This window comes from Lissotriton vulgaris, chromosome 4_1, assembly GCF_964263255.1.
Source record: "Lissotriton vulgaris chromosome 4_1, aLisVul1.2, whole genome shotgun sequence".
NCBI lineage: Eukaryota > Metazoa > Chordata > Amphibia > Caudata > Salamandridae > Lissotriton > Lissotriton vulgaris.
The window spans coordinates 2,973,727-3,045,815 of record NC_141691.1 but is presented as its reverse complement, the minus strand read 5'-3'; the positions used below and the strand labels follow the sequence as shown (position 1 = coordinate 3,045,815).

General features: G+C 44.3%; 1 protein-coding gene across 1 annotated transcript; it reads right to left on the bottom strand.

The window, feature by feature from the left end:
• Window positions 1-19,044: 19,044 nt before the first annotated feature.
• Window positions 19,045-66,620, bottom strand: LOC147718186 (vomeronasal type-2 receptor 26-like). The gene is made up of 3 exons (XM_086966630.1): window positions 66,332-66,620; window positions 31,532-31,723; window positions 19,045-19,811 (listed from the first exon to the last, which is right to left on the bottom strand). The coding sequence occupies exons 1-3, from the start codon at window positions 66,618-66,620 to the stop codon at window positions 19,045-19,047; spliced, it is 1,248 nt and encodes a 415-aa protein (XP_086822756.1).
• Window positions 66,621-72,089: the final 5,469 nt, after the last annotated feature.

The window sequence follows — 72,089 nt, the reverse complement described above, 5'->3', positions numbered from 1 at the left end:
GCCCTTACATAGGCAATTACTCAGTCTATATTAGCAGCTGTGTCCAAAATCCGTTATAAGCCTCTTGGAAGGCTTCTATTGTCCATCAAATCCGCTTCCATCATCTTCTTCCGCGTTGGGCCTCTCGATCCAGGCCTTTTCATGCTCAGTAGGAGTGCCCTCCTGGAACACCCACAGTTCATTCAAAGTCTCAATGTCTCAAAACAAATGCACCAGTGTCTCTTCTCTGTGACACCTCAGGAAATGTGCTCTTCATTGATCAAGGGCACAAAACATCTTGTGCAGAAACAAGCACCACTGAGAATCAACCTCTCAAGAACAGTAGCTCCTTTCAGACTCCAACACTCATCATTTAGTGTCAGAGGACGATCAAGCTGCTCTTCACATGGGCACCGGAATGTAGTGCCTTTTCCAAACTTGGATTCTCAGGTGCACTGCCTTTCTGCTGGAGCAAAGGGAAAAGAGGTGTGTGTGGGGAAAGGCCAAAAACTCAGGCCAAGGGGGTCAGGGGACCGCGCGCTGCCAGAGGTTCAAGCACATGACAGTTTGAACAAATTGCACAAAGTGGATGACAGTCCTGCCATCAAAAGCAGGGATCCTTCGCATCTTTGCACTGAACTTCTGAGGCAAAACAGAAAATCAGCTCCTTTTTTCTTTTCTTTTTACAACGCCTTCTGATGAAACAAATGGCTTGCTTAGGAGGTACCACTGGAGGCACGCTGATGATCGCTGTCCATGCTGATGACCGCTGCCCACGCTGCTGATTGCTGTTCACACTGCTGATTGCTGTTCACGCTGCTGATTGCTGTTCATGCTGCTGATTGCTGTCAGGAATTGCAGGGCCAAGAAGTCTGTAGTCGTCTGCCATGCTCACTGATGGGGACCAGGCTTTTTTTTGATCACCGGTCTGCAGGATAACATTCTTCCTTTTTGACTCTGGAAGATCCCGCAGCCTAGTGATATAGGAAATGTAACACAATTGTTAGTTTCCTTCAAGTCAGATACAAAAACAGTTAATGGGTTGGCTTTTTGACAAGAGGGCTGCAAGCAAGTGGCCTGCAATCTGCAAAGGAGCGGCAATTCGTCATGGGAACCTAAATGGATGCCCTCACACAGTGGCATTATCTAATGGGATACATTATTTAATGGGGTAGATACATATTCTCCTTAATGATGAAGCCTAGGTGTTCCTAAGCTCCTTATCTAGAACATCTCAAAAAGAGAAATGACATAATACACATTATCAAGGACATGAAGAAGTCCCTTCTTTAAACAATGTGCATCAAATGCGCTATGTAATACAAAGGCTAATGATCAACTGTGCAGACAAGAGGACAAGAACTAGAGAGTCCTGGTATCTGCATGATTAGAACACATCTTATAAAAAAAAAATTGAAACAGCAGAAACAGAAGAGAACTGAAAAATTAAAAATAGACATTAAAAATATGTCGTACTAAAAAGAATGTAAACTTGAGATATCTCCTATTGAGATGGAAAACTTGTATTGGGTCAATTAACCAGGCTATCACTATCCTGACAGTCAGTCTGAAAAGACATTTGAAGTGGGCCTAAAGAAAATTCTCGAAAACTAGTCTGATCAATCAAAAGGGAATGTATGTGGCATAAGGGGGGTCCCTACTACATCACTGCAGTTTAGAAGTGTGAACATGAACAATACACCTATAATAATAAATGGGTTGACTGGTGAAAGGAAGATGGAGAAGGGAAAATGGAAGTAGGACACAACTAAAATCTTCAATAACTAAACATGATGCAACATTGGTCAGGTAAGAAGCAAAAAGAAAAATCTATAGGAAGGACAAGAGTTCGCTTGGGTGGTCTAAGGCATGTGACACAGCACCAAGAGCACGGGGATACATGAAAGACCAATGTTACACCAATTTAACTCTACCGCTGACAATCTATACCCTACACAGTAATTCTAACTAATGTTCAGTTGTCTCTTCAGGGAAAAAAATGAATCCTTAGGTTTATTCAGGAATCAAAAATGCGATCAAAAAAAAAAAAATGCGATATCAAAATTAGGGCACCTTTAGTCACGGATCTATAATTCCATCCTTAGGCCCAATCAAGGATACATAAATGCAGAGCTGCCTGTCCTTAAGGAAAAAGGCAGTAAGTGACTAAGAACGCGTGGCACACTTTGATCCAGTATATCATTTTAGTTTTCTTAAAAATCATTACAGCCAAATTTAGGCATGGACTGGAAAAACTGCTGCCTTACTCGCTCACAGTATGAGGTCCATATCTGTGAAATTTATCTTAATACAATATTCATCCAATTTATTGTGAAACAACATATATCGTCATATGTGTTCCTTCACAACACAGGGGAACTTGTAATTCAAAGTAGCACCATAGAATAGAACATACACACAAAAAATTAAAAAAAATACATATATCAGACCATCTCAAGCCATAAGATATACTTGCTGTATATCAAGCACAAGAAAAAACAGCCCAGACAAACAAACAGCATATATGAATAAACGGTCATGCATAATACCATGGCATATGTACTTTACACTATAAACCTGCAGCCCAATCTTAATTGTCAAGTCTAAAATCCTATACCCTTCTTTTTGACAGAAGAGCATCAGGTAATTGATACTCTACTGTAAAATATAGTGTTGCTGTGTCAAATAACGCGTTTCAGTGGACCAAATGTATAAATGAAACATAAACACACACATTTTTTTCTTAAAGAAATTACGCAAAAAAAAATTCTCTTCAACCAGCCAACTCACGTGTCTTGTGAATTAATCCATGAATTATCTGTAGGAAGAAGCAGAAAAGATACACAACACACACATTTCTCATAATACAACATCAATTATAACCCTTTTTATCAGACTACAAAACATGACACAATGTGACATACAAAAAAAAAAAACTTCTCATTATTTACCTGTAACTTTCTGTCCATGACCTTGCAAAAACGCCCATTCTCACTCAGTCCTAAGGCCTTTAAGTTGCAGAATTTTAGGGAAGGGCTTCTACTTATTGCCTATCTAAAACTTAATGTAACACTTCGTTTTTCTTTTTGTCAAATAAAGTTAACTAAAAAAAATTAGTTCCTAGCATGGAGACACACATATACCAGTTCTACAGATCATTTAGCAGAATGTTTGATATTTTTTTAGAGAAATCACTTTTGCATTTGCCCTTTTAAAATCATGTTCCCTCATTTTACACAGTGCTTAATTTGTAAGACATGAAGTGCAGGTGCTACAATTTTGCATGAGGAATACCTTTCCTATTTGTTTATTATCTCAGATATGCGCTTTTAACGCAGATGTAATGTGAATGCGGCAAATGAGAACAAACCAGCCTGCAATGAATGAAGGTTACAGATTTAAATCATATACAATCAACTACATCTCATATAAAGCGCTTGTGTGCAGCATTTTTGAAAGCAACTTGGAGCTATGCAAACCACGTGTGGGCTCTACAATCCTTCAGGGCACTGACAAATGAGGCTGCAGTTTTACAAATTAAATAGTGTTCCTTTCATTATTATTAGCGGGATGCAATGCTGTGTCAGCCCTGCCGTATTTCTAATTTGAGATAAATGTGTTGATGACATAATTTACCGAACAACAAGCGTTTTGTGGGAACATGCTGGAGCTATTATTTATTCTTTGGCTAAAATGCAATCATCATTTGCTGTACATGTGCCCTGCATCCTCTGCTCATTTTAGTTCAAAAACAAAAACCCCATCCCAGCTAATGTCAGATTTTTAACGCTTTAAGAAGACACTTTTAACTTATGAACATGAGCAGGAATTAAATTTATCGGAGCAAGTAAGGCTATTCATGTGACCTCAGGTCAGGACCGTGGCAGGGGCAGGGATTTAAATACAAAGAGGCAGCTGAAGTTAGCATCAGATGCATGTTTAACCGTGTCATGCTGCATTCCACAGGCGAGGCCCTAATTAAAAGGTCAAAAATGTCAACAAGACAGCCTTACAAGATAACATCTCGGCCGCTACTGCTGGAACACGTTATACAGGTTCTGCCAGTCCCCTGCTCGTGGTAACTGAAGCTGACAAGGCCAGTAGGTTTAACCACTTCCACATAACTTGCAATATTTCACTATATTGAAAACAATAATTTCTCTCTCTTTTTTTTCCGCGCTAAAATTCATCTCCCTACTCTTATATTATTAACCTAGATTTGCTGAATAAATCACCAAACCTAATAACACACATACTAGTCTTTTCAGAATAAAAGCTTCTTGTAATTCTATGACACATTGACTCGCTGAATCATAAGAAGGCACAACCTGCAAACATATATATTAAGATCTAAATATATGTATTTACTAAAGAGACACTTTAAAAAGGGGCCCTGAAACCATTTAAAACAGTCTATTTATCTGAAAATCGACTTTGGTATTCTAGATACTAAGAGATAAATATCCTATAATTTTATTGCATAATGGGTATTACTAGAATGCCTACTACCTAATTTATGACTCATACATGTGAAAATACTAAGTTATACCTTATAGAAATGAGCTTGCTTGCGCCTAGGTTAAGGGAAATTGCGCACAGAAGTGTTTGGTCATTTTCGTGGTACAACATAACTTAAATCAAACATTTTAATGCTAGGGTGTCATAGTATGAGTGTTAAGCTTCACAAATATTAAAAAACGATTTTTGTAGCACTTGTTTTTAATTATTCTTTTTCATAATTAACAATTATTTTCTCCTAATGAAACCTAATTATTGCTATTTGTGACTGTTCTACACATAAAAATGCTCACTACATCCCTTGCCTCTTATTTAGATGCATTAACTCACAAACCTAACTTAAAAAGCGTCACATTCTGCGTCACTTTTTGGGCCTCTTTTATGTAAAAGGGCCTTCAGGCAAAATTCGACCTGTGTTTAACTGCAAAAAGTGCTGGCTGAAGAAACATTCCTATCAAATATACTGTAGCTAAAAACGTTTGCCTGTGAACATCTAACACAGTGCATTTAAGTGAAAATGCTGTACATTAATTTATTTTTGCAGAAACATGTAATTTCGTTTTTGTCTAGGGCTTCATTTATATCCATTAAATGTGAACCACCCACATTGAGCTCATTTCAGACATAAACAGAAAGGAGGGTCAAACACTCAGGACACACAAAACAGCGCGCTCTAACCATTTCTTGTACATAGCGCCGTCGCAATTTAAAACAAAACCCACAAACAACATAGACATTTAAACACACATTTTAACCCATAGGTCAACACTTAGGACAGGAACAAGGAACAGCCTACAGACTGTGCTCACCAAAACTAGTTGTAAACCATATTTACAACAAAAACGTTTTTGTTCCTATTTTTTTTTGTTTTTCTTTTTAATTCTACAACAGATTTCCAGAAGGCTGCAAAAAGGGACAGCCTCACAGACCTTTAGAGAGAGCTCATAAATTGGAGTTCCAACCGGAGGTATCAGACGCGAATCCTCCAACAGGGAATCCTTTGTTGCAACCTAGTCAGTACTAATACAAAACAAAATACCGTGACCAGGCATCTGCGCTCACTAGTCGGGTTTCAAACTTCATGGGGCTATCTCCAACGATATACACGCAAATGTACGTGACCCACGGTTTTTGAATACTGCAGTGTTCAAAACAAACTAAGGAACCAATACTGAGGAAGATTATCCAACTAAAGCAACCGGCGATAATCTGAACCACAGCAACCAAAGGCCTACCAAATGAACCAAATGTACCGGTACCCAAACCAAAGATTATCTTAACAAAAGCAACCAGTTATATCAATAAATACTAAGGACCGCGTCACATTTCTGCGACCAATAAATAACTAAGGACTCAGAACCACAAAGAACTGGGAGCGACCCACTTTTATTCTTCAACTAAAGCAGATGGAGAAAATATCTCTTCAACTGCCTATACAAATTGCAATTTGCATATACACAAATATTTGTCCAAATTATAACTGTCAATTCCCCACTGCACTAACAGTCTGTTAAAAAATACTTACAGCAAAAAAGAATGGGTTCCTTAGTCAGGAGTGGCAACTTCAGGAGAGTTTTAAGTCAGAAAAATCAAAAAACATACTGGGCCACAGAGACAGATAATCCCCCAGAAAACCCTGTGCCCAGAGTACCTCTTTTTGGTAGAATTCTGTCTTGTCTTCCCCAGCAGTTTTTCCATCCTTTGACAAAACACTCCTGTAGATAACCACTCCATGATAAGGCCCCACATTGGGCGCCAATTGAGGAAAAGTAGAAAATTACTCACTCTCCCCACCAGGGATCTATCCAGCAGTTTGCATAATAAAGCAGCAAAGGAATTGACAGCCAATCTGTAAAATTAAAAGACATCTTTATTATAATTAATTATGAGGCTTCGTCGTCCAACCGTAGTTTTACAATTGAAAGAGGGAGCCTGCCTGAGCTCTCTCAGGCAGGCTTTTTATACAAAAAGTTTGGCCCTAGGCTCACATTCTTGCTGTGAAACACATCATTGTAGGTCGCTCCCATGGTACTATAACAAAGCAGGCTATAATTATGAATTCCATTCTACTTGCCCAAACTGACCAACCCATCTTCCATCATGAACATATGTCAAACTTCACATATTTTCTTGTGCAGGCTGGAGAAACTCACAATAGAACTGGTTTCCTCCCCATCATATAAACGGTCACCTCCCCATTGTAAAAGCCCAGAAGCAGAGAAACAGAGCCAGGTGTGGAAGATAGAAATGTAGGATAAGGGATGCTTGTGGGTCATAAACAGGCATGGCTACTGTATTCGGCCTTCTAATCTTGCTCAGGCCAATGTACACAACAAGTTGCTCAGATCTTTAATATAGATTGACTAGAGGGCATGGACTGGTTTGGTGAGGACAACATCACGTAGGCAGATTCAGCCTGTTCAGGTCAAATGGGAGTCAGGAAGAACTCAAGCTAAGGGGTACGTGTCCTTTAATACTTGCTCTACCAGAATCATTGGCTCATGTATATGCCTATGTAAAGGGCAACACCTAAAATGGACGCTGTTCACAACATGGGTGCCTGTGGGCTCAGAATGAATTTGCCAATAACTCCTGCATGCATCACTGTATCTTGATGAAAATACACACACATATAAAACTTGCCATTTTCGTTTCTCTGATATCAAAATCATAGCAGAATAATGATATTTTAAACACAGGTTCAGATTTCAAAGAACCTCAGAATGATGTCCAGGTGGATTATTGATCATGAGTTTATTTTTGGCTGTGTGCCCCTGCACAGATGTGCAGTTGGGTTCTCTGTGTTAAGAGGTATGTGAGCTTGTGCATTTCCATTTTCTGTGTGTGAAGTAATGTGCAGTGGCGTTTTGTTTTCAGAATATTTCTAGTGTGGCTTCTCCAGTGTGCTTTGAGTGATTTATAAGTGTCTGCTTTACTTGGCTGTGTTCTTTATTTTTCTATGATTTGTATGAAGTCTCCAGCAATCAGCAGCATCTTCCATGTTACAACCAAACTTACCATGAATCCCTGATCATATACGAAGGTCGTGAAAGTCATAGATGTCTTATGGATGTTGTATGCAGCACAGCATGGTGGACAGCGAGCCACCCTCAACATAAATTATCACTAATCAACTATGCGCATACTATGTAGACACAGTTAGATACAGTAAAGTACCAGGAACTGTGTTGCACATGATGTACTAGATGCAAATCTGTGGTCAACATGGTCTGATGTGCCTCCAGGTGTCGGGGGATCCAGGCCCTCGGCTGAGGTGTCTATTGCAGCTCCTGCCAGGTATATGGTTCTTTGGGGTGAGTTGCGGGGGCTGCAATTTATCCTGTATTTTAACTTTAGTATTTTACCAAGCTAGGTCAGTTAACCAGTCTTGTGCACTTTCCCTGCACATGACAATCTTCTCCTGGCTTGTAGGAGAGCTAAACCAACCAACTGAATCATTCCCATCGGTATACCTTTAGCGTGGTTCAAAAGAGCCATAAGGGACCATAAGTCTATATGATAGTCTGGTTTGTCTGACGGTATGTCTGACACTGCCCTCCACATGTCTGTACCGCTTGGCATGACCAGGCCATATTAAAAAAGTCTGCACAGTCTTGGTCACATCTAGAACGTTTGTACGTTGTCTCTCCTAGCACGTTTAGCAGGTATGGAGTAAGTACAGTGTATGAACTTAAGTAAGATAGTGACATGTGGTCGGAGCATTGGTGGCCAGATAAATTAAAACATTCTCCTCTGCCAAAAGAGGTGGTTAAGAACTTAGGGCCAGATTTACAATAACTGGCGCATCCCTGCATATCAGCCGGGATGTGCCAGTAATTGTGCGCCCCAGCTCCGCCACCCTGGATGCGCCGGATTTACAATGCGGTGCACCATGGGGCAAAAACGGCACAGATGCGTGACGCTTCTGTGCCGTAAAAGTGACGCATTGCAAGCGCAACGCAGCTCCAGCAAGGCTTGGGAGACTGTATCTCCACCATGCTGCATCAATCCTTACGCCTGCTTCAAGCAGGCACAGGATTTTGATGCAGCATGGGCTCAAAAGTGACTGAGTGGAATCTTGAAGATTTCACTCAGCCACTTTTGGGAGGCGATCTTGCGCTGGACGCCCCCCCCCGCAATGGAACGCCTCCTTCTGGCACAGGGCTTTACAACGTGACGAATCTGGGAGATGCGTCACGTTGTAAATGCCCCGCAGCATGGCGCTGGCTTTGGGGCGCCGCTGTATCACAAAAGTGACGCAACGGCAGCGCAAAAGAGGCGCAAGGGGCTTGTAAATTTGCCCCTTAGGCTTTTGGATTGACAGAGACCTGTCCTTTGAAACGCAATCCAAACTTGTTGCAAGGACTTGTTTTTGACTCCTGAGGGGTGAAAACCTCTATTAGGTTACTTTGACCCTAAAATCCGCCAGACCATTTTACAGGCCACACTTTTGTCTAGGCAAGACTATGGTAATTCCATTCATTTAGGCGCCAAAATATTGTTTATTTATTTTTATTTATTTATTGAAGTTTTGTATAGCACTAGCTGGACTCGAGGGTATCAGAGCGCTTCACAGCATGTACAGCTATGAGCAAAAAAAATGTGCGCAAAGACGAGAAAAAACAAACAAAAAAATACAAAAATAAATTATCTGCAATTTACCAGCTCAAGAGCATTATGGACAAAGTTACAATACATATCTTCTGGCTGAGGGGTTTCAAGAAGAGGAGTTAGTTGCCCTTCCCAAAGTAGTTTGTGGATTTCTCGTTACGATGGAGAGCGCTCTAGGAGGACTTTGAGTAGTATCTTGAATTTCGGGAAAAGGAGGTGGTCGTTCTAATTTGGGGGAGATGGAGTTCCAAATTTTAGGTGTATTTCCCACAAAGGATTTATTTGTGGTTTTGTTTTTCAGTGATTTCAGTGGGATGAGTAGAAGCGTGTTGGAACTTCTGAGGTTCCTGACTGACCAGCCCTTTTGAGTTTGGCGGCCAGATATTCTGGTGTACCTGTGTGCAAGGCTTTGTGCGTGAGGCAGGCTGTACGGAAGCTGGCTCATTGATCAATATGGAGCCACTTCAGTTCCTTGATTACCGGTGAAATGTGCTTGTATTTCTTAGTTCCTGTGACCATTCTTGCTGCGGCGTTGAGGGTAGTGGTCAGGGGACCTAGGGGAGATTTTGCTGTCCCGGTCAGGGCTGCGACTCCATAGTCAATTCTGGAAAGCACCAGTGCCTGAGTGGTCTGTTTAGGATCTTTCGGGGGGGAGGAAGGGTTTTATTTTGTAAAGCAGTTTCAGATTTAAAAACACACTATTGATGGATTTTGAGATTTGTTTTTTCATGTCCAGTTGGGGGTTGAGGGTAATCCCTAGGGATTTCAAGGAGTCCGTTGCCGCAAGGGCACCATTGAGGGCGCATATGGCTTTGAGCCATGCTTCGATTTGAGGGTTTTCGTCTCTATTAGAGATGAGGAGAACTTCTGTTTTCTCTTGGTTGAGTTTAAGGTGGTTCACTGAGAGCCAATGTTGGACATCTTTGAGCGTGACATTTAATCTGTGTATGTCTTCGATCAAGGTCGTGTCCAGATAAAGTTATGTGTTGTCCGTATAGAGGTGGTAGGGGATGTTGGAGTTCCTTAGAAGTATGGTGAGGGGTTCCATGTAGATGTTGAAAAGTTGTGGAGAGAGTATTGACCCTTGTGGAACTCCTCTACTGACAGAAAGGGGGTCAAACTCAAAGTTATTGATTTTTATTATTTGCATACAGTTGTGAAGAAAAGAGGAGAACCATTTTAGTACCGCCATTTCAATGCCTGCTCTCTCATGGAGGACTTTGAGGAGCATGGTGTGATAAACTGTGTCAAACGTGGCCGATAAATCTAGGAGGATGAGAAGGCTACATTGGTCAGAGTAAAGTGACATGTGAAGATCGTCTAAGACATTTAAGATTGCGGTTTCGGTGCTGTATCCCTTTCTGAATCCTGATTGGTGTGGGTCTAGTAGCTTGATATTCTCTAGGTGTTGGGTTAGCTGTGGAAGAACACTTCTTTCTAGAGTTTTGGATAAAAGAGGAAGGATCGATACCGGTCTAAAGTTGTTTATGTCCTCGGTGTCAAGGCCAGATTTTTTTAGTAGCGGCATGACTTGCCCTACTTTGAGGCAGTCTGGAATGATTCCCGTGCTCAGTGAGCTATTGATGATCTTACACCAAATTGGGGCTAGGGTAAGCTTCAGGTCTTTAGCCAGGCTCGTGGGCAGCTGATCTAGGGAGTGGGATGAGGAATTAGCAGTGGCGACCAGATTGATTATCTCTTCTTCCTGGATGGGGCGGAAGGAGGACCAGAGAGTAAGTGTGTTTACTGGGGTGTTGCCATTTGTTGCTGGCGTCGAGGTCTCAGTGGGACTGGAGGGATTTGTGCTGAGAGATAGATCAATTTTGGCGATTGTTTCATTGAAAAAGCTGGCAAAGTTGTCGCAGTGATCTTTGGACGCCACAATGTTGGATGTCATCGGTTTGGATGTTTGGCTCCTAATGATGTTAAAGAGTTCTTTGGGGCTGTTTTTTGCATTGTCTAAGGCGTAGCAGAAGAAAGTTGTCTTTTGGATCTTGACGTGTTTAATGTAGTTTCTGCGTGCTGTCCTGAGTTTATCACAATAGAGATAGGAGGGATTATTCCTCCAGATTCAGTCTATGGTTCTGAGGTTTCTTCTTTCCTCATTGATGTCGGTGGTGAACCAGGACCTGGATTGGGTTCTTCTGGGTTTTTTTAGTTTCAGGGGCGCCAGAAGCTCCAAGGTGAGCGTTATATTGGAGTGGTAGAGCAAGGTGAGTTCAGTGGTTGAGAGGTGCTCTGTTGTGCTTGGGAGGAGCGTGCTTAGCCCTTCTTCTAGTTTATCCAGGGGAATTCGGGCTTTGTTGCTGACCCAATTAGGAGTAGCCTGAATAGGGCGTTGGGTTAGGCCGTTTGGTTGATATGGAAATGTATAATGTGGTGGTCAGACTAGTCCACGGGAATTATGTAGTCCATAGTGATTGAGTTTCTGTCCGAAATGATTGCATCCAGGATCAGTCGTCAGTGGTGTGTTTCTTCTGAGCAATGTTGGATCATACCGTTATCTAGCCGGAGGATGTTGAGAGATTGGATGAGCAGGTTTTTTGTTTCATTCCATCTTAGGTTGAGGTCGCCCAGAATTATGCTGTTGTCGTTGCTGAGTGCGCATTGAGTGATCAGGTCCTAGCGCTGTGCTCCAAATTCGTTGGAGTTGCCTGGAGGGTGTTACAGGGGATGGCAATGTAGTGACCTGTTCGTGCGTGATTTGATATTGACCGACAGGCATTCGAAGGAGTTATAGAGGCACGAGGGACTTTCTGAGATGGAGAGGTCACTTTTGTGAATTATAGCTATGCCACCAACTCTATGCTCAGGTCTATCTTTGTGGATAATTGAGAAACCGGGCGGCACCAGCAGGTCCATGTTGGGGTAGGACAGGGTGTTAAGCCAGGTTTCCGTGATGAAAGCTCCATTTAGGTCATGGGAGAGGATGGCTTCTGCTATTTCAGTTGCATTTTTGGAAGCAGATCTGCTGTTGATGAGCATGCAATTAATGGAAGGTTCTTCTTTGGGCTTCGATTTGCTGGGCTGGGCTCTAGGTAGGGAGGATAAGTACGCTGAGGGTCTGGTTCCTCTATGGGGGAGGGTCTTCCCATTCCAGTAATAACTTGGATCAAGGATTTGGGCACAGAGTTCAACGGTGGAGCCTGAGGTAGGGTGGGTGAAATCAATATCTGTGAGGGAAGTGCGGGCCTAGAGTGAGGGTTTGTGGGTTGATCATATAATAACTTGGTACTTCTATAGCGCACAACTCACCGCCAGGGCATCTAGGCGCTGTACTCATACCGCTATAGGAACCCTTCCTGGTTTTTCCCTGTGAAGTGTCCACTCCTGGTCACCCCCATGGTGAAACCAGGGAGCCCAGCGCTGTTGGGGCCGTTGTGGAGATTAAGCAAGCTATGGCCCAGAGTTGCAGAGTGGGACCCATGATTAGAATAGGCATTGAGGCGAGAATAGCAGGTTCGAGGAAATTTTGAGCCCGAGACCCGCCGAGGCGGGAATTGAACCCTGGTCCCGGGCCAGAGCTCTGCATCAAGGTCTGCCGCTCTAACCATTGATGTTTCAAAAGACAGTGGTCCCAACATTATCAAAAAATATAACAGTCAAAATGAATATAGACCAAAATTGAAATCTATATTTTTACCGTCCAGCCGGACAAGATTTAATAGTATAAATATTTATATGTGACAAGGGAGATGAAAAACAATTGCCAAGCGGGCACAGCCTGTGTCCTACTATCACATATGACATACATATAAGGCAATCAAAAAAGAAACAGGGCAGTCTGTAAGTGCTTTAGATTTTGACAGACGATGGTCCAACGCTCTAACCATTCAGCCACCCTTGAAATGAATGAATGAAATGAAATGAAATTGGGTTTTGTAAAGCGCGATACTACCCAAAGGCCTCGTAGCGCTGTGGGACGGTAGGTTTTTTGGAGATTGCTATCTGGCTTAATGCAAGAGAAGTGTTTTCAGGCTTTTCCTGAACTTCTGTAGGTCAGATTCGCTATGGAGTGTGGGTGGCAGGGAGTTCCAGACTGAGGCCGCATTCAATGAAAATGAGCGTCCACCCCATCTGGCCCGTTTGATTTTCATAGTTGTGGTCAGAAAAGCTGTGCATGAGCGGAGTGATCTCGGCGGATGGTAGGGGGTGGCAAGGGAACAGATCATTGCTGGCTTGGATGGGCAGCCAGTGTAATTTCCTCAAGGCGGTGGCTCCTGAATGTCTTCGGGGGAGTCCAAGAAGAAGGCGGGCTGCCGCGTTCTGAGTTACTTGGAGTCTTTTTATTGTGCTGGAGGGTGCGCCCAAGTAGAGAGCATTCCCATAATCAAGACGGGACAGGACAATGGCCTGGACCATTATTCTTCGGGCTTGAAAAAAGGGAAGAGGGGCAGGACCTTCCTTAGCATCCTCAGTAGGCCAAAGCATGTGGCAGACTGTATTGTGGCCTGTTGATTGAAGCTTAGTGTGTCATCTAACATACACCTAGGCTTTTAATCCGATCCTTTGGTTCTGGTGGGGTGCCCATGCAGATCGGCCAGTCAATGGTAGGTCTTGGTACTGTTGTGTTCCCCAGAAACATTAACTCTGTTTTGTCCCCATTTAGCTTCAGGTGGGACAAGGCCATCCATTTAGTTATGGCTTCTAGGCAGCCACTCAGGTTGTGGGGAGTGCTGTCTGGGTGGTTCAGGGACACTACTAGTTGTGTTTCGTCGGCGTAGGTTATGATTTCAAGCCCAAATGGGTGTACGATTCCTGCCAGGGCTTCCATGTACACATTAAATAATGTGGGACTCAGGGAGGAGCCCTTGGGCACTCCCTGATTGAGGGGCCAGATTTTATAGTGAGTGGCCCCCTCCACTACTTGAAATGTGTGGTCTTTCAGAAAGAATTTTAGCCATGTGATAGCATTTCCTGTTACTCCCAGATTCATTAAGCGGGAGAGTAGGATGTTGTTGTTCACGGTGTCGAAGACGGCACTCAGGTTTAGCAACATAATTGCTGTTGTGCCGCCTTGATCCATGTGCTTCCGGGCTAGTTCTGTTACTGATAGCAGGGCTGCCTTTGTTCCCAGTTTTTGGCGGAGTCCTGCTTGAGAATCATGGAGTAGATGGTTAGTTTCCAAGTATTGCATCAGGGTGGAATTGATGTGCTTCTCAAGCAGCTTACTTATTCAAGGGAGGAGCGAAATCGGGCGATAGTTTGCCATTTTTCCAGGGTCGAGATTGGGCTTTTTCAAGAGGGCTCTGACTTGTGCACATTTCCAGGCTTTTGGTATGTTCCCTGTGGTTATAGACCTGTTTATGTTATTTAAGATGGTTCGACTAATGGTATCCGCAACCTTCAACAAGTGGTGTGGAGGGGCAGGATCAGAGGGGGATCCGGATGTTACTTTTTGCATTAGTGCTTTGAGCGAGTCTTCCTCCAGCAGTGGGAATTCTGCTAGCGTGTAGACAGAGGTAGAGGGGTGGTAACTATTTGCGAGGAGTGTAGTTCAGAAGAATTGAAGGATAGGGAGATGGTATGGATCTTTTGATAAAAGTACTCTGCCTGACTTTCGAAGCGGTCCTGGGCTTCGCTGGGGTCGTGCATAATGGGAGGGGTACTAATCAGGGATTTGGCGATCCAAAATATTTCCCTCGGGCTGTTGGATGCGGACCTAATTTGTTCCTCATAGAAAGCTCACTTCTCCACACTTCTATGATGAGGCGAGTGTGGTCGCTTCCTGGGGGTAGAGGTTGGGATTTGTTCTTCTGGGTCTGTCTGCTCGTGACTCAGTCCAGGGTTTGGTGAGTGAAGGACAAGATTCTGGGGGGGCCAGAGTCCGGTTGGGGGGTGGTGAATCATTCCTTTTGGGTTGAGGTGGGATTGGGGAGCTGCAGAATGTAGGGTGGACAAATGGATTTTCCCTAGGAAGGATAAGGATTCCTTCAGGCCACAAATCAGGGTTTCGAGCTGTGCTTCCAGAAGGTCAAGGCCTTGTGCCAGATTGTATCAGGGCGTGAGGAGGGGAGGATGGGAGGAGCTGAGCCCTATGGGGGAGGGGCTGCAGACCATTTCATTTCTAGAGGGGTTCAGGGGAGGAGGGGGTGCAGACTCTGGTTTATTGTTCATCTGCGGTAGTGCTGGTGGAGGGGTGAAGTTGTGGCCCAGTTGTGGATGGGAGTAGTGTTCCTCTCCGGAGGGGTTTCTTTGCTCTGGTTAGGTTGGGGTTGGCGGGGGGGCTGTGAATTGGTTTTGCTTGAGAGTCGAACTTCTCTTTGGGCGGATGTCTGTGCTTTCGGTGCACTAAGGATTGTGGGGGAGGGGAGGCTGCGGATAAGTTGTGGTTGGGAGAAAGGCTCAGTTCTGGGAGACTGGCTGCGATGGATGGGGGCAGGGTTCGGCGATGGGACGAGCTATGGCTGAGTAGGATGCAGGGCTTGCGGATTCCCGAAACGTAGGGGGGTGGACTTGAGGAGCGTGCGCAGGCGAGATCAGATGGCTGGATGATTGTAGGGGGCTTCTTGGGAGGGGAATCAGCGAATGGTGTGAGTTGTGAGATGTTGCCTACTTTAGTGCGGGGAAAAGGGAGTCTAAGAACACGAGGTTCTCATCTTTAGCCTGAATTAGGATTGTGCCATTCTCAGAAATGGTAATGGAAATGCATCCGGTAAGGGTCTGGTGTTTCAGGAGAGAGATTGCTAGTTTGCGGCTGTGGGCTGTGATGGTGGTTTTGGAAACGAGGAGGTGAGAGTTGAAGATAGTGACCTAGAGGTCTGGCCTGTTGGTATGGAAGATGAAGTTAATTTTCCGCTGCCCTCTAAATGGGCAGTGATATGCATCAACAACTAGTGTTTCGGGATATTGCCTGATTACTTTGTGTTTAAAGTGTTTTTTCGCTTTGAAGTAGAGTCTGTGAGGGAAAGTTATAGCGCAGGTGTTCTGTCCGTGGCAGAGCTGTTTGATGAGGTTTGTAGCAGGGCGGAATGAGGTGAGGTCTCTCTAGTGGCGTGGCCAATTGGCTGGATGATAGGGGGTCCTCCTATCATCCCCCCGTGTCGCGTCGGGGGGAGCTGAAGGCCGGGGTGGAGGGTGGAGGCATTAGTGGAGCGGTTGGAGGACCTCTCTGGGGGTGGGACGTTGGTGTTCTAAGTGTGCAGAGGCCCTAGGCTCTCTCAGTTGTGGGTGTGTGGCAGGATGTGGGACCTCACTAACCTGGGGATGCTAGGTCATCGGGAATCTGTTCTGCATATGCTGTCCCAGTCATTAGCAGAGCTTCCCGGCCGTGGGCTCAGCCAGGCAACTCCTTCCCAGCGTTCCTCTTGGGGGTTTCCTCCAGAGAGCAGGTCTTCTGGTTGGATTAATTGGGGTCGCTCTGCCTACCTTGACGTTGAAGGGGGCATCAGTGAGCCTGGGACCAGGATACCTTTAATTGAGGGTTGGTGTCTTTGTTTGCAGCCATTTAGGAGTCAGGCGGCCCCCTCATATTAATGCACGTTTGGGCTCAGAATCCTCAGGGTGTCTTTTTTTTATCACCCTCCTGGATTTCTGTGATGGGAGGTCGGTCCGGCCTCCTAGACATTGGAGTGGGAGCACCATAGAGCCTAGGACCCCATCTCCTCGATTTAGGAGTTATTGACTTTAAATGGCAGCCATATTAGGGTCAGGCGGCCCCCTTGTAAAACTGTGAGCTGGGGCTAGATAATCTAGGGGGTGACTCGATTGTGGTGCCTTACTCGCTTGCCGCTTGGGGGGGCGCTTTGGCCATGTGGGGGGGTCGCTTTGGCCACCTGGACGTTAGAGGGGGCATCAGTGAGCCTCGACCTGGTCTCCTTGATTGAGAAGTTAGTGTCTGAGCATGGGAGACATTTTAGGGTCAGGCGGCCCACTTGCCATGAAGTGAGCTGGTGCTCGAAGTCTTCAAGAGTAACAATGATTTTGGTGCCCCTTAGATCTTCGTGTGGGTCTTGGGTTAGTTCAGGATTGGGTGTCCTCACTTTTGACTGGTTGAGACTAGCGGGTGGCCATTTTGGGAGCAGGCAACCGTGGTGCAGTGAAGCGCAATGCAGGTTCGATGTTGTGGCCAGCGCTTGCTTGCAAAAGGGTCTCTGCTTCAGATTCTGCCGCTCACTGAGGTCGGCGCTTTGACTGCGAACTCTGCTGAACCTTAGCCGGTTGTTGGACAAAAGGTTCCGAATCCGCTGCAGCTTGTGACTTTCCTGGAGCTGCGGCCACTGCTGTGGGTTGTTTTACCACATTCCCCCATCTCAGATGAGTGCCAATCTTGTTGCCCGCATTGGTTGGGGCTACTGTGAGGAAGGGGGACGCTCCGGTTTCCTTGATGTGGAGGGGGGGACTCCGGTGGGTTTGGGACCAGGTCACCTGTGCTGGCTGCGCCAACCCAGATGCTGTCTTCCTCTGTGTTCTGCAAAGGTTAAAGGGTCCAGGGTTCAGGATTCACTTGTGGGGCTCATTGCTAGCCGTGCCGTTTGTAGGGGGAGGTTTTGGGGGGTCGTTCGGGTCGGGATTTTGACTACCTGTGATCCCTTGACCCGGAGCTCATCCCGGTAGCTCCCTCCTTGCGGCCATCTTGTGCCTTCAAAGAATTAAAAATGCCACAGTTGCACCTTGCTAGCACACCCAAAGTCTTGCTCAGTGTCGAAGTTTCCAACTAAACTTCATTGGATACCCATAGACAAAAGGATCCCATTTAAGACACTGTGTGTTGCACATAAAATCATGACACAACAAGCACCTCCTTTTATAGCAGCTTTCCTAGTACGTGTGTCCTGAGTCGCTCCTTACGCTCATCCAATTTAGGACTCACGTGTACCCCACAAACCCACAGAGCGAGAGCGGGTGGTCGCTCTTTTACAGTTTTGGCAGAGGGCTCCAGAATCATCTGGTGTTCCATACAGCCTTAAAGGCCGGGCTTTTCCCGGCTTAATTTTATCTCTGTACGGATGGTTTTGAGTTATCTGTATCTTGGGTAGCGCTGGGACCCCCCCCTCCGTTGCTGGGGCAGCTATGCGCTGTATAAATCTAATCTAATCTATTCTAATCTTTTACTCCAGTTATTCTGTATGCAATTGTTTATGTTCTATACATTTTTTGTAGTTTGTTGTGATGTGTTCTATTCTAACCTGATGTGAAATGTTTGAGTCATGAGGAATCTGCGATCCCATACTGCAAGTGTTCTATATTTGTCAGGTGGAGTTGATGTCTGCAGAAGACGGTCAAGCTGGTGAAGTTTCCATACTTGTGACTTGTTCCTTAATAAACTACTTGATCCTGTACCTACCTGCCTCCGTGTTCTTCCTACAAGCATGCATCTACAAAATGCAACACACAGGACACACGTTCTCTGTTTGTTCATCCTATTATTATGCAGAGGTTTTGGGCTCCTGTTTCCCATGGGCACCTAGAAACCTACCCAACTCTACAACATAGAAGAGAACAAGTAACTGTTAACTATAAATATGGGTATACCAGTACTCAGTACCTGCATCTATATATGTTCTCTATATCAAACTGTTCCTTTCCTAACTAAAGAATTACACATATTTGTCCATACACATCAGTTTCACAATGTAAATTGAGTTTTGTGAATGCGTTTCCCCTTGGCTTTCTCGATCCATATTACAAACAACAAAATATCTGCTAACATAAATGTCAACAAGCTGATAGGAATTCATTTAATATCAGAAGTGATATTTATATTCAGAAAGTAAGGAGAAAAGTCATTAAAATATTCTCCTCTTTTCTGATGGAGACCCAGTATGTTAAAAAAACAACATCTTTGTGAGAACTAGCATTCTCCACACCACATCCATCCTTAGAGGGAGTCTTTATCTGTGCTGGACATTCTACTGCTTTAGAACTTCTTGAACAGGTTGCTGAAGAAAACAGTCCTATAGAAAGACATTCATTCATGATATACATGCAAATGCTTTATCTATTTTTGCTTAAGCTGGCTGTTTGCATTAAGTACTGCTTAGTGTTCATATCCGGCCTCCAAAGGACGATATAACACTTAGGAAAGAAGATACATCCAAGAAGACCTGCAGCAGAAGACAAGATGGCAAAGATCTCCACGGCCACCAAATACTTCCCCTCTGTGCTCAGGTAAGCCGGAATGAATGAGATCCAGACGGCCAGAAACACAAGCATACTGAAGGTGAGGAGATTGGCTTCATTAAAGTTCTGAGGCAAATTACGTGCAGTAAATGCAACCACAAAGCTGACACTTGCCAACAATCCTAGATATCCCAACATCAGATAGAAGAAGAGAACGGAGCCCTCGTCACACTGGAGGATGGTGATGTTCCCCATCTGTATCTTCACTGGGAATGGTGGATCAAGGAGCAGCCAGACTGTGCAAATCAGGACTGGAGCAAATGAGCACAGAAGGACCACCCCAACGGGCATTCTGGTCCCAAGCCACCTTGAAGAACGGCTGGTGGGATCGCGAGCATTGAACGCTATGATCACAGTGATGGTCTTGGCCAGAACGGTGGAAATGCTGATGGAAAAGATAATTCCAAACATGTTTTGTCGGATCATGCAGGTGGCCCTCATGGGATGGCCAATGAAGGTGAAGGGAGAGAGGAAGCAGAGCATGAGGGTGATGAGAAGAACGTAGCTGAGTTCTCGATTGTTCGCCTTGATGATGGGTGTGTCTTGGTAACTCTTGAAGATGCAGAGAACAAACACATTGGCTAAAAGAAAGAAGCAGGTCAAGCAGGAAAGTGCAATCCCCAAAGGCTCTTCAAGGGACAGGAACTGCAGAGTTGTTGAGTCACATTGTGTCTGTCCTTCGTTTGGCCAGTGGTCTTCAGGGCAAGGCCAGCAGTCAACGGCATCTGGAAGGAAAGAAGTTTATGGGTTTCTGATTTGAATCGCTGAAGAACTAAAATAATTATTGGTCTCACCTCCATTTACAATTTAACAAACATGATTAGGAAAAAAGAGGCAATGACAATAGAAATACCATTAATATTTAAAGTACATATGATTTGATGCTTAGATCTAAATCTGGGAGAAATTTGGGCTTACAGAGGAGAAGAGTGTTTCTGCTGCAATGAAATATTGAATGAGGTGTGATCTATTTAAGTGAATGTTAATTATGTACGTACGTGGGTCTTTACGTGAGGTGTGTTCAAGTGAAGTTAATTGGGGGGTGAAAGAGGTGACAGAGGAGATTGAGATGAGTGGGGATCTGGTGTCTAGTGGAGAAAGCAGAAGAGAACTGGTACATTGTAGGATTTAAGATACATCGACACACATCAACAGACATGATATCCAGAGTGGATAGCTCATCGCTCCTCTTGAAGAGGTGTGCTCATGAAGATGAGGTCTGTTATTGTGACACTTATTTAGTGGAGTATATTTATTTAAGCTGTAGTGTTGTAGTCTGCTAGAGGAGGTAAGTTCCAATGGACTTTGTGGTTTATTGTAGAATCCCCTATTTACTCTTTTGTTTTCTAATGTAACAAGTATGGCATATTGTAGGAGACACCATTAAGTAGTATGTGAAGTGTCGTTTCATGCTACGCCTCATCCAGTGGTCAGTCAGTGGTGTATCAGGTGCTATGTAGTGTGCAAGGTTTTTTTTCTTGTTTTTTTGGTTATTCCTCATATAGCATGATGGGCATTCTTGATGGGAAACCACAACCTCTCTCTTATTTACTATAATAGGTTTGGAAACCAGTAAGGAACGATGCACGTATGAGCTGGTCATTGATCCAATTGTATCTCTTCTACAATGTCCATATAACCATCTGCCTACCCTTCAAAGACTATTTACTTTACACAAGGTATATGACACATAATATATAGGTTGTTTGTACAAATGATACAAAAGTTATAAATGTAACTATAATTTTATACATCTTTTTGAGATGTGAAGATCATTTTGTCTAGTTTGAAGGAATATTATTTAGAGAAGGCTAAAATGTCTTTGCTCAATGAACCCTACTAGTGAAGCATAGTTTCACGGATTTGATGGACTTCTCCAGCAATGCCCTTAAGTTATCATCATTTTAGAAAAAAACGTAATATTTTCTGGTTCATTGTCTTTTATATATTAGGTACAAATGTCTACTAATAATGGAGGTATCATCGTTATAGGTGATCTAATCTATGTGGATATTGACTGAGTTGTTAATTAGTGGCATGGGTTAATGTTCTTGTTAATGTAGAACAGAGCTGAGTTGGTAATGATAATAGGGGGAAATGGAAATGGGATTTCAGCGTTGTTTTGGGCATATATCCTATTAAAGGAGATAGATATTCTGGAGTTGCTCAGGAAACGCAACCTAGTGGATGAGGTGCTCTTAATACAATATGTGCTGGGTTTTGACAAAAGCTGGATATATATAGAAATCTTGATTTAAAAAGATGAGGATGCACAGATGATGAGTTGTGGTGAACTGATGAAATGAGGACAGTGAAGAGACAGTGGAAGAGGTGACGTCTGACTATTGTCTGGGAAGTACCGAGCAACATTATTGTAAATAATCTGGGCCTGATTCACAAAGGTAAACTACAATTTTTAGTATGTTTACTCTTTGTAGTAATTTTAATACTTTCGGTATTCACAAATGCAGAGCCTAAACTTGCTACAAAAGTGTAGGGTACATTTTTCAACACCAAAAGTAAGGCAACTACCTTACTCTTTTGTGGGTGAGAGATGTCCCATCCTAAACACCTCTCTCACCCACTTATAGTCCTCCCTAATCCCATCCTCCTCAGTAACAAGTCAGCCACTTTTCCCATCTACTTTGTTGTGTCCCTCCTAATTAACTACTACAGTCTACCTTTGTATGTGCAGACACTCTGAGGCATAATAGAAACGTTTCTGACGTGTCGTTTGGGATTCTAATAAAACATCCCTTAGATCCACCTTATCTGAGAATAAGGATAAGTGCTGTTTTACCTGGGACAGTGTTGAGGACAACTTCCCAGCACTGTATGATGACAGCTCCCCAGATGTTCTCTTTGTACATAGAGTTGGACCGGTCTATGGATACAAAACCTTTCGGTGGTACCCTTGAATCTTGATTGCCATCTGTTGGTGTCTGTGGGCCAAACTAACCATCCCTCCCAATTGGGGACTGAAGTATTGTACTGCATGATGTCATCTACTGTATCCCCTCCACGTGATGTAAAATTGATGTTGGAAGGTGTGGGAATCCGAAGTGTGTTCAAACCCTTGTTCTTGGCTAGTCCAAGACAGGAAGACTGTTGCACAGTGTCCTTTCGAAATAATATTTGTTGCCGAATGAGGCTCGCTCTAAAAAGTGCTTCTGTTCCCTGAACTTGCCATTCCTTTGCATCCCAAACTGATTTTGTGTCTATAGTGTCCTTCTATAAGTAGAAACCCTGTTCATAAAGTTGGGAAATAAAGGATGCTGAATATATCTGTTTGGCGTTACTCAGCATATTCTTCTGTGCAGTTGTAGGTGCAACATTATAGTAGTATGAGGTCGGATGAGAAGTGTTAAACCTTGAAAAATAGGAACATTTCTGTGCAAATCTTTTTGAGCATTGTTCCCATTGGTGGTAAGGAAAAACTTTTTTGTGGGAAACTGGATTTGTGTAAAAATAGAAGAGCATAATGGTGGTAACAGTACATACTTTTACAGTCTGATATGTCTTCCAACATTTTAATCCTTGAAATCAAACTTTTCCCAAACTATACCATCAGGAACTAGAACAGCAGTAATGTTCACGGAAAACAGGTCTCTTTGTTCACGATGAGATGATGAATGCGGTCTCAGGACCAAGTTCACATTTAATACTGCAGATCGTTCCAGGAGATATTTTCAGTTTATGAGTATGCAAAATACAGTTACTAAGCCAATCCAGTACAGAAAAAAACAATATTCCAGTAATGATCCAGAGCTGGAGCCTAGGTGATACTAAGTAAGGGCATATCAACAAGGGCCTTATCTTTAACCCCTTGAAAGCTCATCATGAGCCACAGCGCTCCGAGGCTCATAATGAGCTCAGCTCGTCATGAGCCATGGAACGCTTGCATGCGGGGATAATTCCCCTTCTGTGCTGAGCGTTCCACGGGAACGGGTGTGGCCGTGACAAGCTGAGCTAGTCATGAGCACAGGAGGGCCGTACATCATGACGAGCTCAGCTTGTCATGAGCATGTGAGCGGTATGCGTGCCCCCCTCCCCCCAGCAGAGTGGGGGAATATCCCCCACAGCGAAGGGGTTAAAAGCCAAAAAAGCGGAGATAAAACTATTGTCCTATTTACAAGTGGGTGCTAACATGCAGTAGCGCATGTTAGCACCTGTTTTCCAGACGCCTTGCGTTGCATCTCTAATGAGATGCAAAGTGGGTGTCACTGGGCAGTACTGCTTGAAAATAATCGCTGATGTGCACATCATGATAATTACATTGATATATTGATCGCCTCCTCAGCCCCCGACATCGCTATCGCCATCCCGGACGGGTACAAGGTCATCAGGAGGGACGGCGTCAACCAGACCGGATGAGGCATCGCCATCGTCCACAGGAACACCATCCGCATCACGACCGACTCCGACGACACCTTCACCGCCGCCGAGCACCTCCACTTCCAGATACACACCGACCCAAAGATGACCCTCAGAGGCACCCTCGTCTACAGACCCCCGGGACAATGCACACAATTCAGCGAAGCCATCACGGACTCATCAGCCCGCACGCCCTCCCCTCTGCGGACTACATCCTCCTAGGGGACCTCAACCTCCACCTGGAGAACAACAAGGACCGCAACACCGCCGCCCTGCTGGACAACCTCGCAAACCTTGGACTCAAGCAACTGGTCAACACCCCCACTCACTACGCCGGCCACACGCTTGATCCCGTCTTCTCATCCAGCAAGCACATCACCTTCAGCCACTCTACCGGACTCCACTGGACCGACCACAGCTGCGTCCATTTCAGCTTCAGAAGAACCATGACCCACCACCACCCGCCACAGGTTCCCCACAGCCTGCGTCGATGACCTCGCGCCACTGAAGAACTTTCCCAGCAGACCCAGAAGTAAGAAGGCATCCTGGTTCACCGACGAACTCAAGGACTCCAAGAAGACCTGCCGCACCCTCGAGAAAGCAAGGCGCCTCGACCAGACCACAGACAACATGACCGCCCTCAAACACACCACCCGCAAGCACCACCAGCTCATCCGCGCCACCAAGAAGAAATCGCTGAAGGAACGACTGGACAACAATGCCCACGACAGCAAGGAACTCTTCACCAAGAGTTCTCCAACCCCAGCACCGGCCACAACGACATCACAACGACATCACTCCATCACAAGATCTCTGCGACTCCCTCGCCTCGTTCTTCCACCGCAAGATCGCCGACATCCACAACAGCTTCGGCGCACCATCGACGCACCCGACCGTCGAACCAACGCCCCCCACTGCCACCCTCCGCACCTGGACCACGCTGACCACCGAAGACACAGCCCGCACGATGAACACCATCCACTCCGGATCTCCAACCGACCCCTGCCCCCACCACGTCTTCAACAAGGCCGACTCCACCATCGCACCCCAACTCCGGAACATCATCAACACCTCCTTCAACACCGCCACCTTCCCGGAGAGCTGGAAGCATGTCGAGCTCAGCGCCCTACTGAAGAAACCAACAGCGGACCCCACCGATCTCAAGAACTTCCGCCCCATCTCGCTCCTCCCTTTTCCTGCTAAAGTCATTGAGAAGATCGTCAACAGACAGCTTGCCGCCTTCCTCAAGACGAACGGATCCCTCGACCCCTCGCAGTCCGGTTTCAGAGCCAACCACAGCACCGAGACGGCCCTCATTGCAGCCACTGACGACATCCGAGCCCTGCTCGACAACGGGGAAACAACGGCACTCATCCTCCTGGACCTCTCTGCAGCATTCGATACTGTCTGCCACCGTACACTAGTTCAGCACCTCAGCAACATCGGCATCCAAGAGAAGACACTGGAGTGGATCACCTCGTTCCTCGCTGGAAGAACACAGAGAGTCCGCCTCCCCCGTTTCGTTTCGAGGCCACCGAAGTCATCTGCGGCGTCCCGCAAGGATCATCACTCAGCCCCACCCTCTTCAACGTCTACATGAGACCTCTTGCAGCCATCGCACGCCAACACAACCTCAACATCATCTCCAACATCGACGACACCCAGCTGATCCTCTCCCTCACCAGAGACCCCAACACCACCAGAGCCAACCTGCACGAAGGGATGAAAGACGTCGCAGACTGGATAAAGAACAGCCACCTGAAAATGAACTCAGACAAGACAGAAGTCCTCATCCTGGCCTCCGCCTGGGACAACTCCTGGTGGCCCCCCGCCAGGGCACCACACCCAAGCCAACAGACCACGCACGCAACCTGGGCTTCATCCTGGACTCCTCACTCTCGATGACCAGACAAGTCAACGCAGTCTCCTCATCGTGCTTTCACACCCTGCGCATGCTTCGCAAGATCTTCCGATGGATCCCGACAGAAACCAGGAAGACGGTCACCCAAGCACTCGTCACCAGCCGACTGGACTACGGTAACACCCTCTACGCCGGAACCACAGCCAAGCTACAGAAAAGACTCCAACGCATCCAGAACGCCTCCGCCCGACTCATCCTGGACATCCCCCGACGCAGCCACATCTCCGGCCACCTGAGAGACCTGCACTGGCTCCCCGTCAACAAGATGATCACGTTCCGGCTCCTCACCCACGCACACAAGTCTCTCCACGACCTGGGCCCCAAGTACCTCAACGACAGCCTAACCTTCTACACGCCCACCCGCCAGCTACGGTCTACCAGCCTCGCCCTCACCGCCGTACTACGCATCCGGAGAGCCACCGCCGAAGGAAGATCCTTCTCCTACCTGGCGGCCAAGACATGGAACTCCCTCCCCATCCACCTTCTTCTGACCCAGGACCACCTCGCCTTCAGGAAACAACTCAAGACCTGGCTGTTCGAGCAGTAGCGGACCATTTCCCCCAAGTGCCTTGAGACCCTCCCGGGTGAGTAGTGCGCTATACAAGTAGTATGATTGATTGATTGATTGATTGACAAGGAGGCCCACACATTTTAGCAGGCGTTAACATCTGCTAAAATGCAGACTTATCCATACTTTACATTGGGGGTGGATTATGTTGATATGACCACTGGGTCGTATCAGCAAGGTTATCGCCGTTTTCCATGGAACATCGCTGGAAAACCAGAGATGTTCCATAGAAAACTCCGCTATCGCTGGAATAATTATTGCCATTGCGCTATGCGTTGTTAATACAGCGCTAGCATGGCGATAATTTCCAGCGATAGCCGGCGATTAAAAATCTCACGCTAAGCGCGGCCAGCGATAATTATCACTTCCGCTTGATAATATGTGTCCAGGTGCCAGATGTAGGTAATCTCGATTTACCTACTCTTAAATACCGAATCATACCGATTCGTTATTTAAGAGTAGGTAAATGGGATGTAGGTAATTTTACTTTTGAAATTACCTAATCGGAATGATTCGGTAATTACCGAAACGGTATTTACCGATTTGGTAATTGCCATTGATTCCTATGGACCTTGACGCCTATAGGAATCAATGCCAATTACTGAATCGGTAAATACCGATTCAGTAAAATTACCAAATTTGCAAGGGGACAGGGTGTCACTTTGACACCCTGTTGCACCCCTCAATTGTGCATGGGTGCACATGTTGCTGACATACATGCCCGTAGGGCATGTATGTCTGCAACATGGCACGTTTTTTAAAGCAAAACAAATGCTTTTTGAAGGGTTTTCATTATTGTTGGTGGTAAATAACGAATTCTTAAACCCTTGTTGCACTGATTACAGTGCTACCTACATGTTGAATTACAGAATCGGTAATTTTACCAATTCAGTATTTACCGAATCGGAAAAATTACAAATTCTGTAAAATTACCGATTCTGTAATTTAACATGCACCTACATCTCAATATCCAAATACCGGTCGGAAACGGCCGAAAATCGGTATTTTCGGCCGTTTCCGACCGGTATTTGGATACCTACATCTGGCCCTAAGTCTTTTTCAGAAAACTGTTGAAGTCATGGATTTGTTGCTTAGAGGAAACTGGAGCTGGCATTGTCTCAGGTTCACTGGGATCAAGAGAGAAGGTTTCAAAACTTATGAAGTAGGCAGATGCAGTTCGCTCTATCTTTGGTAGCTCTGCAGGTTTTGTTGACCTGGTAGGTTTCTCTATTTGAGGCATATTGATGTAGACCGCTGTTGTAGTCTGAATTTATATTTATCTTTCGCTTGCAGTTTGAAGTTCTGTTTCCAGAGGAATGAATTCCACTTCAGTATTGGAAAGTATCAATTTGTATTGGTGACTCTTTGAATGTTATGAGTCTTTCTGTCTGAACTTCCTATATGGTAGCGAAAGGAGAGCGTCAGCTACCTAGAAGCCCTTGAGGCCGACTATTCAGTATCGCTAACATAGTGTAGTTGGATCAATGGAGACAAATCCCTTTTCTTTTTTGCCGGCAAGAGGTGGAAGAAGCACTGTTCTTGTTCCTTCGACAGCCAGGACTGGTACAGGCTTTCTTTATGATGGCCCAAATTCTTTCTTGTCCACAATCTTTTTTCTGACCATATCCCTTACATTCGGAATCAAGACAGGTCTTGCCATGACTGATTTGACTTCCCTAGTGCCGGTAAATTTTACTTGCACATTGCTTAGTTGGGCCCATGATTCATTAAGAAACTGTAAAACAGCCAAAGGTTTATTCATATCAAATAGATTTTCATCCACCAATGTGCCTTCATAATCGAGATCAGGTACCCACATTCTCATCAGAAGTAGGACCTCGCAAAGGAGTGACACCCTCTACAGAACTTCTTGGCAACTTGTTGATGGCTCTTTGTACCTCATATAAGTGATTGACCCACATACCACCCAAACCTCATACTCTTGCTGTTAAAAATTGCTTTAAGTCTCAGTTTTTCCTTTCCACAACCAAACTTACCTTGGGATGGTACTGGGAGGACTACCGCAAATCTACACCCAAACCTTCCATGGCTTCCTTGTAAGCCCTGGAGCTAAACACGGGGCCAGAGTCAGAATGTTATGCGCCAACTGCATATGTCCCTATAAAGACTTGCAAATCTTTTATAACAGTTCAAGCATCAGTCGAGTGCTAAGGCCACACCCATAGAAATCTAGAGCATGATTCCACTGCCACCAAGATAAACTTGTAAGTCCTGTCTGATTCTAGGGTGCCGCAGTGGTCCATATAGACACACCCAGTAGTGGTGTTTTCACTGGACATGCCAAGGTTAAACCCTTCATCTGCTGGCAGATGTCGCACTTTAGGACAAAATTCTTTGTCTGTTTAGTAAAACCAGGCCATCAATAGCGCTGTTTCAATAATTTATGTATTTATTTTTAAAGTTTTATAGAGCACTAACCAGACCCAAGCTAGGGTATCAGAGCGCTTACCATAAGGTGTAAGGTGAAACATTCAAAGGGGAACATTGCATACAATGAAACATAGTCTGCTAGTGACAAGGAGTAGCAGCATTGAAAAAACGTATTCTGAACAATAAAAGACCATTCAAGTTCATGTGGGTCATCATTTCTAGTGGCAGCATTGAGAAGAAATGTTCTGAGCAGAAAATACAATTTAGGTTCATGTACGTCTTAGTTAAGCGGAACCCGAGAATAGAGGTAGATTGGGGTTGCCGATCTTGTGTCGTGGTTGTATTGATTTAAGGTAGGAATTTGCTCATCAGGAAAAATGTTGCTTCCTTTTTGAAGAGAGGGATAGAGGATATTTTTCTGATGTGTGGTGGAAGGGATTTCCAAATTCTTGGCGCTGCCCCAGAGAATGCTCTGTTGGAAGTTTTGGACTTTTTGAAACGTGAGGCTTTCAGAAGTAGATTCTTAGAGCTCCTTGAATGTCTGTTTCCTCCAGATAGGCTAAGTTTTTGGGCTAGGTACTGAGGGGTGTTATGGTTACGCACCTTGCGTGTGATGCAGGCCAATTTTAGGTGGATTTGAGCTTTGTAGGGTAGCCAGTTGAGTGCTTTCAGGTGTAGCGATATGTGGTCAAATTTCCTATAACATGTTATGAGTATTGCTGCAGCATTGAGACAGGCTTTTAGAGGGGCTGTTGAGAATTTGGGAAGCCCCACGAGGGTGGTACATCCATACTCAAGCCTAGAAATAACTAAGGAATGGACTGCAAATTTGAGGTACGAATTCTCAAGAAAAGGTTTCATTTTTCTGCAATAGCTGAGATGTAAGTGGGCATTTTTAGCCAATAAGTTGGCGTGGTTTTGCATGTTAAGGTTCTTATACAGAGTGATTCCGAGTGACATGGAGGAGTTCACTACAGTTGGCGTGCAATTCAACGCAGTGATAGTTTTGATCCATTCTTTTGTCTCACTGGAATTCCTAGTGGGGAGATTAGGAGAAACTCTGTTTTTGAGAGTTTAGCTTGAGGAAGTTGGTTGATAGCCAATGGACTGTCTTTTTGAGGGGTGTATTCATTGACCTTATCTCTTCGATAGAGGAGATCTTGATGTACAGTTGGGTGTCATCTGCGTACATGTGAAAGGATATGTTCTCCAGCTGTAGTAGCTCGGTGAGTGGTTCGACGTATAGGTTGAATAGCACTGGAGATAATGTGGAGCCTTGAGGAACTACCTGTAGGTTAGGTGAGGAAACTGAAAGATTGCTGTTGATCAAGTAGCATTGCATTCCGTTTTTTCCACGAACAATTTGAACCACAGAAGGACTTTACCAGATAAACCTATCCTGTATTCTATTCTTAGTAATTTGTCGTGGTTGACCGTATTGAAGGCTGAGGAGAGGTCGAGTAAAACTAGCAGGCAGGTTTTGTTGTGGTCAAGGGCTGCAGGGCGTCATCTACTATATGCAGGATGGCTGTTTCTGTGCTATGCCCACGTCTTAAACCTGATTGGTGAATGTTCAGTAGATTGACGTGCGAGATGTGTTGATTCAGTTGTTGCTGAACACATTTTTCCAGGATCTTGGCTAGCATGGGAATGTTGGTTATTGGTTGGAAGTTCTTGGGGTCGGAGTTATCTGCAGTAGGTTTTTTGAGGATAGGGGGAACTTGGCCTGTTTTTAAACAACCTGGGATGTGGTCTTGTGCTAGAGAGGCATTGATGATATTGGTCAAGAGAGGTGAGATGATATGGAAGAGGTGGGGTAAGCAATTTGAGGGGACAGGGTTTATGAAGTGGTTGTTGTTTGGTCGTCACAATAATATTGGTGATTTCATTGAGATCGTAGAGTTTAAACATGGCCCAGTGAGAGTTATTTTTGGGCAGTGGTAGCTCATGCAGTGCAGGCATTTTGGCTTCACTGCTCTTTGGGGTGGCTGAGTTGAGTGCTGGAACTCTTGACGCTGACTGAAAGCGAATCATGCTTCTGCCGCTATTCCTCGCTGCTGCCGCTTCGCGGGTGCCGCTTCCTGGCATTGACTTTGAAGGGAAGGCCAACAACGAACTTTGTGTGCTCTGGGGGAGAGTGCGGCTGTTGCAGGGGAAGAACGCGGTAGGGACTCACTTGCCCAGGAGTCCCTGCACGGCCTTTGACATCTTGGCTGCACCACCTGTTAGCCCCACCCCCGGCTCCGTAAATGGTTTAAAGAGCCCAATTTCCAGGATATCAGTGGGACCCTTGATGCTGAGTGAAAGCGAATCATGCGAAGGAACTGACCTGACGCTGCCCTTTTCATTTTGCCTGTTCCGCCGCTATTCTACGCCGCACCCGCTTCGCAGGTGCCGCTTCGCGGCATTGACTTTGAAGGGCAGGCCGACAATGAACTTTGTGTGCTCTGGGGGAGAGTGCGGCTATTGCAAGGGAGGAACGCGGTAGGGACTCACTTGCCCAGGAGTCCCTGCACGGCCTTTGACATCTTGGCTGCACCACCTGTTAGCCCCACACCCGGCTCGTCATACCCCCATTTAACTGGCTCACATACAGCTCCGCGGGACGTGAGCGGGACGCAAAGCGAAGCTCGGGCAAAGAGCGGGCCCTCTTAGGCCCCCCAGAGGCCGAAGGAGGTGGGGCTGGGCCCCCCTCCTTTCGCATCGATGTCCGTTACACGGCACGGGCCCCTACCATAATTTTCGAGTAAGCAGACGTTTTAAATGCATTCTTAGCGAACATTTTGAGACTACTTTTAGAGCTTTAGTCTGCCGAAACGAGGTCCCCATAGTGACTAGTGATTATCATGATGTTGTCTCGTCCCAAAGATAAGTCTCTATTGGCCGAGGAGTCAATCAAGGTACACTTGATAATTATATTTTTAGGGTTACCACATAAACCGACAGGGAAATCGCACTTGCAGAGTGACGGGCCGAGAGACGCCGCTCAGTGGAACTTATTAAGAACAAGCGTTTGTCTCTGGTCCCGTTACAGCTAGCTATCTCACCCATCCCAAGTTCACACTGCGAAAGGGAGGGCTGTGAGGTATCCTTCAGTGACAGCATCCCACTACTTTTGCAGGACAGATCCCCTCCACTAGTTGAAATTAGCGACCCCATCATAAATGTCTCAACCTCTTCTCTTAATTTGATTCCAGATGTAGAAGTTCTGCCGGACACTTCGTTACCACAAGCAAAGTCTGTTAAAAAAACAAAGACAACTCACAAAACCTCCCAAGCCCAAGGCCCACCCCCGAAAAAAAGGAGAAAGAGGGGGAGTGGTCCACAGAAAAACAAGATTAGCCATACTAATTTTGGATACTCTAACAGCTCCTCAACTAACGCACCCTCAACACCTGTAGTAGCCACCCCACCACATGTCCCAATAAAAGACTCATCCACTACTGATCTAGTGGGCAATATGGAACATCTAATTAGATCATTTATATTGCCATTAGCAGAGAGGCAAAAAATAATAGCCCAACAACTGGGAAATCTGGAACAAGCTATCGAGGAAATTAAAGGGGTTACTAAGGACCTATCAAAGTCATTAGAAGTGACCCCAATTTCTGTTTTAGCCCCAAATACCATCATTCAAAAAGAAACAAAAACAACTACTTTAGCTAAAACAACCCCCAAAATTAATGCCTCCTAAAACAACAGGGTTAAATACCAAAATAAAGACAAGGAGGCTCAAGTAGGTGGAAAATCAAATCTCCCACAAAATGCCTCAAAATTAAATCCCACAAAATTGAATGGCCATGAAAACGCTGTGAGGGTAATTCCATCTAAGAGGCTTATAGTAGACTTGCCTCCGGAAGCAGTTCCGTACGTGGTGGTTCTTACAGGAGTTCCACCTTTAGAGGAGGGTAGAACAGAAGCCCACTACCAACTGAGAAATAAAGTTATATTTTGGCTAAGACAGAATCGTCCACTACCACCAAATATATATGGCAAAATTGTACATGTCAGGCGTCTTCCCTGGTTAGGACAAAGAATAAAGGATATAAAGGGTGATAATATAATAATAAATTTTAGAGATGAGAGAGCAGTAAGGCATATTGTAAATTGGTCTCCCCAAAATGGTAGTAATGTAATCACCGCACATGACTTGACATACTTCTAAATTAGAGGATCAATGGCCCCTGTAAACAACGTTAGGCCCCTGTTTCAATCTCAGAGCCATCATACTGAGCCCCCATTCCGAAACCAGAATGATTTTTTTAGGCCTCCATCTCAAAACCTGGAAGGCTGCTATAGTTTTTTTTCTCAACAGCAATTTCATCTTCCTATTCGCGTTTACAACTGCTATGCGGCCTTATCGGGCATGGAGGGAGTTGATGGACTCCATTCTGGGGGTACAGCAAATGTTGTGGCTGACAGCTTACAAAAGGGGTTTCCACGACCATAGAATCATCTTCCAACGGTACCTCATATGTCCTGCTCCCAAAACAAATCTGTTTGCAGGACATAGTGACTGACTCTGTTGTACATGTAAATGTAAGACTCATTTATACCGCGCTAACAATCGCTCCAAGGAGCATCTCGGCGCCAATAAAAAGGACAACCAGATGTAAAGGTTGCCTTACTGCTTAGTGAGACCAAGACCGGAGTCACACTAGTGCTCTGGCAGTTGAGTCTGGAAGATTGTAAATCCAGGTTTTCAGTTGTTTGCGGAACTCAGATTCCTTGTCCAGTGCTCTTAATGGAGGGGGGAGGGCATTCCATGCTTTGGCACCCAATACCGCTAGGGATTTGCCCCCGCGGGTCTTGAGTCTGAACCCTGGAATGGTCAAAAGATTGGCATTTGAGGACCGTAGTGTGCGAGTTGGGCAGTATTTAACACATTTTTTCCTTAGGTATATGGGGCCTAAATTATGTACAGCACGAAAGGTGATTGTCAATACTTTGTGGAGGACTCTTTTAGTTATAGGCAGCCAGTGTAGTACATTGAGGGCTTTGGTTGCTGAGGATTTTCTTGGCCATTTCAAAACCAGCTTTGCGGCCGTATGTTGTACCATCTGGAGTTTATGGGTAACCGCCTTATTAGTGCCAGCATACAGGCTGTTGCAATAGTCAATACGAGAAGTAACTAATGCAATTGTGACTGTTTTCCTTGCTTCGAGGGGCAGCAAGTCAAAAAACTTCCTGAGCAGTTTTATTACCCCGAAGCAAGTGCCTGCCACTTTTGACGCCTGATGTTTAAAAGATAAATCGGCGTCAAACTGTACCCCAAGGTTACGAGCCGAGGAGGTAGTGTGGGGTGGTATTTCTGCCTTCTCGGGCCACCACAGTCTGGGGATAAATTCATTTTTTGGGCCTATAGGCACGATCTCGGTCTTGCCTGTGTTAAATTTTAAGTGGTTTTTCCGCATCCACTCAAAGGTGGCCGTTAAGCAGCACTTACGTTTTTCCTCCCAGACCTTGTTATCTTTGTCCATGACCAGGATCAGTTGAGTATCGTCGGCATATGCTATTACAGCTATGCCGTAGGACGATGTCAGCTGTATCAAGGGTGCGGTATAGACATTGAACAATGTCGGACTCAAACTGGACCCTTGAGGTACTCCCGTTGACAGCGACTTCTCACTGGACCGGAATTCCCCCAAGGTCACCACTTGTCACCTGTCACTAAGAACGTTTTTTATCCACTCTAAGGCAATGCCTTTAATGCCAGATGTTATTAGCCGGTCTATTAAGATAGCATGTGAGATTGTGTCGAAGGCCGCCGACAGGTCTAATAGTATCAGGACGGCCTTCTTGCCTTGATCTAGAGCTGAGCGGATAGTTTCAGTAGTGAACAGGAGAGCCGATTCGGTGGAGTGTTGAGTCCTAAAGCCAGCTTGATTGGGGTGCCATGCCTCATTCTCTTCCAGGAAGCGTGTCAGCTGTTTGTTCACTGTTGACTCAGTGATTTTACACAATGCCGGAAGAAATGAGATCGGGCTTAGATTTGAGAGTGTGGTGGGGTCGGGGAGTTGTTTTTTTGTAGAGGTTTTACTGCTGCCAGTTTCCACTCAAGGGGGACGTAGGCCGTAGACAGTGAATTGTTAACAATAGCATTTATGTCTGAGTTAACAATATCAGCAATGAGATGTAGGAGTCCTATAGGACATGGATCAAATGGTGATCCTGACTTGGTTGCCAAAATGGCACGTTTTGTCTCCTCTAGGCTGATTGTACGAAAAGCTGTAAGCTGGGTGACTTCCTGCCTTGTGTTTTCGTCCTCATATGTCGGATCGAAAATGGGAGCCTCAAAGTCTTTCGTCAGACCCCTAACCTTTCCTTCAAAAAAGTCTGCGATCGAATCACAAAGCATTTGTGAGGGAGGGATGTCCTGCATTAAACATTTGGGTTTACTAAAGTCCTTCACGATATTAAAGATCGCTTTCTGTTTGCTATTGGCTGTATCTATGGCTGACGTGAAGTATTTTGTTTTAGCCTGTTTGTTTAGTGCGTGATACGCTTTCTTGGGCATTTTATATTTGCTGCGTTCTGTGCTGAGGTAGTTTTTCCGCCAACTACGTTCAGCCCGTCTTAGTTCCCCCTGTTTGTTTTTGAGCTCTGGGTCAAACCAAGGGGCGGATCTCTTCTTTTTCCAGGGTTTGAGCTTGCGTCTTCCCTGTCCGGTCATACTTTTTAGTACAGTCATCCATTCCCTAAAGGTGTTTATGTTTGGGGATCCTGCTGACTTAGGTCTACAATCTCTATCTATTGAAATTAATTCTGGGTGCTTCATAGTGGCTTTCCAGTCCTCTTGTCCGGCCTGGTTGTTTTTGCAGGTATGCTTATTATTGGCATTAATCTCTGGTGTGATCGTAAAAGGTATTAGTGCATGGTGTGTCCATATTTGGGGTTTCAACTGATCTATTGTTAAAATATCTAAGTTGGTAGCAATACAATCAATCGTGTGTCCCGCCTCGTGGGTGGCTGGGGTATCGCATATTTTGAGACCCAGTACATCCATGGTTTCTCTAAAGAAGGCAGTGGATGCCTCAGTGGTAGACTCGAGATGAATGTTCACATCCCCCAGCAGGGTAAAGTTGAGTATCTAAGTATCAGTGAGCTTAGCGCATCTCCCATACTTCCTAGAAAGTCAGTACTAGTGCCGGGAGGGCGATAGATTAATGCCCCGGAGAAGGAGAAGTTGTCATGGATTTTAAGACTAAAGCCCATCCCTTCCGCATCCTTTAGATCATGGAGTTCTGTCGTTACGCACCCAAAAATATCTCTATGTATAATGGCTGCGGGACAGAATCAACCTTGCTCAGTTTCAATCTCTGAACAGGATCTAAACTCTAAACCTGTTAATAGACTGCCACTAGATAATGAGAGACATAAAGGGGTTGAGAAAAAAACATGCATCACAGTTTTATTTTGGAACGTGGCAGGGCAACGCTCCAAAGTGGCTAATGATGAATGGATGGTTTTCATTCCTAAATTCGACATTATATCTCTACAGGAGACCTGGTCATGCGACGCGATACATACGGAGGGTTTTAAAACCTATTTTTCACGTGCCCAACCATCCACCTCAGGCAGAGCGAAAGGAGGCCGAACAATCTATGTTGCAAACCTCCTTAATACAATCGAAGTAGTGCCCATAAAACTAGATCCTAATTTTCAGATCCTAAGGTTATGCCTCAACACCAGGGATAGCTTCCTCATAGTCAATTTCTATAATAATTTGCCTGACGCTGAGGCATTGAATGTGGGATCCCTGATCCACTCTGTATTACTAACTCATAAAAGGAAGGCAATCAATGAGGAGGTAATTATCTGGGGGGGGATTTCAATCTGGGTCCATGCCTATTTGGTAGAAATGACATCTGTGGTATCCAAGATGAATTTGGAAATCCCATCACACATTTCAGGCATTCCACCCTAGGTAACCTTCTCAATGAAACATTGTTTGAGCTAAACTCAGTCCTAGCAAACAACCTGAACAAGGCAGACTTGTCATTTGCCCCCACATTCCATGGGAGGGGACATCAAACAGTTATAGACTCCATCTTACTCTCCAAAGGAGAAATGACTATAGATGCAGTGTTTACCACACACAATTGCCCGAAGTTATCATAATCCTATTAGTATTTCTATGTCATTGTCCCACAAGCCAACGAGTGGCTTTAGTTCCATCCTAGCACAAAACAGCATGGCTTTAAACAGATTAAATGGATATGCGTTGAAATGGGGGAAAGTAGACCCTATAGAAATAACAAAGCTATTGGTGGTAAGGGCCTTTTCTTCCCCCATAAAATGTCTTGCTCTAGACGCAACAGACCTAGAAATCATTGCCAATTTTGAGATAATTCTTAGTCAAGTCAAGTCAAGTCATAAAATTTGTATAGCGCACTACATACCCAGAGGGTTTCAAGGCGCTTAGGAATGGGAGGAGGATTATTTGTCAAATATCCATGTTTTAAGCTGCTTTCTGAACGCTAGGTGGTTCTGGGTGAGGCGAAGGTAAGCGGGGAGTGAGTTCCATGTTTTAGCAGCCAGGTATGAAAAGGATCTGCCTCCCATGGTGGTCTTGTTGATGCGAGGTACAGTGGCGAGGGCTTGGCTAGAAGAACGTAGTTGGCGGGAGGGGGTGTAGAAGGACAGTCGAGAGTTGAGGCAATCTGGTCCGATGTCGTAGAGTGATTTGTGTGCGTGGGTAAGCAGTCGGAAAGTGATCCTCTTATTGACGGGTAGCCAGTGGAGGTCTTTAAGGTGACTAGAGATGTGTTTGTTGCGTGGGATGTCTAATATGAGCCTGGCTGAGGCGTTTTGGATTCGTTGGAGTTTCTTCTGGAGTTTTGCGGTAGTACCCGCGTAGAGGGTGTTTCCGTAGTCCAGTCGGCTCGTGACCAGAGCGTGGGTGACTGTTTTCCTTGTTTCGGAGGGGATCCAGCGAAATGTTTTTCTGAGCATGCGAAGAATGTTGAAGCAAGGGTTGAATTAAAACATAAATCCACACAGAAGAAGGGATGGTTTAATCACGATTGTATGGTTGCCTATTCCAACTTAAAAACTGCTTTGAGGAAGTCGGTTAGGATCCCACAAGAGGTAATACATTTAAGGAAGCTATACAACTCTGCACTGAAATCAAGGAAAAAAGAATTAAAAAACCAACTATGGGATCAACTGCATGAAAGCTGCACCCATAAGAACTCGGCTGCTTTCTGGCAAGTGGTCAAGTCTCCTTTCCTAACTGATAATACTAACCACTCAAAGTTAGAGGTAGCAATAGAGGAGAAGGAATGGGTCCTTCACTTTTCTAAGATTTTTTCTCTCAGTCCGAAACCTCCTAATACACAGGACCTAAAATCCAAGGATTCCATCCTTCGGGATGATTCAGCCAGCCCCTATCCCATTGATTTACAATTCACACGAAACCAAATCGCACAGGCTCTGAAAGCTAGTAAAAATGGGAAGGCACCGGGTCCAGATGGTGTTCCCATCGACCTGTTTAAAGCCCAAATGGACCTCTGGACCCCCCTTCTAACTAGAGCCCTGAACGCAACTTTGTTGCATTCTTGCATTCCTTCATTTATGTTTTCTATGTCTTTTACCTCTGTTATAGTTGCTGGAGCCTAGAATGTATGATGCGTGCCTGCATCTTACATGCTGGGTTCCAGATTCTGCCTTCAACTGTTTTCATCTATCTGGACTTGCTATGTAACGGACGTGCTGAGCTTCTTCTGCTAAGCTTCAAAATAAATTCCTATATTTTTATATATATATGCTTCCTACGTTTTTATACTGGCGACGAGGGACATCCATCATATTTCTGCCACGTTATCTACCAAGCACAGGAGCAGGAATTTTGAGAATCCACGATTTCAAGATTTAAAATACATTGTTTTACATTAGAAGAGAAACTGACCTTTTTGTATCGATTTCCTGCTTACTCCGGTGAATTTCCACAAAGTATTAAACATTTCATGCATTTCTTCGTGTTTTCGGCGTTTTGGTGAGTGAACCGAGGCTTGTTGTACACGTCATCCTGACGCTTGACATTTCAGCCAATCAAATACTCCCTTCGGCGTCTTCCCCGATTTGTCAATCAGTGTCAGGCATTTCAACCAGCCTCTGCTGTGCGGCACCGCGCATTACGCTAAACCACCATTTTGTGTCCATGGTAACTGAAGTTACCGAGGAGGAAGAAACACAAAGCATTTGACTTATGCCCATCAGACAGGAGAAATCGAACTGTTTTGCTTTTGAGATTAAAAAAAAAAGGTACACTTTTCACGCTCTTCTTCTCCTTGCATGTTTTGTTTTAATTAATCCTCACTTGAGAGTATTTTCAACAAAGCAACAGTTTTTCATTCTTCAAGACTTCTTTGCAAACTATTGACTACTTACATATTAAGACTATTTCATAAATGTTACGCCATATCAACGTTACTTTCTACATTTGGAATTATATACACTGAAAACTTGAACAGGAATTCTTATTTTTATTGCAAGACTGCCATCTACTGGATGTTTTTAGTAATTATTTTTTCTTAACTTTCATTACATTTAAGATTAATTTTTGGACATTATATGGTGATATTATTTTACTTCCTCTTCTTAATTTTCTTAATTTTATTTATTTAAGTATTCATTTTACATTTAGGATTTATTATATACTTTAAGATGCAATTTGATCCTCCTTCAAAGTTCTTACAGTCTAAGGGTGATCCACCCATTCCATGGACAAGATGGAAAGAGGAATTTTTTACTTATCTCAAGGCAAAGGACGGAGAACGCATGTCTGCTGAGAGAAAAAAGAATATATTCTTACATTGCCTTGGTTCAGAGGGACAGTTAGTATTTAGAACTTTGCCACCTGTTAGGTCGGGTGGTGATAGTAATGTATATGATGAAGCTGTTTCAAGAATTGAAGGTAGATTCAAACCTATTACTAGTGTTGCACTTCATAGATTTAAATTTTATACAAGGGTTCAGGATGAAAAAGAATGTTTCGATGATTTTCCTACAGCTTTACGGGCATTATCACTACATTGTAATTTTGGTCTTATGACAGATGAAATGATCAGAGATCAGATCATTGTGCACGTAAAGAGTAAGAAAGTTCAAGAACAGTTGTGGATTTTAGGTGATCCAAGTTTAGAAACAGCTATCAGTACTGCTAAAGCTCTTGAGCAGTCAGATAAATGGATAAAATCTCTGGATATAGCATCCACTTCTAACACTTCTACTTCTAGTAATGAGGTTAGTGTTGTTAAACCTCAGGAGCCGAAAAATCTTTATTATTCCAATAGGAACGATGGAAAGTCTAAGCATTTTTTTTGTTTTAGATGTGGTAATCCTGACCATATTGCTTCTTTTCCACAGTGTCCAGCTATTAGTAGACAATGCAATAAATGTGGGCGTTCTGGACATTTTTCGAAAATGTGCAAAGCTCCTACAAAGTCCTTCCAAGACACTAAAAAATCTTCGTTTTCTACTTCTAAACGTCCTGGTGGTAATATGTCATATGTTAATGAGGAAGCATGTAATGATCCAGATATTAAGGAATTTGGTATTGTTGTTTCTGTACAAGAGTCATTTGACATTTCACTAGCTGATACTTTATCATCTCCTAAAAGTTTAGTTAACATTTTAGGAAAGGTATTAGAGCTTATGGTGGACTCTTGTTCTCCATGGACTATTATCACTCAAGAATATTGTATAGAATCATTTGGAGATCAAGTAGATATCAATTCGTTGTCTAAACCTGATATCAGTGCTTACAATTTCGATGGATCTAAAATCAATTTTATTGGTTTTAAGGAAGTTCTGCTTACTATCAAGAGTAGTTCTGCTATGGTTAAATTATATGTTGCATGGAAAGGTGTGAATGTGTTGGGATGGAGGGACCAAGCAAAATTAGGAGTTACATAGAGCCCTAGGTTAAAAGACCCGGTGTCAGTCCTTGCAATATCTAATGAAGAGTCTAGTGTGTTACCTGAGTTTACAGAAATTTCTCGTGCTTTTCCTAATGTGTTTTCTGATAAGTTGGGTAAGTTGAATGGGTTTAGTCATAGAATCAAAGTTAAGCCCCATTCTGTTCCTGGTAAACAAAAGCTAAGGGGGGTTCCTATCAGCATTAGGAATGAGCTTAGAGATATGTTGGATACCATGGTGAAGGAAAATATAATTGAGGAAGTGGAATCATCAGAGTGGGTTTCTCCCATTGTTTTATCCATTAAACCCGACAAAAGTATTAGGTTATGTGTGGATTTGAGAGCACTTAATAAGAGTTTAGTTACTGACTGTCACCCACTTCCTAACATTAATGAAATGCTGTGTATGTTGGATGGTGCATGTGTGTTTTCGACGTTAGATCTTAGGTCTGCGTATCACCAGATCGAGCTCACTGAAGACTCTAAACAATTCTCAGCGTTTATCACCCCTCATGGGTTATTTCAATTCAAGAGAATGCCATTTGGTTTGGCTTCAGCTGCTTCAGTGTTTCAAAGGGCCGTGTATCACATCTTTAAAGATCTTGGGTCATTCGTCAAGTGTTTTCAAGACGATATACTAGTTTTTTCTAAAAATAACTGTGAACATCATTCTCACCTTAAAGAGGTTTGCTCTAAATGAGAAAAATTTGGTCTGACAATTAAGGCCAGCAAGTGTAATTTTTTCTGTAAATCTGTTGAATATTTGGGACACACTCTTTCCGGAGAAGGAGTTGTACCAAAGAAAAATCTAGTGGATGCTATTATGAAAGCGCCAGCTCCGGATAATAAGGAAAAATTGCTCTCGTTTGCTGGGTTATGTGAGTATTATAGCAAATTTATTCAAAATTTTGCTAACAAGATGGAACCCCTGAGAGAATTGACCAGGAGTTCTGCTAAATTCGTTTGGACGGACAAGCAAGACATTGCTTTTAAGCAAATCAAGCATGAGATTGTCAATGCTCCCACTCTAAAATCATTCTGTATTAATAAGAAATGCATTGTTACTGTGGATGCCAGCCTATATGGGATTGGAGGTGTTCTGAGTCAGAGTGCGGGTATGGATGAGTGGTGTGTAGCTTTTGCTTCTAGAACCTTATCTTCCACAGAAAGAAGGTACTCGGTTATTGAAAAAGAGCTGCTAGCATGTATTTGGACTGTGGAGCATTTTAGAAATTATGTGTGGGGAAATAGGTTCATTTTGAGAACAGATCACAAACCGCTGGTGGGGATTTTGTCTCCTGGGGGTGGATGGAACTCTACAGCACGGATAGCTCGATTATCTTCACGTCTTCAGGAATATGATTTTGAAATTGTTTATGTACCGGGAAAGAGCAACGTCACGGCAGATTTTCTCTCTAGGTTACCCTGTAATATTGAAAAGGTTCCCACTATAGATCTTGATGTTGACGTTGTTGCTTCTATTGGTGATTGCATTTCTCAAGAGTTTTTAATGTTAAGTGAAGAAGAGTGGTTTAAGGAAATGGAAAAAGATGCTGTATGCCAACTGATTTTTGAGTATGTAAGAGTTGGATGGCCAAACAGTAAGTGTACTTATGCTGAATTAGCCTCTTTTTGTCAGGTTTCTTCTGAAATTGAAGAGTTTGGAGGTTTTTTATTTAAGACTGGTAAGCTAATTCCTCCTGCTTCTTTACAAGAGAAGATTTTGTTGCTGGCTCACCAAGGTCATATTGGTATGTCATCTATGAAACGTTTGATTAGGGATAATTTTTGGTGGCCTGGAATTGATAAGATGGTTGACAGAATGGTGAGGGAATGTTCACAGTGTATTAGTAGCGATAAAATGCTTCACTTATCTTCTGCTCCTCTTAAGCCTGTGGCTTGGCCTAACTTCCCTTGGCAGAAAGTGGCTTTCGACATCTCTGGTCCTTTTAGACATTTGCCTTTAAATGCTCGATTTTCTTTGGTGTAGATTGACTACCATTCGAAATGGCCCGAAGTTAAGTTTGTCAGTAATGTTTCTTCGCAGGTTATTATGCTTTTCTTGAAAGAGATTTTTGCTAGGGAAGGTTTTCCAGAGATTTTTGTCACGGATAATGGTACGCAGCTGGTTTCTTCTGATATTGAACAGTTCCTCAAGAGTTGTGGTATTAAACATCATACTGTCTCCTTATATGAGCCTAGGGAGAGTGGTCAGGTTGAACGTTTCAACCGAGTTGTTAAGGATTGTATTAGTGGCATAAGTTCTTCTGATGATAATTGGTTGGATGTTATCAGGAAAAGGTTATGGATCTATCGCATCACATCTCACTCTGTTACTGGTGTGAGTCCTTTCAAACTTCTGAAAGGAAGGGAACCTACTTCTGTCATTTGTCTTGGTGGGTTAAGAAGTTAAACAAGAATGATTCTAAAATTGATATTGAGAGCGTTGCTAAACGTGTTGAAAATAAGCAACAGGGTATGAAGGTGTTGTTTGATTCAAAGTTGAATGTCAAAGTTCATGATTTTGTGGTGGGAGAATGGGTGAGGATTAAGAAACCCGGTTTTCTGGTTAAAGGGTTTTCTAAATTCTTTCCTCCCATTAAAGTGGTTTAAGTTTTCAAAAACAGTGTTGTCACTCAAGATGGAAGAGTTTGGAATGTTCGTAGAGTGGCCAAATGTCCTGGTTCTTTTAACTCACTTCCATCTCAGACGCCTTGTCTGAATAACAATCCATGTTGATCCGTAATGTTAATTTGTGTCCTCAAGGTTCTTCTTATAAAGATTTGTCAATTGCATCTAGAGTTAAAACTGATGTTAGACCCAAAAGAATGCCCAGTAGATACCTGTGTTAATTTCTTTTGTTAGGGATAAGATGTGTTGCATTCTTGCATTCCTTCATTTATGTTTTCTATGTCTTTTACCTCTGTTATAGTTGCTGGAGCCTAGAATGTATGATGCGTGCCTGCATCTTACATGCTGGGTTCCAGATTCTGCCTTCAACTGTTTTCATCTATCTGGACTTGCTATGTAACGGACGTGCTGAGCTTCTTCTACTAAGCTTCAAAATAAATTCCTATATTTTTATATATATATGCTTCCTACGTTTTTATAAACTTGCAATGTTGGTTTATTGGAATCTTGGTCGAGATCCGTGCTAGTTCCCATTTTTAAAAAAGGGGACCGGGGTCGGTTACCTGCTATCGCCCGATCTCTCTCTTAGACTCCCTTGGTAAGGTGGCTGGTCGAGTCGTTTTAGAATTACTACAAGATTGGGCAGAGGATGGCAGAATTATCTCAGACCTTCAGTACGGATTTCGCCAGAGCTTGGGGACCATTGAACAGGCCTTAAATCTTTCACTCCTGATTGACAAGAACATTTTCATCAAAGGAGGAGACCTGTACATGGTCTATGTTGATTTATCGTCCGCATTCGATTGTGTCTCCCATGTCAAGCTTTTGTCATTATTGAATGACATGGGGGCACCATTGAATGAAGTAAAGTTTCTGAGAGAACTTCATTCAAATGCCACAGCAAAAGTGCGCCATGGGGTGGGGGGGAGCTGACGGCGGAGTTCTCGGTAGAGAGAGGGGTGAGGCAAGGGTGTGTCCTGGCACCCTTTCTCTTCACACTATACACGAATGGGCTAGAAAGAGAGATGTTGAAGGGGTGCCAGGATCTACCAATGGTAAAGAATCGGCTAATTCCCGCTCTTCTTTATGCTGATGACACCGTTATACTAGCTCGCACCCCCCTTGAACTTCAAAAGAACTTGGATAGATACTCCTCTTATATGGCTGGTCTGGACCTGAAAATAAACGAGGGCAGGTGCAGTCCATAAAAATAAAATGAGGGGCATCTACCTTAATAAGGAAAAAATAGCGACAACACATAAATACTCTTATTTGGGCATAACAATAGATCATAAACTTTCCTGGAAACCAGCTTTGGAAACACGCAAACGGCTTTTTTTAAGAACCACAGCAGCCTTGATTAATTTTGCCAGGAAGTTGGGAAAGAGCGCTCCCCCCGAAATCATTATGATCTATAAAGCTCAATGCCTATCCGTGGCTTTGTATGGGGCTGGTCTTTGGGGCTTTGTGGCCACTGACAGCATTCAGAGGGTAGAAAATTCCTTTTTGAGGTTCCTTCTCGCAGTACCTGCTAGTACGGGTACTTTCGCTTGTCACACCGAGTTGGGTCTCGCGTATGTGATGGACTTAGCTAAAATCGAACCTTTGTTATTATGGCGCAGGATTTGGACTTCAGATAAAGCAACCTTTACTCAATCTATCCTTTCCGATTGCCTTGCCATGGATAACATAAATAACTCTAGGTGGTTGCGGTATATAGCAAGGTTTTTTCATGATTTGGGATGTGACCAATATTATCATAACCCCTCCTCAATTCGTGAGGCATCAAGGAAGGCCTTAAAAAAGAAATGTCTCGCTCATCTTGAGGACCTAAGATTGATGAACGAGGTCACTAAACCTTCTGTCATTCACAGTTTGCTCATACAATCAGTACCCACCATACAGCCGTACCTGACCTACAACACCAGGAGTTATGAGCGATATCTCTAGGTATGGTTTAGAATGAATTTTTTCCATAGAATGGTTGCATTCACTACCAGAAATAACTGAGCCAAAGAGCTAACGCCCTGTCCCTGTGATGATACCTCTTCTCAATCTACCTTGCACACCATTCTTTTCTGCAAATTTTATTGTGAACTCAGTAAAAAATGGCTTATACCTTTTTTAAGGCACAACGGTTTTAGACAGTGTCGCCCGAGTCTCTTTTTTTTACAGCTGCTACAGGAGGAGAAGTTGGTATTTATAGTGGCTAGCTTTCTTAAATGTCTTGTTCGACATCGCATGAATTTAGACTGTACATTGCAAAACAGTCAATCTTGAAATTTAATACTGCAACAAGCAATCCCACACTTTTAAACGTTTTCAATCTGCTGGTTGTTAATCGTCTTATATTTTAACTTGTAAATATTGTAGTTTTTTTTTAAATTGTACTATTAATGATTATTTAAATGTATATTTTTGTGCATATATGTATGTTTATCTTTGTATGCTTTTATGATTTGCAACCAAAATCGAAATAAAGCAAGATTTGAATCAAATTGAATTTGAGTGCTGCTACCATAGTTCCAGTTGAAGAGAGTTTGTTTTAGCTGAGAAAAATGAGGAAAATTCTACACTACACAACAGTGATTTCAATGTTAGGAGTGAAGATTTAGCTAATTTGTTAGATTGTTGTTTCTGAATTTCAAAGAGTTTCTTAGGTCTATTTTTGGCCTTGTCTAGTTCTGATCGGAAAAAGTCTTTTTTTGATTGTAGGATACTTTTATTGTAGTAGTTTCTCGATTTCCGGAGAAGTTTAAGATGATTGGGGGAGGGATGTTGCCTCCTTTTCCGTTCCGCTGACATGAGTTTTTGCGTTTCTCTTCATTTAAGGATGCACTGAACCATGTGTTACTGTCTTTATCCCGAATTCTTTTGAGTTTTGGTGGAGCGGCTTGCTTGAAGAATTTGGTCATTGCGGAGTTGTAGGGAATTCTTGTAGGGAATTTCTTGTAGGGAAATTCAGTGTAGGGAATTCTTGATCTGTTTATAATAGTGCCAATAACACAACTTTTTTGGCCTGCCAGCTGAGCCGTGCAGTCTCCTAGAGACTGTGTCTTTGTATCACTGGGATGGAACTTGCCAGCATATCTGTACAAGTGTGCTTTGTATGCTATGGGTACTGTTTCTCCTTCATTGAAGATTAGGTAAGTGAACCCAGATTGACTTACTATAACACAAATTACCAGATTGCTGACATTTATGCATGCCTGCAAGTGTTTTGAAGCTTTCATGTCAGCTTGTAGTGAACAAAGGATATCTGGGTGTTCCTCTGTCTAATGCCTAACAGAAATATCAGGACTTATTAAGTCGTAGAGAGTTTTAACTTTTTCTGCCTAATCCAAAATGTATATTCTGCTAAAATTTAAAGATCCCAATATGAATTGTAAGTGTTTCAGCAAGTTGGGAGGTTGGAGCGGCTCACACTTTTCTAAAAAGTTAGCTGAAAGGCTTTTCCATTCACTTGACAGCTCATATCCTAAAAGTAGGATATTGAGGTGGGTTAATATTAAATTTGTAGCCCTCAGAGGTGAACTCCAGGATTTTGTTGCTCACTCCGGCCAAGTGATCCTTTAAATCATCATCCGTCAGATAAATATAATCTGTATAGGACAATGCCTCTTCTACCAAACTCTGAAGTAGCTATGTTACCCAGGGAAGAACAACCCAGGGCTATTCTTATACCCTCGGGGAGTCGACAACATTGACACTGAGAACCACGCTTAGAAAATGCAGTGAAATACCTGCTTTCAGGCACTATATTTTGGCAGAAAAAATCCATTAGAGATTTCTAGTGTTGTTTTGTATTTTTCCCAACAATGTTATTCATTAATGTGGCACTATGTGCATTCTGTACTGCTAATTTGTTTGTGCATGAGTTCAGATGTCTGTAGTCTAAAACTAGACGGTATGAAATATTTGGTTTCATTACTGGAAACAAAGGATTATTCATTGGAGAGATGTAAGTCTCTATCACACCCTGGCATTCAAGTTGATCTAAGATCTCCCTGAGCTGTTTTTTCACTTCTTGTTTAAATGGTTACTGTCTCTGTGGAGTTGGAGTCGTTTTTACTTGGATTATATGGTGAGTTGACTCAGCATCCTATCCAACATGGTTGTGATATAAGGATGGAGCAAGGGCTACTGCCCACTCCTGTGCGTATGTGTGTTTTAAGTATATTGGAACGAGGTTGGAAAAAGCTGGTAAAATTACTGTTTCTCCCTTTGGGCAATCCATAACAATTTCAGGCAGCCAATCTATTTCAGCTAAAAGGATATCATAGCCAAAAGTCAGTTTCTCCCAAAAGAGACCTTTAATTTTTCTGGGATTGCCCCCCTCCCCCATTTGGAGAGTTGTTTCATGTAACCAATGTTGGACACTTACCCTTGTATTAGGTGTTTCTACCATGATGTGTTAATTCACCTCTGCTGTCACCATAAATTACATCAGGTTCTGGACAGCTATTGATACTTCTGCTGCACTGTCTAGCATCATCGGAGCCCGTTCTCCGTTCAAAAGTGTGGTCATCGGAGTTCTGGGCATGTCTAACTTTGAGACCTGCTAATTTCTTCTTTTTAAATTGAGGTTTTGGCTTTGCTTCTTTTTTGGAAGTGTAATCTGAAGTTCTTGGCGTGTCTCCGGACTCTCTAAGCTCTTCTTGTCTATGTTCCTTCTAGGTGAATTCTGAAAGGACCGAGAGGAATGTGTATCAGTATCCTGATACCTGTCACGTTTTTTAATGTAATCTCTATTCCTAAGGTTGTACCTCTTGTTGGAGGGCTCCTCTTGAGGAGACCTACCCCTGGACTGAGATCAATTATTTTGTTTTTTATTGTTATCCGATTTCTTCTTGGAAAACCAGGTGGATGATTGGTGTAATCCTTCTCAGCACCACCCATGAGTTAAGGCTGTATTGTTCTTGCTCCCAAACTATCTTTACTTAATTCAGCATAGGTGTCTTTTTGGTAATTCACGTTCCTGTTTTAAAGAAGCGAAATCCCTCAGTATTTGGTGTATTGCCACTGCTGCTGTCTCTTTTTTTATATTTGCTAATATTATAAATGCTACCTGGGCAAAATTACCACATAATTTAATCTCTAAATTCAGAGCAGATTCTTCTCCATACTCAGTCTGTATTTGTCTTAATACCTTAGGTATTACTGCTACTGATGGGATACCATGAGTCCTGGTATATATTGCAGTGAAAACTGTACCCCAAGGGTTACAATCCTCTACCTAGGGAGATATCCCCATCGGCATTCTGAGTTTTTCTTGAGGGCTTGTGTGGGGAAATACTGCCTCTAGCTGTGTTAATATTTTAGCAATCTAGAATGGCATTTGCTCACTTTTAGTGGGCATTATACCCATAACTGTGTGTAGCATTTGTAGTGTAACTTTAGTAGTAGATCCCTGAATGTGTCCTGTTGGTATAGCCCTTGTTGGCTGAAGTGTGAATGTTCTCATCACAAATTGTGTCAGATTTCTGTAAAGTGTTAATATTTCTTTATGAAGTGGACGTAAGTCTGCTACTGGTATTGTGTCAATCGCTAGAAGCAGTGTGTAAGCTGCTAGGACAGGCCAAGTGGCTCCATCTCTTCCAAGGAGACCCAGTCTTACTTTGTCTTTTGTGTGGGGGAGGGTACCGTTCAACCAGTTTATATGCTCCTGGTTGGTGAGGGGAATTTCAATGTCCTCATACGGACAGTATTCATCTGGTGTTTCATCTTCAGTGTAAGAATGAAATGTCTTTGATTGTGCATCTGCTGAATAGAATTCAACCCATGAATAAATACATGTGTTCTCTATGATTAGTGAGCCTTAATCACAAATGTTCCACCACTAGCTGAGACTCCTTAGTCTGCTAGTTTTAAATAAGGGTAGGTCTAACATTTTCTGAAATGTTGATTTCCCCTTCTAGTTCGTCCTCAACTCCTGCACCTGCACATAGTGCTGGGGCAGTGTCACCTTCTTCAGACATTGTGGAAAAAGTTTCAAAGTAACTGAGATACAAGTTTTATGCACAATAGGAACTGTTTCTCTTTCAAAGTTGATAAACCTACGGCCGGGACATGGGATATGCCTACTCAGCAGTGGCGGATAGTTCCCGTCCCCCTCCAGACGTCTCTGGGGAAATGTGAGTAGGGGTCTCTGAGAAAAGCATGACTAAACTACACTGAAATAGGTACCAAACCAACGTTGGCTGCGCCATGTCGTGTAGTCCCTATAAACCTATTTAGGATCTGCGCATTAAGACAGCATACACTGTAGGATTGGTGTCCGGACTGATTCTAGGGACCACCACAGGGTATGCTAGCCTGTAGAACAGCTATATCACAGTGCTACTAGAAACCCCTTTTACCAAGGAGAGAATAGTTCTTGGCAACTATCAAACATGGCAACCCTGATCCCTCAGACTCGTGGACACAGTGTATTACGTTTTGCTCAGTCACTCATGCTTACTTGGTCTCAGAGAGATACAAAGAATAAATGGTGGGGACATTTTACAATAAACATTTATTGAACTAGAGTAATTCTGTTGTGTGATAGGTGTGCTGAAACAACACTTAGACAGCGTCAGTGAAATTGCTCTCTCTCCCACGCAGCTCCACCATAAGTGAGGCCTGTCCCTGCACTCTCGAGTTAGGTGCTTGAGGCACTCCTCCACTCACAGGTTTCTCTACGCCTCATCCCTGGTGGTCCAGTAGAACTCTATCTCCTTTCTCTAGCTCTGTTCTTCACTGGGTTTTCACTTGTTTTTGACTCGCTTTTCACTAATTTTTTGCACTTGTTTTTTCTACCCTCTTCTTTTCTCCTTTTTGCACTTCATAGCATTTCTGCTCCTTTTTGCTCTATTTCCTTTTTCCTCTACTTCTCCTTTCCTGCTCGCTTTCCTTTCTGCTGCTGCCCCCACAGCCCCTCACCCCAGCACGAACACAGCGATGGGCCCTATCCAGCTTCCTCCCCACCTCCCAACTGACCAGCCCTCTACGACCTCTATTTCCACTGCAGGGACCGATGAGCAAGACCACTGACTCATTGTCAGTGAAATTGCTCCCCCTCCCTCGCAGCGCCACCATATGAGGCCTGCCCCAGCACTCTCGAGTGTTAGGTGCTCGAGGCCCTCCTCCACCAGCAGGTTTCCCTGTGCCTCATCCCTGCTGGTCCAGTAGACCTCTATCTCCTTTCTCTAGCTCAGTTTTTCACTTGCTTTTCACTTATTTTGTTCACTCATTTTTCTACCCTCTTTTTCTTTTCCTTTCTTCACTTCTCGGCATTTCTGTTCCTTTCTGCTCGAGTTCCTTTTTCCTTTACTCCTTCTTTTCCCTCTAATACCGTGCCTGAGACTCCGATGTTGGATAGGCGCTGAATTAGGATACGGTGGTTAACGTGTCGAAGACTGCACTTAGATCCAGGAGGATCACTGCAACTGATCCTCCTGTATCCAAGATGCACCACGCTTCTTCCATAACTGCTATAAGGGCATTTTCCGTTCCCTGTCCAGGTCGAAAGCCTGTCTGCGATCTCTGGAGTAACTCATTGGATTCCAGAAAAGAGGATAATTGCTGGTTCACCATTTAATCTGCAATTTTACTGAGTCCGTTAACAGTGAAATAGGCCTGAAGTTGGACAGTTCTGTAGGATCCATCTGGGGCTTTTTTAAAAGGGCTTTTACAATCGCACCCTTCCAGCTAGGGGGAACAATGCCTTGACAAAGAGAGGCATTAATTAAGTCAGTAGCAAGAGGTGAAATGGTAGCAGAAACCGGTTTAAGAATATACATAGGTGCGGGATCACTCGGGGACACACTTCTTTCATAGCTTCTAAGCTTTTTTGCACCTCTTCTACTGCAATTGGGACAACAATATTCATCTGTGGACCATGCCCCTGACAATTGTCGCCAAGATCTAGAGTGTCCTCAGATTGCGGCAGAGTTTTTAAAATATTTTGAATAATAATCTGGAATGTTTCTCTCGATGAATTGGAGGAGATTCTGATTCTCTCTTCAAAAAATGCGCTCTTGGCATTCTTGAGGGAGACTTTGTAGGCTCTGATCGCCCCACGATATGCTACCTTACTGTAGTCCGCCCAGTCCTTCCTCCAAATACGTTCAAGTTTCTTACACTCTTTCCTTTGCGCTCTAAGTTCAGGGGTATATCAACAGGATTTGGACACTCTACCCTTTTTCTCAATTCTTTTCTTTGGCAGAACCACATCCAGTGAGCTATCAAGCCAGCTCCTGAAGTTTTCGTCCTCCCTCACAGGGTCAAGGTCATGAAGGGGGGCAGTCTGTTCAAGCTTTTATGTCCAGTTATCAAGGGGTAGCCTGGACCAGGCTCTATCATAAGTATACAAAGCCGGTGTTCGGGGAAAATCATTCCCGGCCTGCCAAGAAAAGGGGACCAGAAAATGGTCGGTCCATGGGAGGGGAACTGGAGAGTAGGATTTAAGCATCAGAATGTTGGCAAAGATGGGATCCAGAAGGAAACACTTGTTATATGTAGCCTCTGTGTTAGTCAGTTTCAAATTATAGGATTTAAGGTCGAGTAACAGATCCATCGCTATTTTGTCCTGAGGATCATTAAGGTGTAAGTTCAAATCCCCCAGGACCATAAAGTTGGAAGCAGTGGAGGCAGATACAGTCACTGTTTCCAGTAAGGAGCTGACAAATTGCTTTGGGAAGCCCGGTGGACGGTACACCAGCAGGCCTGCTATAGAAATGGTGGGGGATATTTGTATTGCAAAATGTGAACTCTCGCAGTTAGATATGCCAATGTCCGTCATCCTGCAAGTAAGATGATCTCTATAGAGTATGGCTAACCCACCCCCTCTGCCGATGGGCCTGTCCTGAGATTGAATAAGAAACCCTGGGGGGAGCGCCTTAACAATATCTACTTCCGAATTTGGTGTGAGCCACGTCTCCGTCAGGAACAGTATGTTTAGATTGTTGTCCTGGATCAGCCAGTTAATCTCCACAGAATGTTTGGGTAATGACCTGCAATTCTGTAGGGTCATACGAAGTTGAAGCATAGTTGGTGCCCCCTGCTTTTTCATATGTTGGGACAGGCTACAAAGATTGCAAGGAGTGTATATGTCATCTGGACTTTGCAGGGCGTGGCATTTAGGATTTTTTATGGGTCTGAGCTGTAAAAGGGCCTTACGCGCATAGTTGATGGAGAGGGCCGGTAAATCGGGTAGGGTTTCTGGCCCTGGGCCCGTACAGGCACAGACGGGCGCAGACGGGCTTGCCTCTGATTTGATTGGCATATTTGACCTACGTATATGTCCATAGTAAAATGGCCTTTCTCGAGACGAACGGATCCCTCGACCACTCACAGTCCGGTTTCCGACACCGCCCTCATCGCAGCCACTGACGACATCAGATCCCTGCTTGACAATAGGGAAACAGCGGCCCTCATCCTCCTGGACCTCTCCGCAGCGTTCGACACTGTCTGTCACCACACCCCAGTGCATCGCCTCAGCAACATTGGAATCCAAGACAGGGCACTGGAGTGGATCATCTCGTTCCTCACCGGAAAAACCCAGAGAGTCTGCCTCCTTCCATTCAGATCCAAGGCCACCGAAGTCATCTGCGGCGTACTACAAGGATCATCACTCAGCCCCACCCTCTTCAACGTCTACATGAGCCCCCTCGCAGCCATCGCACGCCAACACAACCTCAACATCATCTCCTACGCCAACGACACCCAGCTGATCCTCTCCATCACCAACGACCCCACCACCACCAGAACCAGCCTACACGAAGGGATGAAAAACATCGCCGAGTGGATGAAAAACAGCCGCCTGAATCTGAACTCAAAATACACGGAAGTCCTCATCCTGGGACCATCGCCCTCCGCCTGGGGTGACTCCTGGTGGCCCCCTGTCCTGGGCACTACTCCCAAGCCAACGGACCACGCACGTAACCTGGGCTTCATCCTGGACTCCTCCCTTTGACCAGACAAGTCAACGCCGTCTCATCATCGTGTTTCAACACCCTGTGCATGCTCCGAAAGATCTTCCGGTGGATCCCCACCGAAACCAGGAAGACGGTCACCCAGGCACTCGTCACCAGCCGACTGGACTACGGAAACACCCTCTACGCCAGAACCACAGCCAAACTTCAGAAAAGACTCCAACGCATCCAGATCGCATCCGCACGACTCTTCCTGGACATCCCCCGACACAGCCACATCTCTGGCCACCTGAGAGACCTGCACTGGCTCCCCACCAACACACAAGGCCCTCCACAACCTGGGCCCCAAGTACCTCAACAACTGCCTGACCTTCTACACTCCCACCTGCCAGCTACGATCAACCAGCCTCGCCCTCGCCACCGTTCCACGCATCTGAAGAGCCACCACCAGAGGAAGATCCTTCTCCTACCTGGCAGCCAAGACATGGAACTCCCTCCCCATCCACCTCCGGCTAACCAAGGACCATCTCTCCTTCAGGAAGCAACTCAAGACCTGGCTTTTCGAGCAGTAACGTACCCCTCCCCCCAGTGCCTTGAGACCCCTCCGAGTGAGTAGCACGCTATACAAATGTTATGATTGATTGATTGAAGGTATACCATATATTCATGGAGGGTAAATTAAATTCTACTGGGCCTGCAGCACATATTGTGCCACCCACCTGAGTATTCCCTTAAAACATTTCTTTGGCCTGTTATTGGCAGCTTGCTAGCAGGTTTAAACTGTCATTATGACTTGGTAAAATACCCCCCCCCCCCTTTCAATGCCTTAAATCTCCATTTCATTATATAATAATCACCCCTAAGGGAAAGGTTCGGATCTTACGGCCAGCTCAATTTCCTGTGATTCTGGGCAAATCACTTAATCTTCCTGTACCTACCAAGAAATGAATGTGCAGTTGTGCAACATAACTGGTGCTCCAAACCCTTTGGGTCGAGTTTGCTCTATATAAATAGGCAAAAAAAAAAAGAAAATAGCATTTTACCTTTTAAATATAAGACTGATCCTGTTACTTTTGAGTTTTATATTTCCTAGCAATGAAAAACTCCTACATTCATTTTTTAATAATATGAGGCCTACCTTTTCCATAACATTGGGTAGCCTTACTACATTTAATATATACTAACTTTTTATTGGTAACAGTAAGGTGAATCTTGTTTGGTGGCTTTGAAATTGTAATGAAAAATTATCTTTAAAAGTATTTTTAGCTATAATTTTGAAAATTCCACTTTGAGCAAGTTGGCATAATCCTGCCATAGCTATTTTGTGCCTGCAGCTTACTCCTGTTTCAGATGATTGGGTGTAGTTGGCAGCTGGACTTTCTATATTCCTCACAGACAGGCACAAAATCAATGGATTATGTGTGCCTGGATTGGCTATCGCAGGCAGGATGGGGGAGCTGAGCATAGCGCCACTTGCAAGTCAATAGGCTGTGTCCTACCTTCTCACAAGAACCTGACACCATCTCAATGTTTAGCCAGCCAGGCTGGAGCCTGGGCATGGAATATAGGAAATTCCACACACTGCAGCAGCAAATCCTGTTCAGCGGCCCATCGCAGAAGTGGTATCTGACCTTGTGGAGCCCTCTTCAGCTACAGCATGCAATCTCATCCCATTGTAAATTTTTGACTTCAGAATATAGACATCTTCACCACAACTCTGTGCAGTAGTTCCCCAATGACAACGCCTCCTCCTCAGAAATCACCTGCAGCCTTGCACCACTGAAATCTACCTTTACAGACATTTATTTACAAAATTTGATCTGAAGGTAAGCTATGACCGGGCTTGATTCGCTCCTTGTATTTGATCCATGCTCTATCACACTTGGCCTTAACTCTTGAATTTCTCCAGTCTCCTGCAACCAGCACAGTAAGTGATGACTCTTTTTAGCACAATTTCTCACTTTAGACATTATGAATTTTTGTCATTTTGGTGTGATATACTTTCTAAACATTTACTCCATCATTCCAAATTAGTGTGGATTGTTTTTGTGTTGTTTTGTAACTTTATTACTGTTTGATGCCTGCAAAATATTTTACACATTACCTCTAAATTAAACCTGACTTCTTTTGATCCAAGCTACCAGAGGGTTAAGCACAAGTAAATTTAGTGACTTCTGTGGTTCACCCTGACAGAGATTGTGGCTGTTGATTATTCAGGGTTAACACCTCCTTCAACCAGCAACCCAATTTCTCAAACACATATATTATTTGGTTAAAGTTACTTAAAGTTCATGAAGTGGACTGGAAAATAAATTCAAAATAAACATTCTTTGCATTAGTAAATATGCCTCAGATTTTGTAAATATTATGGAGAGATTTTCGAAGGACTTGCATTGTTCCTGCATGATGTGTTTCATCATCAGGCAAGTGAAGCCCTTAAATGGCCTTTACAAAGCTACAGAAGGGGCTCTTTGTCCAAGCGGCTGCTTGAACCGCTTTGCTTTACATTTGTTTGTGGTCGACCTCCATGTATGGAGTATTCACATTCCCATAAATCCGCCCATGGGTTTCAAAGCAGCCCCAGATTTACTGAAGGTTCAAACCCTGGAACCAAAATGGTTCACTTTACCACGGAGGCGAGACAAAGAGACATATTAATAGTGCCTTGCTATTTCATCTTTTCACATAGGTTTTCTGCAGAACACATACAAAGAGGTAATTTCCTCTTAGGATTTAAGGATTGTTCTTGCACAGGAAGGCATGCGTTCCTGCATAAAAACAGTCCAGAGCACAATGCAGACATCTCTGCCTAACGGAGCAAGGGAACCTGTGTTAGGAAAAGGCAGCGTATGGTGCAGGAGCACTAGGAGGAGGGAGAAACGTTCCATTTCTCTGAAGATATTGAGCATTTCTGCTCTCTACATTTCACACAACACCACCCAGCAGGTTTGCTTCTCCCGTGTTGCATGAAAGATTACCGAATATGATCCCATATATCCGACAAAGTATTTAGCAACACTAAAACCGTCAAAAAGTCAAGACACAACAAAAAAATCTCACAATCAATCTCTAAACATGAAGAACATTTTAAAAATAAAAATGACACCAAAATGACAAGATTCCTACAAGGGGGCTGTAGATATGAACTTTTAAAGTTTAAGGCAAAAATGCCAATAAAAAGCAAAGAGCCAATCAGAAATCTCTTTTTTTCAGTTGATCAGGACCTAGGCACAATTTCAGTCTGACTGCGATGGAGTGAAGGCCAGAAACACCCACTGTATCATCCCAGTTAAAGTTTTACCTCTTTAGTCTTTTTTATGGAAGTCGAAGTCCTCCACCAGGGCAAGGTTGAAGGCTGTGGCACGTGAAGTCCTCTTGGAGTGGGATAGATTCTGCACGAGGTCACGCCAGAGACGTTGATTTGGCTGCATAAAGTCTGAGCAGGTAAATTCCAAATTCATGGCCACTGAAGCCCTCACATTAAACAAATACTTTTTGCATCTTTGCTCAGTCAAGATTTCAACCTTCCAATTCAATTCCTGGTGGAAAGGATAACACTTTGTGATGGAGTATCCTTACAACCAAAATTCCAGTCTGCCCCCAAAATTTAATGATGGGCGGAAGTTAGGGTTAATCCTGGCAGAGACTACTCCGCTTCTGCCAAGATTAAACATCTGCCGAAATCAAAATGAGGCCCTTATCACCTTTATAGAGTTCAAAATCATCGAGCAGGGCGAGCGTGAAGCTGCATCTGCTGAAATCAAAGTCAGGCCCTTATCACCTTCATAGAGTTCAAAATCATCGAGCAGGGCGAGCGTGAAGCCGTATCTGCCGAAATCAAAATCAGGCCCTTATCGCCTTTATAGAGTTCAAAATCATCGAGCAGGGCGAGCGTGAAGCTGCATCTGCCAAAATCAAAGTCAGCCCTTATCACCTTTATAGAGTTCAAAATCATGGAGCAGGGCGAGCGTGAAGCCGTATCTGCCAAAATCAAAGTCAGGCCTTTATCGACTTTATAGAGTTCAAAATCATCGAGCAGGGCGAGCGTGAAGCCGTATCTGCTGAAATCAAAGTCAGGCCCTTATCGCCTTTATAGAGTTCACAATCATCGAGCAGGGCGAGCGTGAAGCCGTATCTGCCGAAATCAAAATCAGGCCCTTATCGCCTTTATAGAGTTCAAAATCATTGAGCAGGGCGAGCGTGAAGCTGTATCTGCCGAAATCAAAATGAGGCCCTTATCGCCTTTATAGAGTTCAAAATCATGGAGCAGGGCGAGCGTGAAGCCGCATCTGCCGAAATCAAAGTCAGGCCCTTATCACCTTTATAGAGTTCAAAATCATCGAGCAGGGCGAGCGTGAAGCCGTATCTGCCCAAATCAAAATGAGGCCCTTATCGCCTTTATAGAGTTCAAAATCATCTAGCAGGGTGAGCGTGAAGCTGCATCTGCTGAAATCAAAGTCAGGCCCTTATCGCCTTTTTAGAGTTCAAAATCATGGAGCAGGGCGAGCGTGAAGCTGCATCTGCCGAAATCAAATTCAGGCCCTTATTACCTTTATAGAGTTCAGAATCATCAAGCAGGGTGAGCGTGAAGCTGTATCTGCCAAAATCAAAGTCAGGCCCTTATCACCTTTATAGAGTTCAAAATCATCGAGCAGGGCAAGCGTGAAGCTGAATCTGCCAAAATCAAAGTCAGGCCCTTATCACCTTTATAGAGTTCACAATCATCGAGCAGGGCGAGCGTGAAGCCGTATCTGCTGAAATCAAAGTCAGGCCCTTTTCGCCTTTTTAGAGTTCAAAATCATGGAGCAGGGCGAGCGTGAAGCTGTATCTGCCGAAATCAAAGTCAGGCCCTTATCGCCTTTTTAGAGTTCAAAATCATCGAGCAGGGCGAGCGTGAAGCCGCATCTGCTGAAATCAAAATGAGGCCCTTACCGCCTTTATAGAGTTCAAAATCATCGAGCAGGGCGAGCGTGAAGCTGTATCTGCCGAAATCAAAGTCAGGCCCTTATCGCCTTTATAGAGTTCAAAATCATCGGGCAGGGCGAGCGTGAAGCCGTATCTGCCGAAATCCTTCTGAAATCAGCAACTCTGCTCGAAGGTCCAGCTTAAGCTCCAGAGGTCTTGAGAGGCCACACGCTTTCCGACTTTTTGCTCAGCTTCTCATAACCACTTGAAATATGCCCAAGACCTCAGGGACAGCACATTGGTACCAGGACGCACTCCAGTAGAGCATACCATTATGGCCTAGTTCATTCCCACTTCCAGTTGTGACTGGTCAGTTGGCCACTCAAGGATCATGAACCCCTTCCATGCACACGACGGCCTGGAGCCGTTGTGCACAATGGTACCCGTCCCCAGTAGATACCTGCTTGGGGATCACCCCAGGAGGGCGATCCCCAAGAGGGGATCCACCACTAGATACCAAGGAGGGGGAGCAGCCCCTTGGGCAAGGACCTTTGCGCCCCTCAAAACAAATGTGGCCATATTCAGTCTTTCTTCCCCCCCTAGGGGGGCAGGAAGCCAACTGGATGCCAGGGATTTTTGTGCGCAATTTCAATGAGGGTGTGATCTGCCCAAAACCGGCACTCCGATGCCCCCACCACCTGCCACCATTACAGCCTTTCTGCCCCTCCCTGGGGGCAGTAGCCCCAAATCTGCCCCCCCCACCCCTGGTGGCGGAAAGCCCACTAAACGCAAGGGATTTTTTGGGGAGCATTTGTTTTTAGGGTGGGGGCTGAAACGGACACCTCAATGCCCCCACCCCTGCCACCATTACAGCCTTTCTGCCCCCCAGGTGTGACAGAAAGCCCACTGGACGCAGGAGATTTTTTTTGTGCAATTACAATGAGGGTGGGGCTGCCAAGTAGAAAAAATGCACAGATAGGAACTCTGTGATGACGGTTTCTACCAACACATTATAAATGACGGCTAGGTTGTATTGTCCTCTGCCAGCCTAATCGAGATTACTCTGCTGCCAAAATCAAAATCAGATCATTATCTCTTTTTTAGAGTTCAAAATCTTCCAGCAGGGCAAGCGTAAAGCTGTATCCACCAAAGTCCTTCTGAAATCAGACAACTTTGCTATGCAGTCCAGCATAAGCTCGCAAGGTCTTGAGAAACCTCAAGTTTTCAGATTTTTTGGGTCGGTTTCTCCTAAACACTTTAAATATGCCCAAGACCTCAGGGACATCACATTGGTAGACAAAAGGATGTGGGAGCACACCGCTGACCTCCCAGGCAAGGTTCACCCCTGGCATTCTGGTAAATACAGTCTCTTGAAGCTCGCTCTGATATTTTCGAGTATTTCAGCAAGTTTGGCGCAGATAGTGCTGATCTCTAGACACGTGTTTCTGGTTTATTAAGCGTCATCAGTAGAGAATACAGTCTTTAATTTGGTGTTTGTTGAGTAGGCTGCCAGGCAAGACATTTGAGCTGACCAGCTCGTGGAGATGCACCTGCACGCCTGGAGAGGTACTGTGACCTAAGAATACCTTGGCATTTGCACAGCAACCCCATAAATTCGAATTGCCTAATCTCTACCAATGAAGGATAACAATCCAGAAACACGTGTCTAGAGATGGCCAGCACTAATCTGCACCTACCTGGTAAAAACTCTCAAGAGACTTTGTGAGTACACACACTTGGCAAACTGCATTGACCATGATGCCTAGTGGTGAACCTGCTGGGAGGTGAAGCAGTGTGATCCCACATTTGTTTACTGTTTAAAAGGCTCGCTCGAGCCATTTGAGCTGACGATTTCGTGGAGAGGCACCTGCATGCCTGGAGAGGTACTGTGACCCGAGAATACTTTGGCAGCCTGCTCAGCATCCCCATACATTAAAATTGCCTAATCTCTACTGATGAAATACAACAATTGAGAACCACATGTTTACAGTTGACCAGCCCTAATCCGCACCTACCTGGTGAAACACGTGAGAGACTTTGCTAGTACACACACTTGGCAAAATACATTTTCAATGATGCCTAGGGGCGAACCTGCTGGGAGGAGAAGCAGTGTGATCCCACATTTGTTTCCTGTTTAACCCGTTGGACGCTCATGAGAAGCTGAGCTCGTCATGAGACACGGTTGCCGTGCGCTCATGACGAGCTGAGCTCATCATAACAGTTCAAACGCTCACACACAGGGCTAATTAGCCTGCTGTACTGAATATTCTAGGAAAACGGGTGTGGCCGTGACGAGCTCAGTTCATCATGAGCACACAGCCACCGTGGCTCATGATGAGCTGAGCTCATCACGAGCACTGGGGCGCTGTGCGCACCCCCCGCCCCTAGCACAGAGGGGGAATTAGCCCAGAGGCCAACGGGTGAAAATGCTCCCTTGAGCCATTTGAGCTGACGAGCTCGTGGAGAGGCACCTGCGCGCCTGGAGAGGTACTGTGACCCGAGAATACTTTGGCGGCCTGCTCAGCAAGCCCATACATTTGAATTGCCAAATCTCTACTGATGACGTATAACAATCCAGAAACACGTGTCTAGAGATGGCCAGCACTAATCTGCACCTACCTGGTGAAACACTCGAGAGACTTTGCAAGTACACACACTTGGCGAACTGCATTTACCATAATGCCTAGGGGCGAACCTGCTGGGAGGTGAAGCAGTGTGATCCAACATTTGTTTCCTGACATCACATTGGTACCAGGACACACTCCAGTACAGCCCACCAGTATGGCCAAGTTCAATGCCAGTTCCAGTTGTGACTAGTCAGTTTACCACTACTGTATTAATAATGGCCTCTTAGAGCTCTTTATGTTCCATTACCTGCAAGGAGTCAACTGGTCCTTGAAGTTCACTTCTAAGCCCTCAGAGCGCACCAAACCATTTTGGTTTTCACATAGTTGGATGCAATTTTAGAGGAAAACACTTGTGGGCAATACCATTATTGACAACCATTTCACCTCAAATGTTTAATGGAAATTTAGGGGATGGATGGCCTTTTCCATTTCATTAAAGCCAATACAAAGAAAGACTATTTTTTCAAAATATTGACTTTTTATTGATTACCGTTAAAGAGTAAATGAAATGGTTCTCAGGGGTATATATTTCTGTGCTGGTGTTTCTCAGGAAGCAGGATTTTGTAAGTATTTATTTTTTATTGTCTAACAATTACTTTGAATGAGTTTAATTCACTGGCCACTTTATCACTAATAAACACCATCCTTACTTGACACTTTCATATCACCGACACACACTCTATCCCTGCCACTTAAATACCCTTAAGACACCGAAAATAAACACATTGCTGACCTCTAAACCCCACTTATTCCTAAACTCTAAAGGCCTTTTTCAACCCTAAACTCCACTGATCCTTAAACCCCAAAAAGCACTAAAAACACCGAAGCTACATCCTTCCCTAAAATACATTTCTAATAATAAACCCCACTCATCCCTGAATACCAAAAAAAACTCTTGCTACCACTAAAGTCCACTCATCAGTGAACTCTAAAAACATTTGCACCCTAAACTCTGCCGATTCCTGATCCCTAAAAAAATTATCCTCCCTTAAACCTCACCCTAACTCAAAAAACCCTTTTCTATACCTGAACTCCACATACCACCAATGCCTAAAAAGCCCTCAACACTGCTAAACATTACAGTTTCCAGATCAAATAACCGCTAAACTTCACCTAAGTTTGATGTAATAATATATTTGTTTTCCATAAACATTTTTTTATCTTTAAATGTTTGATTTAATTTTGAATATATTGTCCTTATAATGGTTCATTAATTTGGTTTTCTTCAGTGATGTTTCTCAGTTTTTGTTTTTCCAATAATTTGCACACATTGCTGCATACATGTCTCCACGTAGGTTACAGACAGCAGGTTCAGTCCTCTTCTGTTCTTCCACATGTCCAGAACGTGTTCCAAGGAGCTGGGCGTGAGTTGCAAATTCTGTTGCATTCACATGCCAGTGGGTCGGGGTGACTCCTAGGCACTTCCTGGCTGAATGCTAACAAGTTTGCAAGGGCAATTCTTTCTTCTTTCTCAGCACATCCAGTTTGCCTAATCAGCTGTCCCCTCCCAATCAACCACTCTCTGATGTTTCTTGGGTAAGTTCTCCCCTCTCCTGAGAGTAAAGCCTAAAGCCTGTCAAGTCCTTTAGGCTAGTCCGGTCATGTATACCCCATTTTTACATACATAACACTTCTAAACAGGTGACTTTTAACCTAGTAGCTTGTTCTTGTGTCTTCAACACCAGGCTCATAGTCTTCTATCAGAATCCTTGTACCTGATGTACATAAACATGTCCCCAGGCACGGCAGAATTATTCTGTATAAGGGTCACCACTTTTTTCTTCCTTGGCCAACAGCCAGCTGTGCACTTGTTTTATAAAAAGCATTGGTGATTGTTTTCAAAACATTTATGATTGTTTTCAAAACATTTTGATTGTAGAAAAAAACCTGGAGGGACCACTTTAGTATAAAAGACCCTCACCCCCCTCCCCCTACACATTAGTGGCAAACTCCTTCCAAGAGATACAGGGTCCTGCAAGCTGAATCACCGACACGCAGCGATCTGACATCCCTTGCGAGCTGTTATACTCCACGTTGAGAGGGGTCTGTCATTCAAACCATCAGGTCAGGGGGCTGTTTCTTCCCTAGGGGTTTCCTGGCTACAGATACACATAGCTACAAGCTACATGCATATACATACTACACATTCAGCTGAAGGCTAGGTACATTTAGTATAATCACTTTGGGCTCGCATTGTAGGAATATGCAAATGCGACTGCTTTTTCTAAACTGCTTATGTTCATCTTATTAGCACTATTGTAGAAATGTATCTACTATTTACTATATTTGCACTAGTAATCTCTTTCGTATGCTTCTGTCTCCTGACTGTCGCAGCACATATGTCTTATACCAGGCTTATGCTGGATCAATACATTATTATTGAGACCTCGTAATTGCCATTCTGTGTATTTTCTAAGAGTAAACAAACATGAGTGTCCGAGAGAAACATACTGTACTGTTTTCCACGATCCCTGAGGAATCAGGGCTGTCATATTTAGTGGTTGCCAGAAACTACCGACACCACTGTTAATTATGGAGGGTGTGGTAGTGGCACTATGGAGCCAGCTGGTCTACCCCCTGTGGAGGTGTACAGAAGCAGTCTGGACACCAAGCACCCAGTTTAAGTCATCCAAAACATGCAAGTCCTGGGGAGTCCTAGTAACCACACTACAAGCCAGAGGACTAAAGTATGTTTTGGAATCAAAAGGCCCTTCTCCTCCAGAATGCTCTTATCACTAATCCATGAAAGTACATGTCTTCCTCAGGTCTCTTTTAAGTTCATGAAGTTTCTTAACACCACTAAAGAGCCCTACGTTTGGAGTAGCCGTTGCGCTATAGAAATTTTTTTTAACATAACATAACATAACATACATGGGTTGAGCTGAGTCAAATATTTCCCCCAAACAATTCCCTCTGCTCTAAGGAGTATTTCACATCAAAGCAACAACAAGCCAGCTGCAAGCAGGCCAATGCACAAGATGGCGGACAGGTGGGACCTCAGTGCCGGAGCTCCTAGGGTTTGGGATCGCCAATTCTGGTGAATATCCCTAGTTTGCCCTGGGGGTTGATCCTACCTGCATCAACCCCCAAGAGCATTACAGACTTGCTACTACCCAAGCCATTACTTTTGAGCTACTTACCGACATCGGAGACCGGCAGAGGATGGCGCCGCATCTGCTTCACAGAGGATAACTGCTCCTATCGCTGGGACAGAAGGAGTCTCCAATGGACGTGGAGACTGCGAGACATCCTGCAGCGGCTGTTCGGTCGCGCTCTCTGCTACACAGCCTGGGAGAGCTGGAGCTGTGCTAGAGTGGTGCTGCGGTCACCGGACCAACCATGTGAGTGCCCTCCTTGGTCCTGTCAATGCAGGTAGTTGCGCTGACCACCGGATGTGCTGCGCCATCTGCTGGCCAATCCCGCCTCGCCCTGCAAAGTCATGGGAGTCTGGTGCTGCGCCGGTCTGAGCGACGCTGTTACTGCGGGGCCGATCATGAGGGTCCTCCCCTGACCAGGTTGAGTCTGCCATTGCTTATGATGTCTTTACCCCTTTGATGCTCACAAGCGCCCGAGTCCCTCTAGGGCCCCGGACTCTGTGCCCCGCACCTCGTGGTTCTTTTGAATCTGATCCGAGGTGTGTAATGCTCTTCATTGCACTCTGCTCTGGGGATGCCAAATCATGCTGCGGTCCTCTTCCCACTGGTGCTGGCCGGCATCCTGACCACTGGTAATCTCCCTATCCCGGATCTGGTTGATGGCAGCAGTTTTCTCTACGGTTTTCCTTTTTGCCTTAGGACTAGATTATAAACAATATTCCCTCTACTATTAGCTGCATGCTGCCTGGCCCAAACATGGCGGCCTATCAGCCAGTCCAGGTCAGCGATCCTAATTAAGAGTTCTTTAATGTTGTGTTAATGACTCTCCACATTCCTTGGAGCCTGTAATTGTTTCTGGATGACTCTCCACATTATAAGGGAAAGAAGACTGCTCCTGATCAATCTCTCTGTCCTCTCATATCTCCCCTCAGGGAAAGAAAAAGAGGACTGTTCAAAGTGGACCTGGACTTTTGGATCCTTGGTAGCTGCCATCTTGGAATGGTTTTTAAAATTGGTTCTAATATTCCTACTGATATCTGAATATCCTAACCTCACTGACCTGTCTCCCTGGAGCATCACTACAGTTTGCACCCTCTAAAGGGGGCAACTCCTCTTTGCATTATTGTGCACAAGACAAACCTTGCACATAGGACAGACCTATTGGGGACTTCGACCTACCACTTACTTCACTACTCTCAACAGACCTTCTGGACGAGAGTTTATACACTCTCCCCAACATGGCTGGGCCTGGTCTGACCCCCACAGGCGACAACTCCCACACTGTTATCTACCCTCCCAGCCAAAAAAACACACCGCTAAATCCTTCAAACACTCCATCCTCAAAAGGCACCCGGAGACCCTAGTCTCTGACTATCGATCCAGCACGGACAAGGGCTCAATCTTCAATGACCTTATCTTCTACTCCAGGAGAAAGTCCGTCTGGCGTAACACATTCTCGAACCTCCTCAACGTACATAATACTAGGAACATTTTACGCGGCTGTAAGCTCAAGATCGCACCATCCGCAAACCTGCGTGCTGACCTCATCATTACCTTTTACAAAAATGGCATCATCCGGATCCAAGCTCCACGAAAAGACCTCGACAAATTTGTGGACCTCTTCCCTCTCCTTAAAAAACATTTACACGACCCTCCTTCATGCTTGCTTCCCCTGCACCTTCCCCATCAAAACCTCTGAGGCAACTTGCCCTCTCACCAGACACCCACGACAGGGCTCCCAACACAGACCGACAGAGCCCCCCTACTATGCTGCCAGTGCCTACCAACTGCAATGAGCCCTTACCCCCAACCTCCATCGTTCATTCCCATCCCTCTCCTGATGATTCTGACAATCCCCCCCTGGCCCAGCCCTCTAGACATCCTAGCCCGTCTACCAGGCCACCAATACAAGCCATCTACCTCAAATCCTCCCTACCGTGGGGATACTGGGACTCATGACTCTGGTCATCATAGCCACACTACTAAGCCTACTGCACTGTCCACCAGGTCCGTTCCTACACTGTCGACCCACTGCCTGCAAGAGCACCCCTCTTTTAGGGATTTGGACACTCTCCCCTGCAAAGCCACTGAATTAACCTTGAGGTTCCACAATTCCTTCATGGACCTTAAAAACCTCCTGCACCTCTCCGAACTCATTCTCTCGAAGATCAGGCTCTCACAGAACTCTACCCCCCACTTCCTACTCTGAACCCCTTCTACACCCATTCACGCTATCCCTGAGTCACCTGCGCCATCACAGGCAGCCCTGCTACCTCGCAGAGGAACAAGTACAGGCCCTCCTCCTAACCTACAAACCTACCCCTGCTACGACTAGCCCTATGGAAATCTTGGAGGATGAAATGGCAGACCTCCTCGTTAGCTATTAATACTCATGCTCCTCTGACCAGAAGAAAGAACAACCTATAAGCATGGTTGCACTCAATCCCTATAGATCAGCCACTCTACGCAACAGAGGGATAGTCAACAGTAACTTAGTGCTAGTCCCAACCTCCGACCCTAGTCACAACATGCATACCGTCCACCCTCTATCCCGTCTCCTTATCAACTGCCACTCTGTGGTAAAGCATGCCGCTGATGTTGCCAATCTCATCCTGAACCTAAACACGGACGTAGTGATCTTGATGGAATCTTGACTAAATGAATCCTCTTCGCCCTGCCTAGACCTTTTAGTCCCACCCAACTATCTCATTGAAAGGCTGGACAGGCAATCACAAAAAAAGGGGGTGGAATTGCCTGCATCTACCGCTCCAACCTCCTTATCACTGAACTTCTGGCCGAACCTACTGATTCGTACAAATATCTTGCCCTTTCCATCTGCAACAACACCGCCCTTCAGTGCAGACTGCACATCTTTTACCACACCCCAGGCAAGAATGACACCTTCACAGACTACCTCATAGAAATCATCACAGCCAAACCCTCCCAGAACTCCAATGACATTTTTGTTTGCGACTTCAACTTGCACTGGAACGACCCCAAGTACCCGCAGGTCAATTTCATCAGAGACTTCTTGTCCGACCATGCCTTTACCCAAGCCTGCTCCCTCCTTACCCACTCAAAAGGTGCCATTCTAGACTGGATCATCTCCTAGTAATCTGCGGTCAAACTCACCTCCATTGATCCCTACGATTGGTCTGACCCTCATGCTATCAACTTCCGTCTGCCTGGCACTCACAAGACATGGACAACGCAACCTGTGATTCCGAAAACATGGATCAGAGACACCAAGATCCTTGACCACGAGAAATTGGCTACCCGCTATGCAACTGACCTCCCCCCCATATCACCACGGTCGATAATCTAACCGAACATTATTCCACCACGATATCCAATATAATCGATGACCTTTCCCCACTAAAACTGAAAAGAACACAGATGAAAGACAGGAACCCCTGGTTCAACGGATCCCTTCACAATGAGAGGAGATCCCTACGGAAAACAAACCAGAACTGGAAAAAGCACCCTTCCGCAGACCATCTAAAACTTCTCTGTCAGGCCAGAAACGCCCATAACTAAAAAATCATCAACTCTAAAAAATAATTCTTCAGAACAGAACTGGATTACGCTAAGAATAGACCTTTTAAATTATTCGAGTTGGTCAAACACCAAATCCAACAAACGAGCTAAATCATCCAAAGAAACCCCTATATCTCCAAGTCCATGCGAGAAATTCTCCTCCTTCTTCTGTGATAAAATCTCTGCCCTTGGAAAGGAACTCATGTTTGCTACCTATTCCCAAACCCCTCCGGTTCTATCTCCCCACTCTGCGCTGCCCTCCCAGACGTCCCTCAAAAACCAAGACTTATTGTCCAACTTCAAAGTCTATGATTAACATTCGGTCTCAAAAATTCTTTCCTCTTTAAGCCCAACAATCACTTTAATGACCCTCTCCCATCAAACTGCCTTGCCACTGCCGCTCAGGCTATCATCTCTTCTTGGACGACAATATTCAATTCCTCCCTCCTTCAGGAATCGATTCCTGACTCTTTCAAAGCCGGCAAGGTTGTCCCCTTTCTCAAAAAACCTACACTAGATCCTGCTTCTCCTGACAGTTACAGACCTATCTCAAACATCCCTCTCCTAGCTAAAGTGCTGGAAAAATATGTACAGCAACAGCTGAGCCAACACATCACCAACTTTCACCTTCAAGACGACTTGCAATCTGGTTTCAGATCTGGGTACAACACGGAAACCTCACTCCTCCACATTGTGGATGATGACCTTCAAGCCCTTAACCAAGGCAAAACCTGTCTCTTTATCCTCTTTTACCTATCCTCGGCTTTTGACAGCGTTGACCATGAAATTCTCCTGAATCGCCTCAAACTAAGGATTGGCTTGGATGGCACTATTCTGGCTTGGTTTAGGTCCTTCCTCCAGAACCACTCTCAGAGAGTCCTATCCGCTTCTTCTCGGATCACAGTTGGAGTCCCTCAAGGTTCAACCTTGACGCGTACCCAATCTTTACCTTGAACTGCTCTCAGAGGTGCTGCGCTCTGCCAATATCTCCAACCACATGTATGCCAACAACACACAGCTGTACATCAAAATCTCTTCTACAGAGAATATCTGTTCCCTGAATGAGGCCCTGAAGCTGTCTGTTCACTGGCTCACATCTGACCAGCTTAAACTCAATGCCAAAAAAACTGAGTTCCTCTTAATCTCTCCACCTAATGCCAATCTAGACATTCAAGTTTGGATCAAGGCTATCACAGTGCTAAACTGCTCTCTTCCCATTGTGGACTCTGCTAAGTCCCTGGAAATTACCTTAGACGTCAACCTGAACATGCGGGCCATATCAACGCGATGGCCAAAACTGCCAGATTTCACTTGAACGACCTAGGAAGGCTGAAACCTTTTCTCGACCTCCAAGATTTCAATTCAGGCCTTAGTCATCTCTAGGCTAGAATATGGTTGCTCCACCCTCGCAGGCCTACCCAAGATCTTTCCGGCACCCTTGAAAACCTGCTTCAACGACACCGCCAGAAATCTAACTGTCTCTAAGAAGTTTGACCATATCTTGCTCCACCTTAAAGCTCTAAACTGGCTTTCTCTTGAGGCCAGAATCCAATTTAAGCTTGCTTGCATCACCCACAAGACTCTCTATTTCAAGTCCTCTGGTTTTCTCACACAGAAACTTGTGTTATCCGGAGGAGCCAGAAACTCCAGCTCCGCCAGAGCCCTTTTGCTCCAACCTGCATGCTTCAAGAAATAAGAACGTACAATTGAGCTTTCTCTGGGGCCTCCCCAAGAATATGGAACTTGCTCCCACACGCCATCAGAAGAATACCGTCTCTAGCTCACTTCAAAAAGGAGAAGAAAACTTTCCTAATGGGCAAAGTCCTCTCCAAAAAATTAAGTTACAAACAACTCCGTCACCTGACTTTACCTATCGTTACAGCATTATCCCTTGGCCTCCTTCCCGTATGTTACCCACCCTGCACTTTCGGAAAAAACTCCAGGGTGAAGAGACTGCTTTTCTAGCTTATTGTATAGTTTTGCTCCTATCCCATAAGGTAGTCGGATAATATGATTGTTTGTCTTACCATATACTTTATCTATTTGTTTCCCTATCCCTTGTCTCTCCTCCCAATTTGTCCTGTATCCCACCTGATACTACTGTGAAGCGCTCTGATACCCTCACAGGTCTGGTTCGCGCTCTATAAAAGACTAAGGGCCAGATGTAGGTAATCTCAATTTACCTATTCTTAAATACCGAATAATACCGATTCGGTATTAAAGAATAGGTAAATGGGATGGAGGTAATTTTTCGGTAACAGTTGCCGAATCGGTAAGTTTTGGTAATTACCAATTCGGTATATACCGATCCGGAAATTGCCATTCATTTCTATGGGCCTGGAGGTCCGTAGCAATGAATGTCAATTACCGAAACGGTAAATACCGATTCGGTAAAAGGGGGAAAACATTGAAGGATGGCAGGGTGTCACTTTGACACCTTGTTGCATCCCTCAATTGTGTATGGGTGAACATGTGGCACACATGCATGCCACAAGGGCATGTATGTCTGCCACATCGTACTGTTGAAAAAGCAAAAAAAATGCTTTTTCAAAGGTTTTCATTATTTACCACCAACTTGTAGTCGGTAATTTCGGCTCTTACCAACCAGTATTGGGCGACCTGCATCTGGCCCTAAATAAATAAAATAGCCTGTAACGGTTTCAGGCAGTAAAAGGAAAACTTTCCAAAATTCACTTTTCCTACAGTGAAATTATTTTTAAATTAATTTTGTAGTATGTAGCGTGTTCAGCACCCAAGATGCAGGATTTAAACATTGGTTGTGCTAGATTTTTCTTAGCTGCTGGAGTGATGCTACATACATAAAGCCTGATTTAGATCTTTGCACATAGGGTACTTTGGCCCACATGCATCAAGGCTTTTTGGAGTCGCAAACAGTGCGATTCCTTAAAATCGGCCGTTTGTGTTTCCAAAATCCCTTTTTGGAATGCATCATGCATTTTCAGGAATCGCAACATTTTTGCCATTTCTAAAATTGCGATTGTTTTTAAGAAATCGCAAATTTGCGATTTCTTAAAAGCAATGCATGATTAGTTTTTAAATTGCGAATTCGCAATTAGGGTGTCAAATTTACCGAGTGGTTGAACCACTCAGTAAATTTGCAAAAAGTGTTAAAAACGCAGCAAAAGCATTTTTTAAACATTCATGTTACAGACACATATGTCCTTAGGACATGTGTGTGTGCAACATGATGCGAAAACAACATTTCATGGGTGCAGGGGGGGTTCATTTGAACCCCCCTCACCACCCTTGAAATGCAATCAGGATTTGCGATTTTCAAAGTGCGAATTCGCAATTCCCATTGATCCCTATGGGCCTTTTGGCCCATAGGAATGAATGGGAATTGCGAGTTCGCAATTTGAAAATCGCATTTTTTATGCGATTCGGTAAAAATAGTGATTTTTACCAAATTGCATAAAAAATGAAAAAATAATCATGCATAGGCTTTTGCGATTTCTAAATTGCGAATCGCTATTTTTCGCAATTTAGAAATCGCAAAAGCCGATATTGATGCATGTGGGGCTTTGTCCCAGTAGTGACAGATATCTAATTTACCAAAATGTAAATCCCATCATAACCATGGGATTTATATTTCAGTCAACAGGATATCCGCCAAGATCTAAATAGGGCCTGCAGTCTTTTAATTGTACAAACAGTGAAAGCCGGCCTACATCTATGTACGTTCATATAGGATTAAGATACGCAGTACGCTCACCTGTCATATTAGATATTTCTCCAGCAGAGCAGGGAATACAGTCAAAGCAGCAGTTAGGCTGCCCTGTTCTCGGAGACTGTCTGAACCCCGGGAGGCAGCTCTCACTGCAGAAGGAACTGGGAACCTTTTATTAAAACAGAAACAGTCAGAGACATAGGACGATGAATGAGAGACAAAATACACACACACACACACAACTAAGCACATGGACACATACATACAAACATTTGCATGTATATACAGCCACACTGTGGTAGATGCCCCATAAGGATGTATGCTCTTTACAGGTACACAGTCCATGAATTGCCACTGAAAATCAGATAGATTGGACGCTCTTGCACTGGATGTTTTAATGTGCTTTGGGCGGGTTTCATAAATGCCACATCCCACATACATATTTCGACACACAGATTTTGCACATGACTTCTCTCAAAATGATTTCTCTCACTGTAAGCATTTAACGAATTCTTTGGGTTACGCAGATATAACACTGTATTCTACAATCAAAATACTACAGGGGTTTTGTTAGCACAAACTGGATTGCAAAGTTCCAAAGTGGGCAGCTCTTATCATTATGTCACATCCTCTCTCAGCAGTATCAGCTGGGCATATTAACAGCAAGGATTCAGATGGAAAACAAACATGCTGCTTCAGTGTCTTCAGAGTAGAAGGAAATGTCTGGTCTCAAAAATACCAGTGTTCGCAAGACTCACAGAAGATTAACGGGGTTCTGCTAGCCTTTAGGGGACGGGAGGAGAACCCTGCATTATCAGGTGAGTTCTGGGGAATGCAGTGGCGTTCTCAACTGGGTGCACTTCCATGGTAGAGTTGTGGACTTCTCAATATAGGAGGGCACAGACCCCCAGTCGCTTTCTTCAGACATAAAGGTAAATGATATGGGCATATTAACAAGGCGATTGCACCAATGGAACATCACTTTTTTCGAGATTCTGGTGGCACAATGCCCTGCTCCATATTTTCAAAGGGGCCTTAGGCCACTTTGTGTGCCTAAACTGGGATCTACAGTATCCTGTAGTGCCCTAGGCACTCCTATGTTTTGAAACTATGTGATGACCTTTGACTATCACTGTTTTATTTGTTTTTTGGTATTTTAATTTTACCCCAGCCTGAATGTACAACATATTTTTTTCCTGCATGTGCACATTTCATTGAAGATTCCTTTCATGGAATCTTCTAGTTTGAAAGAGGGAGAGCTTTCATAGAGTACAACAGCCTTGCCAG

Coding starts and splice junctions, on each gene's coding strand:
- LOC147718186 (XM_086966630.1), bottom strand. CDS start 66,620: ATGGTCGGACAAGAAGTCTCTGATGAAATTGACCTGCGGGTACTTGGG. Junction 31,724..66,331: donor GGTTGGAGCGGTAGATGCAG/GCAATTCCACCC, acceptor TTTTTTTAACAG/ACTTTGCTTGTGGTAACGAA. Junction 19,812..31,531: donor GCAGTGTGAACTTGGGATGG/GTGAGATAGCTA, acceptor TCTTTCTTTTAG/CCAATGTGTTTGTTCTCTGC.